General features: G+C 46.4%; 1 protein-coding gene across 1 annotated transcript; it reads left to right on the top strand.

Annotated features, from left to right (window-relative positions):
- Positions 1 to 6,018: 6,018 nt before the first annotated feature.
- Positions 6,019 to 53,786, top strand: LOC147191435 (ephrin-A5b-like). Its single transcript, XM_086135251.1, has 5 exons — positions 6,019 to 6,141; positions 44,930 to 45,222; positions 49,793 to 49,858; positions 49,946 to 50,026; positions 50,263 to 53,786. The coding sequence occupies exons 1-5, from the start codon at positions 6,020 to 6,022 to the stop codon at positions 50,385 to 50,387; spliced, it is 687 nt and encodes a 228-aa protein (XP_085991377.1). The 5' UTR covers position 6,019; the 3' UTR covers positions 50,388 to 53,786.
- The last annotated feature ends 8,772 nt before the right edge of the window (positions 53,787 to 62,558 follow it).

The raw sequence follows: 62,558 nt of genomic DNA on the forward strand, positions 1-62,558 counted from the left end.
AAATGCGCAACGAGATCCAGAAATAAAAATGCAAAGCCTGCCCACTACATAAATCACCCAAAAAAGTTGAAATGAGCTTGGGTGTACTCGACTGACTCTCACAAATAATTCTGACACAACTGCTTGGTTGCAATCGAAAGAAAAACGGTCTTATACAGTCAATGGGTGGGGGGGAGGGGGGGGGAAGGATGTTACAAATTAGGGAATTTGACAGTTTGGTGTACACTATCTGCTGCATTTGTCTCAAAATGGCTCGTCGGGAATGAGAATAAACAGTTGAGGTGTGCAGGGGAGGCCAGACATGCTGATTTATGGTCTCTGTGATAAATCACCTCCTATTTCTGGGAGGAGGCCACCATTGGATCCTCCAGTCTGAGGAACATCTGTGGATTCAGCTGTGGCCTCCGTGACCTGCAGGCAGGGCTGCCTGTTGAATACTCTTCCTCCCACTTGTCATTCAGCTCCTACCGATCCTTCTTTGCCATCTATCCGTTGCTGTTCAATCTCGTGTTCCTTAGGTTGTCATTCGCTCGCATTCTTTTTCGACCCTCTTTCTCAAATTTCACCAAAACAATTTTTTTTCCCTGCTGGCTCTCCGCTCCCTATCTTCTTACAGCGCTTAATCTTATCTCCCCGCTCATTTTTTTCCCTCCTATTATTCCTGGCCGCTCTGCCCTCTCCCTCATCTTCCTCTTAACCTCTCACATCCCTTCCATCTTTCTCTTTGACATTATGAGACACTGCGAGTCCTTCATGTCGTGCAATTTCTCAATCTCAATAACGTTGCATAAAAATTGTGCATTTGGACAAAGTCAAGATGCCCAGAGGTAGTGGGCTGTTTTATGCTGCCCCCGACCACACTCTGAATTTGATTAATTTAAACATAACATTAAATTTTTTTTTCTTTCCACACCAGAAAAAAAAAACATCTGCAAAAAAACGGTGATAAACATTTTTTCATGATTTTCACAGACAAAAAATAAAATAAAAATCAGGGGATTGAGTAAAAAAAAAAAAATCCAGTAAAAAATGTTTTTTCTAAGATTGATCTGAACCACATTAAATGTGATGACATTTTTATTCATCCAATTTAGGTGTGACTAAAGATTATAATGTTGGATTTGAGATGTTTTCCACGAATCCTTAACCATATTTGTATTCTGTATTATTAGCCTAGGTGCAGTGTAGTTATCATTCATTATTCAATACCCCGCGACTCGTTGTCGACATTTCTTAACGTCTTACTTTGCAGCAAGCAGCAAGAACTCTTCCTCGGAAATATCCATTTGATCGGTGTGCTACGCTTGTTATTTATCAGGTGGATTTGCCGTGTCATTAGGCACGCGTGAGCCCGTCATGCGAAGCCAAGGGTAGAGACCTCTTCCTAACTCTGTGTTTGTATGTTGGTGTGCCACCAGAGCCTGTCATTGGATTACAGGTCACACTAATCTCATCATCCAGCTGTGAGCTCAGTGAGAAGACATTTATGAAATGGACTGCAGCCGAGGTGAACACAGACCTCAGTCTGTCACCGTGTTACCGTTTGCTCAATGACAAGCTGCGCCTGGGACGACTCCGATAGCCCGCGGCCGCATCTCAGACTGATTGCAAGGGAGGACGCCGTCTTCGTTTCAGTTTAGACACCTTGCTGGCACCTGTTGGATTGGTGTCTATAAACATGTTGTTGTGTCTGTCCTTTCCCTCACAAAAAAAAAATATATATATATATATATACCAGTATATTTATATGTACTGGCCTATTTGACACCTGGAGGATGTTCCAAAGTGAGAGAGGACAGACACGTCTCAGGGATAAAGCTTTTATCGGTGTGCCATAAAGGATTGGATCGGGCAAATGACTTTTTGCTTCCCCTGCTTGAAATGAAAAGGACAGCCGGTCAACGATAGGGCAACGGGCTCAACCCCGAGGGCAGCTCCGGTGATTGAATGATTGGTCGCTATCACAACCCAAACAAACTCACGCCAACTTTTGAGTGCTTCGGGTGCGAGTCGGACTTGAAATGAACATTTTGACGGCATCAACTCACCAATCACACACACACACACACACGAGTATTTGCGACACTTTGACAAAGTACATTGGAACTGGGCCACCCTGGTTGACCGAGTTGATGAGGCAACAGGGTCAGAGGAGCCATACTTGCTCATATTCCACATGCCAATGATCAAAATGTACAAATCTGGTGAAACAGACCCCCCCCCCCCCTTCTGAACCATTGCATAGTTAAGATTCCACTGTCAGCAGCCCTGAGCGGCAAAGGCTGTTAGCATGGCAAGCCCCCTGAGTCGTGGACATTACTTTTGCGACGTTGCTCGGAAAACATGGACGAAGCTCAGAAGGGGTCACGTGAGGTGTGTGTGCGTGGCGTGCGCGCGGGTGTTTGTATGTGTGCGTGTGCCCGTCCGCGTGAGTTGACACACTCTACGGCTTTAGTGTGGATGTGTGAATTTGCAGTGTTTGTGTTTGCAGGAGGTCATATATACAAAAAAGAAGTTCAACCAGGTGCCAGACGTGAGCACGAGTGCAGATTGGACGGGAATATCTCAGACCTCCCACGTCTTTCTGGGTCCCACACATCCTGCTGTCCTTCCTCCCGAGGCACCGCTCACTATTCCTCATGAATCTGCATCGATCACGTGAACGTATTCCCCTCCATTATTTATATCGTCGGCGTCCTTTGAGACCAGCCGGGAAGTGTCACGCCGCAGCTTTTCGACGCGAGTTGAAGAAGAGAGATGGAGGGGTAAACCGATCCCACGTCAGCGAGACGCACGTTTACTTTTCCGCGAGGACTCGGCGATAGCATCACAAGCAGTTGGAAAATGGGAAACCCGAGACACCAGAGCAAGTAGAAGGAAGTCAGAAGGACTTTTGAGTCAAGCAGACAGAAAAGGGAAATGCATGACTCATCAGAATGTAACCGACAGGCGGCCCAATAGAAATCTTTGATTTGTTTCTCCTGGAAAAACCTTTTAAAAGATTCCAGTCAACAAAAAGTCAACCGATCTTCAGTTCAGACTGGTTACCGACCCAACACGGATGTCTCCCTGCAGCAATATTTTATGATTAGCGAATAGACCGACCCAATGGAGCCGCTTGCCGGCAGCCACATCGGGCGACTGAAGACTGCCAAGTCCCCACTTCACGTCATTCTTTCTCCATTTGCCGATTTGGCTTACACCGAACACCTTTACATCCCCAACGTCATGATCACGACCAGGTTTTCCCCACAAAATAATGAAAAGGCCTTCGTGACACCGGACCGTGGGAGGCTAACTGCCGCCGCGACCTTGCTGAGGAGCAAAATGTCATCGTGCTTGTAATGCGTAATCATACGCGTGCCGAATTTATGTGGGGATAAAGTGAGAAACATGTCCGGCTCAGCGATTGAAATATGAACGCATCGTGCTTTTCAACAAAGGACGCGATTACCTTTTTTTGCTTACAATGGACGTTAATTGAGGCCATTCGAGGCTACTGTCACAACATAAATGGATTATTACACATTGCATTAAAAAAAAAAAAAACAAACCCAAAAAAACTGCCACATGGTCGCCGTCTCTCCTCAACTTCATGTCATCTGCACTCCAGCCGGAGCCCCCGTTGCTCTCGTGAGTGCGACGCGCCGATCCGGTAAGGCCATGAGAAACTTTGGCATGCGCGGCTGCGGTTGGTGCCGGCAGACCCGCTGACCCTAATTTAGAACGACTCCATTGTCTTGGGGAACGCAGACGTGTAGCAGGCATAAATGAAGTAGGACAGCCACTTTGGCAGGAAAGATGAGGTGATTATTGCTCGTGCGATAGTCTGCCATATCGAGCCGGACGATCGCCCCCCCCCCCCCCCCCCCCCCGTGTTCGCTCACGACGCACGCTCCCGCACAAAAGACTCACGCATGCAAGCTCATCAAATCTCAGGGCCGCACGCTTGTGTTTGCATGTACGTGACAGGCGCGTGTGTTGCGAGCACACGCACACCAACCGACACCCAAACAAACGCAATGTGGAGCGTAATTTACTGTAAACAAAGCGGATCGTGATGGCTTTCGGGGTCAAGCCAAACACGTTTTCGCCTCTGTGGTTGAAACGATTGCGGCCTCTTTGGGGTCGGCTGTTCGTATGTGACGTCAGCTGATACGCTTTTGTGTTTAGGATCTTCAGTAGACTTTAAAATACTTTTTTTGTCTGTCAGTCAGTCTGACTGCTCGTTTTTTTTTTCTTTTCTTCCCCTTAATGGTATTCATTGTATGAACGCAGCACGGACAAAAAGCTTAGGACCGCCAGCCACGACAGGAACTGAAAATCCACATTCATAGCGAGAATCGTTTCTTGTGGGCACATTTTGACTTTGGTGTGCGCGTGGGAATTTGAGAGGTCAGAAAATTCACAATAACAAACCTATTTTTAAATGAGAATCTCCCGAACAAACTAAATGGAGAACTACTTTTAAAGGCTGACTTTTTTTTTTACAAAACACAATTCATCCTGCCATTCAGTGAAGGGAGACTTAAATCTAACACATTTCACACACGATGCTGTTTCCACGGTCGCCACTGCGCGGCGCAGTGAGTCGCTGAGCAAACGCGACGTTCCGCAGTCAAGTTGCACAGATCTGAAACCGATTTTACATGCAGCGAGGAAAAGACAGAAAAAGACAACCCCTTAAAGGAATAAGCAATAAATATATAACCCCGTTTGTTTGTGTGGGTGTGTGGTAGAGAATATTTCTTTTTAACCAGCTTGAGTCTTTCATGGTGGAAAAAGAAAAGCAACTTGCACATATGTATGACAAAAATTGTCACGTGATTGTTGACTTATATTTAACTTTCCAACAAAAGGGAACGTTTTAAAAGGCGCCAGCGTGCCACTTGTTAAAAGAAACGTAAAACGCAAATGGAAGCGGAGCTTTGAAAACAAAACAAAAAAAATGGAACTTTACCTCCTTGTTGTGCTAAGAGGAGGCTGTCAAAAAAGAGGCTCGTTGCGGTTCCATGTTGACGATATGATCCGTTCGGGAATCTGAGACGCGCCCCGCAACGAACGATGTTGTTCTTGTAAATAAGACCGCCGTCATCCCAAATCAAAACGCGCACGCTGCAAAAAACTCACCGGGGATGTTTCAAACCACACGCAACCGAGATGCATTTTCTGCACGCGAGGCTTTCAAAGAATTCACAATCGCATTATTTTCATTGGGAAACCTCCGATTTTAGTTTGGAGACGTCAATTGATGAGCCGGCGGTACAGAAACAACCCGGAGGATGTGGACACTTTTTTTTTTTTTTGCAGCGGGGCTGCGGCTGGTACAACACTGAGTAGGGAGAGGGAGTGCGCGAGAGTGGGGGGATGGTGGGAAGTGATTGGGGGGGGGGGGGGGGGGGGGGGGGTTGGTCCAGGGGAGAATGGCTGCAAAATCCGAGGCGCACACTTGGTCTGGTTGCAAACGCCGCCTCTCGCCCGCGCTCGATCCGTGCGACACCGTCCGTGGACGTTCCAGCTCGGAGCCTGACTGCGTGTTGGTGCACGATCGTGAGGACTAGTTTGTGGGGGGGGGGTTTTTTCAATTTGCATCCACGCGTTGAGCCGTTTGCCGCTTTTAGTGGTCGTCGCTCTCGTCAGCTTCTTGGTGAGGAACATCGGCGAGAGATCCTCAGCTCAGAAGATTCCAGCGACGATGGCAGCATAAGGACTCTATTTCTCCGTCCAAGTGGAGCATTTAACGTGATATTCTGCCCTCACAAGCGCGCCTCCTCTCAGGGAATTTTTGCAGCGCAAATTGGACAAGCAGAGTTGAGTTGATGGAAACTGGCTTTCTCCTTTAAATTTACTTTCTGTTATTTTTGCTGAAGAAAAAAAAAAAAGGACAGAGGACAATTTTATCAGAGAGACGGAGACTTATGAAGTAACTTTAGGGGCTCAACCAACTTGACTTGCAACCACATCGGTCAGAACCTTGAAATCAAAGCCGGAGTGGCGTCGATTTGGTTTGGTCGCAAACATGCCGCAGGTGGAAATGCTGTTGTCTCTCGTCCTGGTCGTCGTCGGGGTGTGCGCTCAGGACCCGGCTTCCAAAGTGGTGTCCGACCGCTACGCCGTCTTCTGGAACCGCACCAACCCCAAGTAAGTCTTTCCCCGCTCGGCTTTCCTTGTACGGTGGAGATGCAAGAGTGACTGACACATTTTTGCTTCATCTCCAACAAAACCAATTTGCAAGCACGCAAAACAATGTTGATATCCTGCCGGTAGAATTATCGCATCATCATCAACTCACAGCGATTGGAAACGCGATCCTGCTGCCCCCCCCACACACTCATCTGATGAATCATATTCCCCCAAACTACCGTTCTTGCTGAAAAGTGTGCATTTTATGAACAGGTGACTCGCAATACTTTTTTTTTTCATACCTGTGCGCACCGGGACACATTTTTTAACATTGTGCTTTGCGCCACTTCACATTTGAAACCCAAACAACGTACGTCAGTAGGTCGGATGAGTAATAATGTCGGCTCTCATCTACTCGAATCTCATTGATGAGACGAGTCCTTTTTTTTGTTGCTTTCTTTTAGTATTTTTTTCGAGGTTTTGTGTCCCTTAAAGTAGTGCGAAAACATTGTTTCACGATCTGTCTATCCATTTTTGAGTCCATATGTAATTCGTTGGGATTATTTTGTTTTGCTCGGTCTCAAACATATCCCCCGGTTCCCTGAAAGGTGCCGTACAAAGCCGATGCGTTGACAAATCACGTCCACCTTTTCTCGAGAACCAGAAATGAGATTTCCTGTCAAAAGGCACAGCGAGGCAGCCGCCGTGCGTTCTCGAGCCGAGCCAAGGCAAACCCATGCCGAGAGCTTGCTTTTTAGCCCTTGCGTTGACGATCCCGACGCAAACGTCGTCGTAAGATAAAAGGCGGGATATCTGTTGCCGATAAGCGCTTTTGGTTCCGCTCCCTGGCTCTCGTCCCTTCTTTTGGCCTTCAAATCGTTCCCGAGTCAGGATTCTTGGCTTCCATGCGCCCCCAACCCCCATCCCGTCTTTAACCTCCCTCCACCCGGCTCAAGCTGGGCCAGACAATCGGGGCGCATACGGAGGTGGCCAAGACGCAGCGTGACGTTGGGTCTTGCGAGAGATCCGCACATGCCGAGGTCACACACTTGCTCGTAAGCTTCAGGTTAAGCGACGCGAAGGGGAACCCGTTGTCAGGGTCAAAACCGGGGCAGTACCGTCACTTACGGGGCACCCAGTGGCGTTTTTTTCGGCACGGCACCCCGCCTGGACTTTGTCTCGAGAGAAAGGCAGCTCAATAAATGAGTAACTCTCAATGACTGCGCCCCTTTCTCATTCACAACTTTCATCCGACCCGAGCCGCATAATGTAGGCAAGAGCCATTCTGAAAGCCCCCCCCCCCCGTTCCCCTTTCTGACCTTCCGTGTTCCCGACATGCCTGCGTCTCACGCCCGTAACGCTTCGGCTTCATGTAACCGCAGCCGCTGTTGGAGCTCGGGGGGACCTGCTGCGTTTGAGTCCCAGCTTCCGCGTTGGCGTTCTTACACCTTTCTTCTACGAATCTCTGTCGCACATTTGTCCAAAGTGAGGACGAACGGCATCTACGGGAGCTCTAAATTTGAAACGGGAAGTGAGTTGTGAAATAAGAAACCACTTTTTTTTTTTTTTAGTTGACATGATTGCAGAGAGGGCAACAAAGGAGCCTTGTTGTGATTTTGATCTTGGTTTGTGATGTTTGGGTACGCGGGCAAACGTCTTTCCCCGCGCTGATGCGCCTTGCCGATTAAGACTCAGACAGCAAGACTGGGCGTGCAGGATGAGGGATTTACAGTCCAACCCGAGGATGATTCGGCTTTGCCCGGCGTTTGAAAAAGATTCGGCAATTGACGGCGGCGCTCATAAAACTCGATGGCGTTATATTGTGCAGAACGCTCAGTCCGTCTGGATTTTGTTGAGTAGAAACTCACGAGAACTGAGTGATGAGACTCCTCAAGTTTATTTGGTGTTTGTTTTGTTGTTAAATGTCCCAAATATGGACTTGATTAGACTTGGCTGAAGAGAACACGATTTGTAACCGTTGACAACTTTAAGTTTGCTCCCCTCTGAGATGATCTGCTTTTCAAGGGACGCCGCATGCGCCGTCGGCTGCGCTTCTCCCGTAGTTGCTATGCAGATTTTTCGCAGATCTGGAGATGGCGCCTGTGCGGAATTTTGAATCATACGGAATACAGAAGAAACGCTCTCCTCAAAGGTGTAGAAGAAGGCGCATTTGTAACGACGAGGGTCGCTACCATGTCATGATGCTAGCTTGTACTAGCATATATATTTTCATCCATATCCCGTTAGTCCTTATAAATGTTAGATCCGAAGAATGTTTTCATGAGGATTGATACTTACGGCATTCATTTGGTCACGTTTTGTAAAAATAACTCATTGGTTGCTCCTATCGCAAACATTTTGTTAAGCACACGATCTTACAGATCAGAACGGGGCAAAGAATCAAAACCCGTCTTGGATCTGCGGCCTACCGAGCAGGTTTTTGCTCGCGTCCATCCCCCGTTTATTCGGTCCGAGTTCCAAACGTTCCGTTCGTGGCCCGCCGCTAGAAAATTGCTTCAAAGACATAAACATCTCAATCAAAGCAATGGAAATAAAAATGGTTGCATTTTGCGGCGGGAACGCTCATGTGAGGAAAAACGAGCCACAGATGTTCCTTGTCAGCTTCGCCGTCTGTTTCGGGCACCCAAACGATTGAAGAAATTGTGCGAGTGGGGTATTTACCGCCGCTCTGACAAGGAGCTATTAGCAAAGTCCCCGCTCACCCGCTCTTTAGCTGCTTCATTAAAAGCCACCCGGGTCCATATGGTGGCGTTGATGTGGCCCAAGGTGTTTATTTGTCTCTGATGGGGTGGGGGCGGGGGGGGGATCACCGAGAGAATTCGGGGCCCGAGGTTTGCCTTCCTAATCTCTCAAGCTGTTTGTGTCTCGGACGCCATGGAAACCGATACCCGTCCTCATCAAAGAAGCTCATTGGGCGGGACTAACGAGCTGACAGCTGGGGAGAGAAGGTATCTCGGCATTCTGCGTGAGCACCGTCACCTCCCGAGGGAGGGGGGGAGCGGAGGGGGGGGGGTTGCCTTAATCCGTGACAATAGTCATGCAAAGCTCTCCGCAGCAGATGCAAGCCATCCGTCCCCCCCAATCAAAGAATCTTTTCAGTGGCCCGTTCTCACGTATGATCTGTGCGCATATTGGCCGAAGAGACCTCGGATCCGTTGATTCCCGCCGTCACTCTCGGTGCCGACTCGAGGTTCGTGTTTGTTGATGTTGGAGCTAACCCCCCCCCCCGCCCCAACCGTGCGAATACCTCAATATGACACTCGTCCACTTTTCCTCCCCATCGCGCAATGACCTCCGCTATTTGTTTTCTCGCTTTAATCTTCACTTAAAGGAACAATACTCCACTTTTCACCGGGTGACAGAGTGATATTGTGAGAGTTTCCCAGTGGTGTTGTGAGTTGGCCCGTTTGCATTGTGTCAAGTGTTTACCCTCGCGTTCCCCCTCTCAGCCTTTCCCCGGCTCCCTGCCGGCTCGGTTCCGCTTGGATTAAAAAGGGACACAAAAAGGCAACCGCGTCCAAATATTGACTGGGTCTCAGGACCGATTTTCTCTCCCAGCGCCGGCGCAGTCTTCTGCCTGAAAGAGCGCTATTGTTGTCTCGGCATTTCACTGTGCGGGGTGACGGGACGGGGAGAAGGAGGAGATGGAGCGGGGGGTGGGGGGGGTTACGTTATCCGAGTTAGCGGAGGGAATTTACAACGGCGGGACAATACAACACGGTCGCGGAGGTGAGAGGCGCTTCCTCGGAAGAGGCCGGGGGCTACGCGACAGGCCTTCGAGTCGCTAGGGTGTGGTCAGAACCGGCGTGTCCGCTCAGAGGAAGTGTCAGAGGATCAAAGAGAGCTGAATGAAAGTGATTTCCTGCCCGGGAGCTTTCGAATGTATCAATAAGTGCCGGTCAAAAGGAGAAACCTTTTGGGCTTTATCTTCCATTTTGGAACCCAGCGAGGGCGATTCATGGCGTATAGGCCCCAAATGAAAGCGTATTAACGGCCTATGAGTCAAAACGAAAGGCAAAGATGTTTCTTGTAGAATGATCGTCTCCACAAATCATCGGCCAAGTACAGAGTCCAGAATACTCCCCTCCCTCAAACAAGCCCCTTTCCCCTCTTTACAAGGTCGAGCATTGCTTCATTTGATATATGTATCCGCCTCCTACAACTCGGTGTAGCTCACCCCCAGCGCCTCCATAGTTCCTTTGTGAGAATTAACCACCGGATGAGTTAAACGCTGAGTTTGCCTTGCATTAGTCGTGCCTGAATCCTAAGTCCTTGCGGAGTGGGTGTCAACGGTCCCGTGGAGACGCCCGTCATTCCTCATGCTCTCGATGACCCTGCCTGCAGAGAGGAGCGACCCCCCCCCGGCCCTCTTTTTTTTTTTTTTTTTTTGTAACGCTCCGACTAATAAGGCGAGGCCCTCAGGCAGCTCGGCTGTGATTGACAGCTACTAGTGACGAGAGGTTACTATCATGTCTGGCAAGAGTGCTGGTTTGCAACAAGAGGACTTTGTGGTCTCTTTTTAATATATACAGTATATATATATATAGATATATATATTCTCACAGTCACATACACCAACAGGACCTTTAAAGTGGAATTTGCAAGAATTCTTTTCCAGCAAACTCCAGTAATGCTTTCTTCCGCTCAGACATGAAGCTACAAATAATTATCTCCTCTAGTCAAGCATTTATTTATTTACTGTATCTTTGTCTGCATGACCCATCAGTTGCAATATAACAGCGAGACAAGCCATCGCAAACGCTACGGTCTTTCCAAAGCAAAAAATAACAATAAACACAGCTCGTGTGGACACAACAAGTATATTTACCTGGAAAGGAAGAGTGTCATCGCAGCAGGCGGAGGCAAAGGTGTGAAATTGTTTGACCTTTTCTGATGTGCGAATGCTCCAGCGAAGGTGTGCTGAGCTTTCAGCGCGCTCGCAGAAGGCAAATTCTTACTTAATGAGAGAAGTCAAGCGTCGGTCTACTGAAAAATCGCATTTTTTCATCGGATGTGAAATATGTAAGATGCGAAACATATTTTGGGTTTGGTAACAACTGGGCTGATCTTAAAATGTTTTCTCTGTCTGAATCTGGACAGGAAATTATTTAAGATAGTCGGGATTCATTGAAATGAAGGGGAATTGAAAAAAAATGACTTCTCCATTAGTTTTTTGTTTTTAACAGAGTTTCACGTGTGATTCAGAAATGAAAAAAAAAAAAACCCATCCTGAAAAGATATTTTCACGTTAACTTAAATGGACGCCTTCGCTCCACACATTAAATCCACTCTTTCATTTTCCCTTGCGCTTTCCCTCATCGGTGTCACAACGCCAATGATTTTAGCGATTCTCCTTTCGACTATGATACATTCATGCACAAAGTTGTCTTAAAACCGAAAAAAGCTCTTTGATCTGGGGAAAAAAAAAAGATTATAAATGTTTTGGGTTTTTTTTTCCCCCCTGCTGCCACAAAGGTCTCCTCCGTCCCCCTCTGTGTTGTGATAAGATATTGTGTGACTTTAGCTTTCTTCCGTTTGATATGCGCCCCAGTCAATGGATTAGCGGGAGACTCTTCAGGCCTAATCTCAGTTTCACTCGACTGCACAGAGATTCACTTTTTCTGCCGTTCCAACCTCGGCGAGGCTTTTTGTGAACGCTGTTTTAAATGTGAGTGGTGAAATGGCATCCCCTGTGTCTTTGTAGGCACCGGTGAGGGTATTAGCAAAGAGGCTCTAAGGGGCTTAAGAGGTCAGCCCTCCTTTTGTGCGGAGACACAAAACACTTCCTGTGAGACCCTTCACCCCTCTGTGTTCCTCCTTCAGAAAGCCAGGTCCTGCCTGACCATTCACATTAATCAGCCTTACCTCCTAATGACCGCAGTAAAGCTCCTCAAAACTGCTTCCGAGGCGCTCCTAAAGAGCCACTAAGCCGCTAACGGTTTGCACAAGTCCGCCGCACTTTGCGGGGCGGCGCTCGATATGGCGGAGAGCGAGGCGGCTGCTGCCGCCGGCCCCCCCCCACCCCCAAAACATAAGTTCAGAGCGTGGCGGGAATTTTGAAAGGAACGCAGTCGGTCGATGTGGTCTTGCCAAAAGACGTGATCTGTGTTTCTCGACTTCTTATTGTAGAATCCAAGTGTCAAGATTGCGACTGTGCATCATGTCAAAAAATGAATTCAACCCTGCGCCACATTGAGAGTTATGACCCAAATATTGTCGAGTCACTCATTCACATTCACTCAAAAAAATGACAGTACTTTTATTTAAGGTACTATATGAGTGCTGATTGACATTATCGAACACGCTCGAGTTGCGGGAAATTGACCCACGCAGACGTGATTAGTCAGCGTCAGCCGATGATGAACTCGGTCCGACTTCGGCGGACCTTTCGTGTGACTGGAGGACCCGTTGAATATTTGCTCCTGTAGGATTTCTGCTGGCTTGGCGCTTTGGGACTTGTGAAATATTGAATAGGCGCTTTGTGATCTTACGATCGAGCTCGGACAAACCTTCACACGCAACCGGGAGAAATCCAGGTCAGGACGGGAATCACTTGAATCAAGGCCTTGCCATTACGTCGCCTTTTCTCTCCCTCCCTCTCCGCAAATACTTTTCCGGGACTGTTACTTTGATTCCGGGGATTAAATAGTTATTTAATCAATTTAAGCACAGGTTCATTTGCTAAACCGTCAAACTGTCTAAATCTCTTTCCGTGACGACGTGTCTGATTTCTCCTCTTTGTCTTTCTTCCCCACACTGTGTGGCGGCGCGCCCGGCCGAGGCCGCCATTTTCCCAATTCGACTCCATTTTGTCTCCAAGAAGAAAAAAGTAGGTTACGAACCTCTGTCAGTTACCGATGAACTAAATCAGTACACTTACATTTTTATGTAAAAAAAAAAAAGGATACAATTTCGAAATCTGACAGTGTACATTTTTTTTTTTCATAGATACTTTGTATTATTGATGTTCCCATAGCGGTGTGGTGTCTTCTCACGGATTTTCTTTGGAATTCCTCACGTAAACTTTCATCTTAACCCCCCCCCAAAAAACAAAAAAACAACAACAAATTATTTTCTTGAAATATCCACATCTATATTGTTGTTATTATTGAGGTTTTAATGTCCAACATACAGTATAAACATAGCATCTTCATATATAAGCTAACAATGGCATTTGCATATATTATACAAGCTTCTCCTCATTATCGCTCACGTTTGTTTTATATACACTCTTAATTTTCAGTGTGAAACAAAAACTTACTTCAAGAACGCCATTAAAAGTCAGAGCAGTTTCACACGTGAGGTGCGGAGCAGTCTGAAAAGTTTGAGCCACAAATTGTTGTCACAATAATACAATCTGTAAAGACTTGGTGACAAAGTCTCCCTCAAATTGTTTGGCATTTTCACCCAAGTTGCTGATATTTTGACAAACGGTTTACAATCCTGGAAAGGAGTCGCTTAAGCCATAACACACAGGTCATCAAAACTAGCTAGCTGAAAATAATCGTATGCAATAACTATTCTCTTTTTTTGGGGGGGGTGAATGTCGATTTAGTTTGCGTCCCATCGGTACAATGACATTTGTCCGAGCTATGTTAATGCACTCCGTTGTGGGTGCCTGGTGCAGCTCTAGGATCTGACTTTGTAGCTCGGTGCTCATATCAGTGGTCAGGGCAGCAGCGCGACGGCAGCACGCGGGCCGACGCTGCGAGCGCTGACATCCGTGATCCCCCTTTTATGTCTTGGCTCCATCAGGGCCCGGAGTTATTCTTGTGCATAATTGATGGAGGAGTTAGAATAGCAGAAGTAATGCGATGAGAGGGTGCAGCCGAGCGGAGCGAGGGATCGCGTGCGTGGGGCTGCAAACATTGCAGGGGACGAGAGGAGGGCATCTGGCGGAGCAGGTCCCGGCGCTGAGTCCACGCAGAATATGCCATGGCGCCAGCCAACCGCAGCCGCCCCCTTCTCCGCCAATGAGAGGCCTCCGCTCCGGCCGAGTACTACGGCCTCGGACCGGAGACCCGTTCGTTCCCGGATACGTTGTCGGCTTCCGTTGCCGCTTGTGTGCGACCTCGTTCACAATTGCTCGTGGGGAAAGTTTGGGTCAGTTGGAGAATTCTTCGGCAAGCCTTTTCAGTGCGAGCGGTGACACGGGCGGACGTCACAGCTTCCACAAAGAGGAAGCTAATAGTTCAACGTGCCTGTATTGTCTGTTGGAACAAAAGAGACAATGTCACGGAGAAGCAACCTGATCCCCGCGGAGGAGGTCGCTTTCAGTCTCTGCTCGATTGACATCAAACTCTTGTTCTCTGTTGTCTTGCAGAAAATGCAACAAGGGATGATACTGAATTTCTTCTCAGTTGGTTATCTTAATGTGAGCAATTTATGAACACCTTTCAAATTACGCTCATGAACAACGGAGAACTTGTTTTTCACCAACCGGTTACCAATCAAAGTGTTTTTCTGCTTGCAAAAACACCGACTCCCACGTTCAGAAGCAGGTAGTGAAATATTGACTATTTTCAGAAAAAAAACCTGATGTGTTTTGTTTGTTTGTTTGCAGGGAAGAATCGTGATTCATATTTGTTATGAAATGCTGAATGAATAAACAAGTTCAAAATCGATCGAGCAAAATGTACAGCATCTATTTTTAGATTTCATGAATTCTCGAGATCGATGCAAGTGCGGAATATTACAAATTATGCAAGCGCATATCAAATTGAAACGTTGACATTCAGAAGTAGTTTTAAAACGTAAATAGGCGATCAATGAGAGGGTAAAAGTAATTATGAAAATCCAACACGCATTAATGAGTTATAACGAGTACTAAATATCAACAATGAAGTAGCAAATAGTAAACAACAATTGTCGCACATCAAGATTTGAATTGTAAAGTTTTTGAGGGTCTCTATATATGCTATATAAAATTTGCAACTTTTGAGACATGTTCATAGATTGTTTGCTGTTTGTTTTTAATGCCCTTACGTGTAAAATATACAATGAATACAGCTAATGGTCATTTTTTTGGTCATTTTGTTGGCAGACGTGTTCTTGCCTTTATCTGCTTGTTAGTGTAATTAAAAAAAACAAAATCAGTAACGCTGTGCAGACTTGCAAAATAATTTGCAGAGGCAGTAGCTGTTGTCTGAAGTCTGCTGGGAAAAAAAAACGACTTGACCAGTCGAGCACTTAAGAGGTCATTGGACCTTGACTCAGCCTATTAAGGTCATAAAAGCAAAGTCATAAAGATGTTTGATTTGCTTCCTGAGTATTCTGGCTGCTTCGGTTTCCGTCCGTATTCTTTATGGCTAACGACTCATATTTCTGTCTCCGAATCTGCCGTGGGAGAAAGGACAAAAAGGTTGAAGCGGACTTTTGGGAGTTGCAAAAGCAAAAGGTAATTTTTAAAGGAATTTAGTTGGGTTTTATTTTGAGGAGGGGTTGCAAACATATTTGCCATTTAAAATTAGCCAAATATTAAACTTGCGTGATATTATTTCATTGTTATTCTCATTAATATAATCATATATATATGCTCATATAATTTGGGTTTTTGTTTGACAAAAAAAAAAAAGTCATCAATACTTTTCTTCAAATTTCGCATTCAGTTTCTTATATTTCATTTCGGCATGTATACTTTGATTGTAGACAAACCGCATTTGATGGAATCAGTCAATTCAGATTTGCCATCAAATGTTAGCAGCCGCTCTTTATGCTATCATTTAAAAACGTCGCCCACTGCAGAATGTGTACGGCATATCTGAAGTGAAATGTGCACGTATCACTGTGTACATTTATTCATTATTCCCCCACCAATTGGGAAATAATTCCATACGTAACAATCTATCTAATGTGACTCTGCTGCAACCAGTGTAACTGCTTTCCTGTGCCACCGTGATTTGGTTACACGTATTATTTGTTGGTGGTGTTTTTTGAATGCTTGGAAATGTATAAAGAGTGCTTCTGAGTTTATCAGCAAAAAATAAATAAATAAAATAAAATAAAATAAAAATCCTGTCCTAGGCAAAAAATGTCATTTGCGCGCTTGGACCTTGCTTTGATATCAGCATGTGTCAGCGGCTTCAGGTTCCAAGTCTCTCACTTGCCCTCCGTTTCTTGATTTCAAGATATTTGGTTATGGGCTTGACGAAAGGGGCCAAAATTGAGCGAGTGTAAAAATACTACCGTGGCCGCTCCTCGGGTTCGCACGGTCCTTCCCGAAGCAGTCAGGTCTTGACACACGATACACCGAGCCTGCGGGGGTGCTTCGAGAAACACGGCAGCTAAAAGACGTCACGCACGTTTACCACTCGCCGAGCCACTCCTGTACGGAGGGAGGCCCACACCAAAGTTTGCCCAGCAACCCGACAGTGCATCGCGGGATACATTCTGCTTAGGTGCCGCAGGGCCGTTTGACACGTTACGCGTTCGTATCACTAGAATATGTATTTATAATGACCAAAAAAAAAAAAAAAAAAATCAAATCAAATTGAATTGTCATTTTATTTGGTCAAGTAAAAAAGAAATTTCAATCCAATTTTTTATTAAATTACTTGACAGTTTGACACTTTAAAGTTACACGATGATGATGTAAACAGAAGTAAAGTCTTTGCCATCTGGCACCCGCAATGTCAAAAAAAAAAAAAAAAAAAAGAAGAAAGGTTGCTGCCCCTCAACTCAGCTTAAAAATGGATCGATATGCAAATGATTAGCCCTGACTTAAGGGGGGGGGGGGCCAAGGAAGGGTGCGTCGTCTCAGAAAGTCACCAATCAGGGTGGAGCTTGCAACCCGAAAAGAACCAATGAGCCATGAAGCAGCTGCACTGCCATTGGCCCGCTGAGAACGGATCACCAAAACCATGCCAGATACGCCAGGGTAGAAATAACCCGCAGTTCTTATTGCCCTGAAGGGAGCAGGGAGCTGGATTCATCCTTGTCGCTTTCTTCAAGATGGAAAGTGAAAAGGCAACCGCTTTTTTCAATCGGTTGTTATTTGTATGATCTTCTGCGTGTGCATCCTGCCAAGGACTTGAGAAGGTTACAAGGAGCTCCTTACTTTCATTTTGAACGTCTCGTGCTATTCCTTTTGCGTTTCCCGCCGAGCTCTTCCAGCACAGAAAGCCCCCCACCAGCCCCCTTCAACACACACACGTACACACATTTGCAGAAGGTGAAAAAAAGAACAATTTTGCAGAACCGTTTTACTTATATTCATTGTAATATTCCAACACAACACAATTAGGCCTAAATTATGTTTTCATATTATTGTATGTATTGCAGTCCGAAAAGTTGTTCCCTTTGCACACCGATATTTTGACCAAAAGATTATTTTTCTCCATTTGTGAGGCGAACACTATTTGGCGCGGTTCATTCAAATGATTGCGGTCTCGGGTCGATGACCAATATGAGCCATGATCCGGAGCTAAGTGAAAACATTAAGTGTAAAAAAAAAAAAAAATAAAATTATTTGGGTTCAACTTGCTCCGCTTGATCATTGTCACACCACATCGTATCACCATGGCAACCTCGACTGAACGACGCAGCTCATGAAAGTCACACTTTCAAAGCCTCATCATATTGAAAGCAAATGCTTTAATCATCGATCATTTTGTCAACCTTTCACATCTATCTACATGGCTTCAATATGTCAGTCACACACGTCATGCGTACGTCGTCAGATACCGTCTTAACCTTTGTCGTCAATTCACGGAATTGTCGATCCAAAGAAAATGCATTTCATTTCAAATATATTCTATTCTATTACTTTATATGGTTTTATATGACATTATGTTGTTCAAGATCAAGCTGCACCAGGTTACCGCAAAATCCGCACAGCTCATCAGGGCTAATTCTGTATCGTTACACGTTTATTGCACACAATTCCACCTAATGAACAAAAAGATGAATACGTAGGTGTTTTATTTGGGCCCGCCGCGGTAGCAAACAAGCAACACAGGAAAAGATACATGGGCGGGGTGGGGGGGGGAATAAATGAAAAAAAAATGAATGAAGAAAATGAACATCATCATCGTGGGAAATAAATACAAAGAAATGACATTTGGAGTAGTCGTCGAATGTGGCGCGCACGCACGCCTCCGTCCTTGCCTGCCATCCAGATGCTGACTGCTGTTGCTCTGCTATCAAATAGGACAGCGTCATTATTTCCGCTCAGTCCGAGAATTTGGCGCTTTGAAGAAAAAAAACCCAAACCAAAACAAGCCAAATTCCTTCACCCCCTGACCGTTCAGCTGATTCTCTGCCAATTCTCACTTGTCCATGCGCGCGACATACACATCTGCAGCGCTCGTTCTCTGATGACACAACGGGATCAGTTCCACCGTCAGACGTCGGACCTTGGCGGGGACGGGATGTTTTTCATCTTTCAAATTAACCGGTCGGCTGAGTGGAGTGTTTGAGCTGATTGGAGGTTCTTTTAAATGGCTTCTCCCTCCATTTCTCAATCAAGAACAAAGACGCTTTTAGAGCGGGGGCCTCTAATGTGCATATTTGGGCGCGGACGCACTGAACTCGCCGGCGCGGCAGACTTTGGGGAGACGGCGTGACACAAATATGCCATTGGTGCCCGCGTGCGCGCATGGGAGAGCCCACGCGATCTTGTGAGCACCGTGTCACAAGTTGATCCCTAAGTCAGCCGTTTGATCAGAAATTGTGATTAATCAGCCGCGAGACAGTCTGACTGAGGTGCGGCTTTGCATGTCGGAGTAAGTGCGGCTCCAGCCGTCTGGCCAGTCCCGAATGCTTTCGAGCTCAGCCGAGCAGACGACGAGAGAGGAGGCCGGTGGCGGCCTGTACCTGGAATGCGGCGGCTTTCGTCTGGCATTTCTTCAGAACAATACATTTTTTTACTCCTTTGATTAATGTGTGCACCAGACTCAGGAGTGATAGGAGGTGGAGGGAGGGGGGGGGGACGACAAAAAAAACGAGTCTCTATTGCTATTTTAGCAGCTAGAGTGATACACACACACATATATATATATATATATATATATTAGATATATATATATATATATATATATATATTAGATAGATAGATAGAAAAGTGACTTTGAATTTTGTGAACAAGTGCCATGTGTTCAAAAAGAAAGAATAGTGGTACTGTAACCCCTGAGCAAGAAGAGAAATTGTTTTTTCCTTTATCCAGCTCCAACCTTTTTGAATTTTTTTTTCCAAGAACAGCCTGAAAAAAAAGTGTGTGTTATCCTAAAATTGTGAAAAAAACAAAACACTAGGCAGGTATAACACACACACACACACACACACATTATATACAGTACATATATATACGTATATATAAATACATATATATATATATAAATTTTAAATTCCTCGTCTCACCCCCCCTCGGGTGGTGTCCGTCCCTCATTCAGCTCGGGTCCTCTACCAGAGGCCAGGAAGCTTGAGGGTTCTGCGCAGTATCCTTGCTGTTCCCAGCACTGCACATTTCTGGACTGAGATGTCCGATATATATATATATACATATATATACACACATATATATGTACATATATACATACATACTGTATATATATATATATATATATATATATATATATATATATATATGTATATACATACACACTGTAGGGAATTATCTTGTGTGCGTGTGTGCGCGTGTGCGTGCGTGCTCAGTATTCAGTTTGAAAATCATTTTCCAAACATTTTCCATCCAGTGAAAACGCTCAGCGGCACGGCTCTCGTCATAGTCGTCTTGGATGCGGCATCTGCTTGGGAAATCCAAAAGTGCAGCTGTCGGTTCGAGCGTAGCCATTTTCCAGGCCTCTTCACATGAATTACTCTCAGAGGAGCGATGGGAATAAAGGTGGCGGCGCTTTTCAAGAATTCAAAGTCACATTCCTAAAGTGGCGGAGCAAACATGAAACTGGCGCGTCTGGACGGCGGAAGCTGTGTGGCCAACCGGTGACGGCACGCCGGCACAACACAATGCGCACTTCACAACGCGTTATACTGTATCTTCTACGGTGACATGGAAATCTATCTTTACTCACGAGCATGAGTTGTCTTCTGAGCAACTCAATGGATCACGAGTCATTGTCACCTTCGCTCTAAAGATTTTGGGTCAAAGAGTTGCGCATGGATGAACCTCTGGTTTTACTTGTGAAGCGGCGAAGTCTGCGAAAGCGTCGCGCCGCGTGGACTCGCCTCACTCGATTTGCCCGATTTTGCGTTATTTGCGCATCCGAAATAGGAAATGCCACTCGACGCTCGCGCAAACGCTTTCAAATTCGGCAGACTCACCCGGCGCGGCGCGTCGTGTCTTGCGCACGCCGCGCCCTCCCCACCAAATGTTCGGTCTGCCGCCCTTTTGTTCCGCTCCAGAATGGAGTTGACGCGTGTGGATCCCAACGCGATAGCAGCGGACTGGAGAGTTCATTATTTGTCGCTCTTCTCACGAGGGGGTGAGTGAAAAAATCATTCCTTTGTGCCCTTGGAAGAAACAACCTTCCTCTGACCTCATGGTGAGCGCAGCGCAATGTCAAAGGCCCTGCGCTTTGCAGGGCGTAGCCACACCCACTCTGTTGTCTCCAACCCCCCCCCCCCCCCCCCCCCCCCAACCCAACCGCCATCTCACAGAGAGCGAGATAAAAAACGGCCTTGTTGTCAACAAATGTTTGTATCTCGCACTAATTGGACATTGGTTCCGAAGAGGATCTTTTCTTTTTTCCATGTCCAGATTCTGCGCGTGCAGCTCCACAACACGCCGATTCTCGCATGAGGCCGCCTGTTCACGCCGATTTCAAGATCCCTTCAAGAAAAGTACAAATGAGAGGTTTCCCTCACATCATCTCCTCGAGTTGTCACGTCTGTCCTTCATCTCCAGATGGCCGTTTTCTTATGACCCGGATGAACTTTTGGGTCGTCGTATATTTTTACGTAGCGCGGGATGTAAGTTCTGCTGCGGTGCGGCTGCCATGTCATCGCCACCGCCACGGTAGTTTCTCTTTCTCTCCTCAAAGGGGACGTCGCTGTTATTAAGTCAGGAACAATTTGATTTCTTTGAAGAAAACGGTGCCGCGCTTCTATGAAAGTGGCCGTTTGGGTTGAGACGGGCGAGTCTAGGCGTGAGCCCGCCGTTACGAAACAATCAAACAGAAACTTTTATGAGGCACTTGAAATGAAGTGCAAGCGGCAAAGACGTCCCGTTTTAGGAATTTGTCTTCTAGAAAGTTTTGGTTTTGATGTATCAATTACTTTGTTGCATTTTTTTTGAAAAAGGAACATTTCTAGCAGCTTGTTCTAATTTAACCGAACGAGGCTCAAGAACTTGCGGGCGCAAATGTCCCCCTTCCGGGCAGGGATCCTTACGGAGCCAGACTCTGTCACATGCATTATTGGACTTTGGATTGCAAAGTGTGCGGCGTCACGAGAGGCCACTTCACCCCCTTGAGCTTGGAAGTCCTTGCCTTCATCTTTCCATCATGTCCCACTTAGTCTGTCGCATTCAAATGGCTCATTTCAGCTCGACGAAACCTTCACGGGAAGTGCTTGCTTCTTCTGTGGGCGAAGAACCGCTCACGGATGAAGCGGCCGCTGTCCCCCGCCCGAAGGGCCGAGCCTCGAACGTACCCCGTTTCATTCCCGTTCAAGCAGCGCCTCCCCCAAACTAATCTGAAGGCCGTCTTCTCTCGGCGTAACTCCAATTTGGAGCCTGGTCCTCTGCCATGAACTTGGCTTTCCTGCCCCTCTTCACCCCCATTCATGTCAGCGGGCCCTGGCATTCATCTTGAGCTTTTTTTAAGTGTGTTCACTTTGGATGGCGATGAAAGGACGAAGGGGAACATGGGATCCTAAATCACTTAATGAGGGGAGACAGGCAACGCTTTTGTCCAGCTTGTTCTTTAGTTGCGTCCGGCCAAAGGCCTCTAACGGGCTGTGACACCTCGCTCCGTTGCAGACTCAAGAGCGTGCGTGTGTGTGCGTGCGCGCGTGTGAAATTGCGCTGGTGAATCGCCAGCATCCCTTCAGCTGTCGGCTTCTCCGTCCGTCCAATTTTTTGCTCCGCATCTCAACATTAATTCGCATTTCCTAACTACATCGGCTTATTTGTTTGGTCTCCCGGCAACAGGAAGCGTATTTGTGATTACGGCGGGGGTTGGGGGGGGGGGGGGGGCAGTGGGGGTAAGAAGCTGCACATTGTGTAAAGAAAGACGGCGTCGCTCCCTGCGGGTGTTTGGCCTCGGCCCGCAGATAGCATGCGAGCACGTGCTGACTGAGCTGGCGGATGAGGGCAAAGCCATAAGGGGGAAAAAAAAAAGTTTTGTCTTACTATTTCTTAAAAGACGGGATAGAACAAACAGCTTTAAACTTGAATTTAATGTTAGTCAAAAACTCTGCGTGGAATAGGGGTGAATGATTTCAGGAAAAGATCATATTGCGAGGGCGGCCCGGTAGTCCAGTGGTTAGCACGTCGACTTCACAGTGCAGAGGTTCCCGGGTTCAATTCCAGCTCCGGCCTCCCTGTGTGGAGTTTGCATGTTCTCCCCGGGCCTGCGTGGGTTTTCTCCGGGTACTCCGGTTTCCTCCCACATTCCAAAAACGTGCATGGCAGGCTGATTGATCACTCTAAATTGTCCCGAGGTGTGAGTGAGGGTGTGCATGGTTGTTCGTCTCTGTGTGCCCTGCGATTGGCTGGCTACCAATTCAGGGTGTCCCCCGCCTACTGCCCGAAGACGGCTGGGATTGGCTCCAGCACCCCGCGACCCTAGTGAGGATGAAGCGGTTCGGAAGATGAATGAATGAATGAATCATATTGCGATTTCTCCGACAGATATTGCGATTTTCTCTTCAATTCACGTTTTTTTTCCCTTCAACTCATGTTTCAATACAATCGTCACTATTTAACGGGAATGTTTGAATGAAATGATCCCGGGGATGTTTATTTACAGAAATATGCAACATTATCGGGCTGGCCCGAAAGTGGTGGACCCCAAAAAGCAGACAAGAGGGAGGAGCAGGGTGAACTTGACGCATTGTATTAAAACACAGAAAATAAATCCAGAACAAAGTCCTAAGAACAAAACGAGTCCAAAGTAACAAACAAAACCGTGGCAGAAACTAAAAACTCAATAACAAAAACATGACAGAAGCCAAGAGCAAACAATGACCCGACACTGAGTGTTCGGGATGGGAGTCCTTTTAAAGCACTAATTACATAATGACCAACAGGTGTGCAACTGCAGGAGGAGCCCTACAGCGCCACCTGTTGGTCCCAAACCGAATCATGACAGAAAGCCTGCAAATAAAATCGCATTTCGGAATTGATGATTGCCGCTTTGCGTATCGTAAAAGCAAATGACAATCACATCATTCAAAAGTTGTGGTTTTGTTGAATTCTCTATATTTGGATATTTCTCTTGATATGAAACACGCTTTCCGCAGAAATGATATGAACAGATTTTTTTTTTCTGCACACTCCCTTTTGACAAACCACGTAAGTAAACTAAATCCTTTTTAAATTAATATGTATCAATACTTGTGGCACACAACAAAAAACTGGTCACTCAACATAAAACAACAACAACAACAAAAATCAGTGCGTTTTCAACGTATGAACGGATACCAGTGCAACTGACACCGTTTCCTTCAAATGATTTCTTGTCATACAGAAAACGAGAGTGAAAATGGGCCCGCTGTGTCTCTGTTTGTTTTTTTTCGCAGGAGTTAAACTCGCTCGTTGCTTTTTTGTCAAACAGTCACCAAAGGGGTTAAAAAAGCAAACGCACGTGGCAACCAAATCATCGAGTTGGCCGACAAAATTGCCCAGCTGACATGCCAACCGCATCAACAATGGAATATTTTGCGCTGCGGCTTCGAGCTGGCCTTGCACAAGCTAAATCTGTGCAGCAATAAATCCCGAAAAAAGTCTCGTCATAAATCCACTCGGCTGTTGAATCATGGCACACCACCACCGTCTTGAAAGGCAGTCCGAGCTTTGCTTTGTTGTGAGCGGCCTCCCCCCCCCACGACACATTTCTCCCCCTCGGCGTCCTCCATCGTCACATTGGCAACATGCTCTTCGTCACCTGCTTCTTGACGCTTCTCCGGCCGCGCGGTGACCCGCTCCCGTTCCGCCCCCCCCCCCCCCCCCCCTTCCATCGCAAGGTAAGTCGCGTTCACCCGAGCGTGCTCAATGGCGCGCTGACCGCTCTTGCCACTCTTCCACCCCCCCCCCCCCCGCTTCGCCGATGACATCCCTACCCGAAGTTCACATTAGCACTCGGATGGCGGTTCGGATTTAACACCGCTCCCTCTCTCCTGTTCTTGGTCTGCTGCCATCTAACCTTTTCTCTCCCTCTCTGTCACACACGCCCAACACACACGTACGCATTTCACACGCGTCGCCCATGCGGACGGGCTGGAAGGCTTGTTGAGTTCCGCAAACTCCTCTCGTGATTTTCCTCCGTCCTCCGAACATGGTTTCAACAGAACTTGGCCCGCTGTGGGAACCCTGGCACCAAAGTGGCCTCGCGTGAACCATTAACATATCAGCTGCGAACAGTTGCTGCCGCGACGGGCGCATCCGTCCGCATGCGCGGACGAAATTGCGCGTTGCTGCCGCGCCCTTTCCAGCCAAGATTTATATGGCGCTCTCGATTTAGCTTCGCCGCTGCCGCTTCTTGGCTGTGAGACCTCAGTGTTCTTTTCATCTGGGCAATGTCGGAGGGTTGGGGGGGCTCCTTTCAGCGTTGTCTAAAACAAGAGGAACGCAATCAAGTTCCCATGGTAAATCACACTCCCGTTAACATTTCAAGCATCTCCTTGAATGCAAACCGAGAGCGGCACTGCATTAAAAAAACGTTGAGGAGGGCCGCCAATGTCGTCATGTAAACAAATGCGAGCGGCAAAGGAAAGTCAAGTTGCATATCAATCAGTCCTGATTTTTGGCACAAACGCGTGGAAGAAATCAAACACTTGAAGCGAACATTTGATGGCAAATTAACTTTTTAATTTCTTGTAAACAAATAGTTCTGGATTTGTCAGGGGGAGTGGAGGGGTTTGATGTGTCCATCATATTTGCCACAAGTGAGTAACCACACATAAATTCGGCCCGATGATGAAGTGGAGGATGAGTCCAAAGACATTCGGAGGCTTTCGCTGTCTTGATGAACTTTGGTCACAACTCTGGGCTAGCAGTGGCCGCTTGCTCCACATCTGAGGTTACCGTGTACAGCGTGCTTGACTTTGGAAATGTTTTGGAGCACTTCAACATCCCGCCCTGTACGTCTTGGCAGAGATATATGTATTCCGTGGACATGTTTATTTCCTGAAAACCCCTTCAGAGAGCATCAGTGAGTGCAGACTTGATGGATACTAATCCTAACCATGTGGGGGCTGGGGGGGGGGGGGGGGTGGGTGTCTCAACAGTGGTTCATACAGCTGAGTAGAAAAATATACTTGAAGTTGAGGTCATACCACCGTCGGAGCAAAGCGTCGAGATGACATAAGAATCCCCAGCTCAGCACCAGACAATTAATCCGCCGACTTCAGCTTTCCAATCCCGCGTCATCGTCTTTGTGCTCCTCCTGTGTGAAACAAACCCTCTTCCATGCACACGCCGACATACGTACGGAATTATATCGCTGACCGGACGACACGACGACGAGTGTATTTTGTTCACACTTAAAACGAGCAAGTGGATGGAGCGCGGGACCATGAGAAACCTCTGACATGAAAGGCGTCGTCTGCCCACCAAAGAAAATTCTGATGACACCTAATCACATTAAAAAAAAAAAGAGAGAGGAGTGGAAAAAAAAATCTGTCCGGGCTCACAGCAACGCTGCGGGTTATCTTGAGGGAGCGTAACCTTTGTGACATTGATAGGATTTCACTCAAAAGAGGTCATCGGGCATTATACAACTTTCTTGCACTCATTTTCTTGGAGCTGGGCGGATGCAGAAGGGATGGATGCCTGCCTCCGTTTGACCAAACTTTTTTTTTGAGAGAGACTTGAGAAACATTAATGGGAAATATGAAAGAAAAAAAAACGTCAACAATCTCTTGGCTTTTCTTAGAGTGCCTGATCAACATTTCATATTTTATGCGCTGTAAACCTTCCTGAGAAATTGTGCTTCTTTTTAATTCGTGTTGCGGAACCGGAGGCCAGAGTCGGGCCATAAAGGCAACGAGCGAAAGCAGTCACTTCTTTTCTTTGCCACTCTTTCTCCTTCATGTTTTGCTTTCTGCCATTCTGACAGAGTTTCCCCTTGTCAAGCCAAACATGTGATCCCTTTTAACCGCTGCCTTGTCGCATCTCATCGCGGCAGTCTCCTCTGTGGCCTCAAGCAGCAGGGGAGGGAGACAGAGACACTTGGGTTTATTTTATCGACGACCCGTGGAAAGTGTCTGTTTTGGGCTTTGCTTTTTGTGGCCCGCTTGACGAGGCGTTCTTATCATAGAGAGTCGACAGCAAAAAAAAAAAAAAGAAAAGATGCTAAAAACATAACCTCGGGTTACACGGTTTGCCGATCGAAGAATCAGAATCAGAATCGCCTTTATTGTCATTGTATAGAATACAACGAAATTTGGGTGCCACTGCTTAGTGCATTTCGTAAAAAAAATAAAAGAATAAAATTTGGAGTCCCGTCTCAAAAAGCTAATGCAGGACGCGCTTTTGCTAGCCGTTGCTTTAGCATAAAGCGCCCGAGACTGTTTAATCAGCTGATTTTCTGCCAACCTCCATCGCGTCGTGCCAAGAGCAGTGTTATGTAACGCCGTTCCACTCCTCCCTTGCGAGATAAACAATCGTTTTGAATGAAACCAGATTTACTAAATGGAAAAGCAGAAGTGCAGTGCAAGTTCAGAAACGCGTGATTATTAATTTCATTTTAACAACATCAAACACGCTTTAAACGGCGACGGAAAAAAAAATACCAATCGGCAGCTCTCTTGGAGCGCGTGTTGCTGCTGTTGAATAAATTCAACATCAGTAAAAAAAAAAAAAAAAAAACATGGCACCATATCCGATCAATCGGATCCCCCGGTGCTTACAACGTATCTTGTTTTTGGACTAAAGCAATAATTTCATGTCATTACCTCTTTACTGCTGTTCTGTTTATCTCTTTCTTTTCAATTGATTTTCCACAGCGGTTAATAAGAATGTGGATAGGAAACAACAATGACTCATCGACGGAACAGGTTGCACGTGATTGTTTTTGGTTGGCAGTTTAAATCGGTTGATAACAAATGCCGATCGGATCGCTAACTCTCACCACTTGGCATTTGATGTGGCGCATACGCATGAACACGGACGGGCGCCGCGTCCCGACAATCATGGGAAACTCAACATGGAGTAAATGCCGTTTCCTGCTTATTCTTTTTTTTCTGCCTTGATGTTAACCGGACTTCACCTCCTGACCCTCCATTCTTCAGCCTTCCACAAAAGCTTCAGACGTTGCTCATAGGATCGTCACCCAAAGGCCCCCGTACCAGCTCCCCCCTCGCCCACCCTCTCCTCGCAACCGCCTTGTTGCCATTGTCTAAATGTCACCCGACAAACAAACCACTCGTTCATACCGAGCCGGAACAAAACACAGCATCGTCCATTCACACTGCGATTGTCACACACTTGAACGAAGGGCGCAACCCCCCCCCCCACCCCCCCAGAAAAAAAATGGGAAAAATACACAGCTTGTCTCCTTTCTCTTTCATCATCGGGATGGGGGGGGGGGCGCCTGGACCTTGTCAACCCGGCTCAAAAAGGGCATCATAGCAAACGTGACATGGTAACCAACCTCCGAGTACGCCTTCTGCCCAGTGATTTGCGAGCGCAGGCCAAGAAAAGGCCCATTGTGGCCTGGCCCGTGTGGCTAATTAGTGCGTATACAGACATGTCAGTTGTCCCGTCATCTCGCCTTGTCCGATTGTTTGGCGAGTCTGAGCGCTGCGTCAAACCAGACCTTCATGAACGTGCGTGTTGTTGAGAAACGCGCATCTTGGTTCAGTGCCGTTGTGGTCTCGTTGCGCAACGAGCTCGCTCGGATGCTCTTGACTCACGGCCGTGGATGGCGCGATATCCACGCCGGGTCGTGCCGCGGGAGTCGAGATCCGTTCATGCCCTTTGGGAACTTGAATGGATGCCCCGATCAACAGTTTGTCGAAACGGCGTTTATCGTGCCGAAGTGAGGACGTGATTTCAGTCAATGATCCACAAATATCATACAAATACACATGACAACAACAACTCTAAGACAATATTTGTCCGTTGAACAATAGCAAGGAAGATGTATTTATTTGATGGGGGTCTCCCCGGTGTCCCATCCTTTTCTTTTGAGACACGTTGCTGTCGATATCTCAATCCGTGTCTTCCCCGCTTTATCAGCACAAAGATGTAACGGGGGACGGACTTTATCGGGGTGTCTCTGCTTCCCATCTCCCCAACACACACACACATAGACATTCTTCGACACACGCGGCAGATGAGAAGGGATGCACCAAAACAGTTCGATACAGCCGCTGCCCGTGGCGGTCTCGCAGAGAGCACAGCGGTCCCGTGTGCGGCGATCCATCCAGAAAACCATCCAGACAAGCGGAATTGATTGACCAGGACACTGCTTAATGTCAGATATTTGTTTGGGTTGGCGCAGTGTAGTCACCCAGACTGAGCAGCCAGAGGTTAGGGTAGCGGGGTCTAAACTGCGGCTTGGGGATCATTTGCAGCCCGACATTCCATTTTTCTAACCGCCTGCGACGTGACAAAAAAGAAAAGAAAAAATGATATTTGACACGGGCCGCAAGGTGAGCTTTCTTGACTGATTTTAGTGTGCTTGAAAAAGTTGAAGAATTTCAAAGTGGCCCTTTCATCCTTCCCTTTTTCTCTATGCGGTCTTCAAATGACAATTTTGTACCCCCCCCCCCCCCCACTCCCCTTGTTTCAAGCTTTACTCTCACTGTAAATGCGGTTGACGAGTTTATATGACTCTATTATCGAATACAATGAGGTAAACATGCATGACTGATTGTATTTGTGGATTTTAGAGGAGTCTTGCATGTTTTGACAGTTGCACTTGTTACGAAATGTGGCTTTCCGAGCATGGATGTTGTTGCGTGTTTCATTTCAAGACTTGAACGCACCGCAAACATGCCCATTTCAGCTCCGCACTCTAATTTGCCATTGATACGTGCTGCCAGACTCCACGCGGCTCTTAAGAATGGTGATTTCAGCCTCGCTTTCCTTTTTGACACGGAAGCTCATAAAATGCCGTTTAGCCGCGGTCGCCGAGCGACCAAGTTGCTGGATGGATAACCCGGAAAAGTCATGTGATTGATGGAGGGTGCAAATAAAAACACTGGTGTATCCTCACGCGCGGAGATTTATTTCTCCACTTGACATGTTTCTGGGTCCGACTGCTTCTCTGATATATACTGTCGTGGGACAAAGTGGATTGTATATGCTGTCGATGTGCAAGTTCATGTCATTTGCTTGACTTGGCGGGATGCTTATATAGGAAATGGATCCGAGGTTTTTCCCTCATCTGTCAGGATTTACTCCTCGCCGAGGTCCGTCCCTCTGGTTGCGGGTTTTGAGGTCCCGGCGTTTGTTCAAGATCTTTATTGCTTCGAAATCCTTTGCTTTTGTTTGCTTTCGAGCATGGCTGCCCAATACCTTGATCGTGACGGATTAGTTGACCACGGACTGGTCCCAAGTAGATCGCGAGGGGTGTAGGAGGAAATGGGGGGGGGGGGGAGATTTGTGCGTCTGTGTGCGTGTTTCATATGATATATATTTTTGTGCTGGTGGACACGGCACCTAAAGCATCCTATCACATTCACAAAAAAAAAAAATAAACCGATTTCAAAAGTCCTAGGTCACTTTGAACCTACAGCGGCGCATGATCGGCATCGCGTGGTTAGCGGTCAGCACTCTGCAATTGCAGCTTGCGATCAGAGCTGTTGTGAAATCTCTTTTTTGCTTTCATTCTTATTCTCATTCAAAATGCGCTTCTTGAACAATTCACCGACGGCGCTGGCAAAGAATGGCAATCGGGAGCACCAGGAGAAGCATTTTAAAACAGTCTACGTATGTACCATTGTTTCTGCACCGCAATAGCAAGAAAACCAAAAGTGACGCGATAAACACATGAAAAAAACTAAACAAAACAAAACAAAACAAAGCTATGACAAGAAACGCGGCAACAGCAAGGAGTGTGGAAAGCAGCCCTTGGTCAATAAGAGCGACCAAGAGCGAGGGGGCTCGATGGCGGCAGTCCTTAAATACACAGCCGCTTGATTGCACGACGAGAGACAGGTGCGGCGCTGAAGGGTCACGCCCAAATCACCAGCCGGTGCTGAAGCAAAACAAAACCCAAGACAAGCCACTGCACCGACTGAGAGGAAACAAATACGCTGTGTAAAACAAACGCCCCCCCCCCCAAAAAAAATAAAAAATAATAAAAAGCCAGCGCATGCGATTGTCATGAACTGCCTAGCTGAGCACTTTTTGCCCACAACTTGAATTGTCCCTTTGTCACTTCCTCTTGATCAGAGTGAGATCACCGGGGGCCATCATGAAGTGTCATGAATTGCACCACTTTGACTTCTTTGCTGGAGGTCAGCGTGAGGGACGCAGATTGAAATAGCCAGCGCTACACGCCCTAAAGAGCCTTTCTGCGTTTCGCTCATGGGCGTGCTGTCGTATCGTAGGGAGGAAGAGTTATTGCTCCCATTGTCTTCTTGCTGAAATTGTTTGTGTGTCTTGCTCTTGGAACGTAGTGAGAGTGGTTCAGAAAATAAATGGATGAATTGTGGCGCTCGTCTGTCGCGGTGTCGAATTTCTCCGCCTGCCCTTGGACCCTGTCCCGTAGCTCGCTCAATCATCCGAAATAGAAGGAACACCTCATGTTCTTCAGATATGGTTTCATAAGAAATAAAAGAGAGAAGCCCTTGCCGTCCGAGCCAGGGGCGCACGTGCTCCGACAGCGCTGGGATCTCCTTTCGGTTGGATGTGGAGTCACTCGCGCTCGTTATTGATTCATTGGAATCGCCACACAGCCAAGCGCGAAGGCAAATGGGTGCGTACGGATGGCGACGGGCCACGCGCCAGCAGACTGCACGGTCATTAGTTGGAAGCAGACAGTGAAAAAGGATGGGAGAGGGAAACCTAAACCTCGCGGGAGTCTTTTTTTTTTTTTTTTTTTGTCTCAGTAGCTGTGTTTGACATTAAGACGAACATAAAACTTCGACCACAACGGCGTTTTAATATTTGAACTCCACATGGCGGTTTGTAGACGATACAGAAGATCAGCTGATGCATCTCTTCGGGGGCTTTGCAGACAGCGGCGCGCTAATTCAATTCCTCAGGTAGGGTTCGATCCATCCCGACTCTTAAAATGGACACCGTTTCATCGACAGTTATACCTTTCTCTCGGTCAAGAGGTGCCTTTGCATTTCTTTTTTTTTTAAATAGTGTTATTACTTTTGAAAATCAGTTTGTAGTACAGGAAACGTATCAAGTGGAAAGAACTGGTAACAGGTCAGTGTGCATTGTTTTGATTTGTGTATATGTGCGTGTGCGTACGTAGAATTTATTTAGGAAGTAAATCCCCAGCAGGCAAGGCCGAGTTGTACAATGTGGCGATGTGTCAGGAGTTCCTCATCTGTGTTTGAGGAAGGGATTATGAGGGATGAGAGAACGACATCCGCGCGAAACATGAAGAAGGAGAGAACCCGGAAAGAGAGAGAATCCGTTTTCTATGAACAGATGCGGTCCCCGCCTGTCTTTTTTCCTTCTTTGGTCTCCTGCAGCATTTAGCCAGCTTTTTATCCCAAGTGCTTCTCCATACTGTAGACGCTGCATACATTTGAATGAGGGGGGGGGAACTCCAAGACCCTCCTCAGATTTGATTGTCTTTGGTACCCCCTTCTGATCTTTTTCTCCATCACTCGTCGCTGCGACTCCAAATCTCACTCCGACCTGTCAGGCCCAACAGATGAGGAACAAATGGCTTTTGTCTGGCACACAACATGCGGGAGGGAGATACGTTTATCAGCGGCAGTCTTTGCCCGACACGGCTCCACTGGCCTTAGCCCCCTTCTTCATGCCCCCCCCCCTTCCTCCTCTCATCTCCCGACTGCCATTTTATCTGAGGAATGCGGGAACGACGGGGACGCGGTGGCGGATGTTGGCGCTGACAGGCTGGCACTCCAAGCCGACACCTTCACTCGAGCCCATGCGGCCCTTCCTCCGCGACTCCCATCATTCCTTCCTTATCGTTCACAATAGCTTGAACCAGCCTCCGCGTGTAGGAGTGGAGAGCAACTTAACTCAACTGTCACCAAAAAAAACAAAACAAAAAAACAACCCGCTTGGCATTTTGGTGATTTTTACTTGAATGGAAACAGAAGTTGGCACTTCTTCGCTTAAATTATGGACGGTTCAGCAAGTTTGTCAGAAGCCAAAAGTCACTAAAATAGATTACAAAAGCTCTCTTTTGCTAGAAAAAAAAAATGTTTCTGCAATATTTACTTGGAGTCGATTATTTGCGGGCTGGAAAGTAGGCTAACTAACCACTGGGCCCACCCCCCACCCCGCTATCTTAATCCTTCAACTCAATAAGTCACACTTTCAGCTTCCTTTACTCTTGAGTTCATGTTCGTGCACTTGGGCCCATTTAAAAACTCATCCCAGGGATTATTGTCCAATTGCGCCGTGTTCGCTGTCAGCGCCCCCCCCCCCCCCCCCCCCACTTGGCGTGGCCCCACATGTGCCTATCAGCCGTTGCCGAGTCAGAATCTCGGACTTGTCATTTTAGTGAAGCGGGCCCACTAAGTGCTCGACCACCCCGACGCTTTGCTCCATTTATGGTGTGGTTTTTGAGGGGCGAGAGGCCCGGGGTGGGGGGGCTGGGGGGGTGAGCTGGCAATGCCCGAGAAGGTTCGGTGAGAGCGAGGTCGTGAGTGATCGACGGCAGCCCCGTTTGAAGTGTGACGATGTCAAATATGCGATGATGTGCGCTCTGACGGAGGAAAGCCCTTCGGTCTTGCGACTCGCCAGCTTTCCTCACGTGTCCGTTGTTAACTTTACGCCGACGCGCGTGCCTTTGTACGCGCGTACATCTGGGAACTTCAGTGCCGTGCTAATGAGAAGCAGAAGAGCCCCGAGGTGCGCGTCCCTGCGTTTGCGCTCTCTCACCGGTGTCGCATCATCGCTGCCACGACAAAGAGCAAAGAAGTGAACGCAGAATTGGTCTTGACAAAAAACAAATGTTGGACGAGATGGAAACATGAAGGGCGGCCTGAATGAAATCATTCCTTTGTATTTCTGAAGACGTACTTGTTTTGCTTCTCTCGTTCTCCTGATCTCTGTCACATTTTAGGATAATGAAATGCAGGAATGCAAGACCAACGAGGGCGGGGGGGGGGGCTTTCATCAAAAATCAATTCATCACCAGGAAACTCTGATTGGCAATAATTTGTCGTAAGGATCCTGCCGCGGGGACTTTATACAAAACATATGTGACAAACAAGGCTTTGAAGATAACACGGACTAATTATGTCTGGGTTCCCAAAACGTCAGAAGCCGGATTTTGTGCTCCGGTTGACAGCGTTATTATTTTGAGATGACGCAAACATCGGAGTTTCCTTCGTGTTCTGTTTTCTGTTCTCCGAAGTGACGCGCAACACAGCTGGCGTGTGACCCATCGTGAGGCCTTTGCTCCCATCCGTCGCCGCTTTCGGAGACCGTAGAGAGATTGACGAGATATGCATGCGTTTTGTCAAGGTGAAGTTAAAGAACTCAAAAAAGAAGAAAAAGAAGACATGATGAACAATACAGTCTCGGGTTTGGCAGGAGAATTAAAGGTAGGCAAGCGCTGTCGAAAATACAAGGGCGGATTGTTTTTCAGTGCTGCTGAGTCTCGCTTTTGAACGCTGTGGAAGATTTTCAGTAGCAATTATGGATGACGGGGGTCTTCGGCATTCAATGATCTTTTGAGGCCATTTTCACACCGCTTTCATGGAGCGGGCGGCGCGTTGTGTCTGAACGAGGCCGTCGCGCGGCCGTTGCCCCTTTGCGCGTTCAGATCATTCGATGCGCGGCAAAGTCAGCCAGAGCAAAAATTGCTTTCAGCGCCAAGAGCGGCGGGCGGTGAATTGCTGGTGTTCAACTCGACACAGTGCTGGCGTTCTGCCAACGCCTCTGATACAATCGTCGGTACTTTACACACGAGCCAGAGAGACGGTAAAAAAAAGCAATGAAAAAGCCGGACACGGTTGGCTGAATTAACACGTCGCTAAAGCAAGTCGTGAATGGAAGTTGCATTGCTGCGTAGCATTCTTCTTTTTCTTTTTTTTTAAATGACGAAACATCAAAAGATGTCATGGCCGCAAACCGCACCCAGTTCACTGAAGGTTTTTCCAGACACGCTAATGCGGGATGTGGAATTCAAGACAAATCTGGAGTCTGGCTGCAGCAGCCACTTGCCTCCCATCTGCACGCTGCTGCTCGGGCTCTTGTCACCTGACACCGGCTGCATGCTAACGGGGCCTGTGAGAGGTTCTTCAGGCCGGCAGGCGTATTCACACACACGCACGCACACACACACACACACACACACACACATGGCCCTGCGCTTCCTGGTGGCAAGTGTTAGAGGGACGTGAGCCAGAAGGCACACAAGAATGCAGTTTCACTCTGCCGGTGTGCGGGTCTTTCGAATTAGTCTTCTTGGTTTATTGGGTCGTCTTTTTTTTTTTTTTTTAATCGTTTGCCTCTAGCAACCGAATCTCAACTAGTCTGCTGAAAAAAAATGTGTAAAGAATTACCTTTGTAACGCTACAGAACTGTCGATTTATAGCGCTTTCATCCTCTTAGGCCAACTAAATCAAACATACACTACACCTCATATTAAAAATATACACACCACCTGCGCTGTGTGTGTGTGTGTGTGTGTGTGTGTGTGGACTGGAAGCCGGCCTGAAACACAGACGGCAGCTCTCTGACGGACTGACGGTGCCCATCTCTGTGTGTGTTTCTGGATGCGGCTGTGTGTCTTGACCTGAACGTAATCATATAAGGGATCATGCGGATTTGAGGTTTTTTTTTTTTATACCTGCCGTGAGAAAAAGGCCAGAGGCGCCCTCAGGTCCGGGCATGTCACACATATCGAACCACAAAAGCAAACAAACACAAACGTGTTTCTTCTACTCTCGAGCCACTTGAATAGACACACAGACAGACGCATACAAGTCCACACCCATAGCCTACAGAGTGGTCAGTAAAGCCACCTGCGTGTACGGTCGGATTTGAGCAGTTTGCTTTACCTGACTGATGATGGCTTTGACTGTCAGGGCGGCCAAAAGGGCTTTGTTGAGGTGGGTTAGCTGCCCGCAGCTCCGTACTCGGGTTACGCTCAGCGTTGGCCTCGGCGATGGCCAGACGAGGCACAAACGCGGCACTCCCGTGATCTGTAGGCCTTAAACTGAGACTTCTCTTCAAACTGGGATGACCGTCCTTGTGCGATGGGACAGGCTGAATGTGTCGCATGATGTTTTCCACATGGCCGTATGAATCATCGATCAATCCACTCCGTATTTCCGCAATGAAATGTTTTGCTTGCAGTGATGTGCAATTCATTTAACCCAGGAAGCAAAAGGAAAAAAAATAAAAATAAAAATAAAGTGGAAATGGAATAGATCCAAACGTTTGTGTCCGTATGTGATTGTCATGGCTCGGAGTCAGCTGCTGAAAGCCTCTGCGTCCGTGCAACGGGCTGCCTGTTCACAGGCTAAACGCGATCGGAGACGTGTTGATCCTCTGAAGTGTTTTATGTGTCTTTTAGCACGGGGGAATGTTGAGTGCGCCGTGCTCGCGCTGCGTATTTGACCGTGTGTTTGTGAGCAAGTGCGTGTGCATCTGCCAAAATTGGAAAGATGAAATAGAAAAGTCACGCCCTGTTGTCATGAAAATTCAAATCCCAAATGTCTAATCATGTATTTGCCGCACTCGCTTGGTCAAACGGCTTGACTAATTAGTTGGAATCGGCGCACACGTGAAACGGTGGCTCTTCTGATAACCGGATGCCCCGCCCACTACTTCCACCTCTTTGGGTTCGGAAGCAGCCAAAGGAAGGATGTACATTAAGGGCCACGGTACTTAAAGTCGTAAAAAATAATGATAGCGCCTGATTGTGAGCTGCCACAGTCCAACCGGTGCTTAAGTCCATTATGTCAGAACTGCCCGAGAGTGCTCGCTTGGTTTTAGAGCCTTTCTAATCATTATGGATGAAAAAAATATTGCGCGCATGATGACGCTGCTCTTTCCGGAAGGTAATAAGAGCGGTGACACGCCATTGAGAACAGGAGAGTGCATGTGCGTAGAAGTGGGAGGAACACAGAAAGACAAAAGGCTGCTGCCCTCCATTGAAAAAAAAATAAAAGCAATTGGAGAGTTGGGGGAAGTAATGGTGGTCTAAAATGAGCAGAGATGAAGGGTAAAGATGACAGGTCCACCCCCCCGCTCCTCTCTTTTTGCCTCCCTTGGGGCAATCGATGAGAGATGAGGGAGGCATTGGCAGTCGAGCTGGAGATTTGTCTTCACCTGACCTCCAGCCACTCCCACCGAACGGCAGATTTGAAAAGCGTTCCTCTTCTGATTTCCGCACATGGGAAAATACGGTCCCCATTGCGCACGCACATATTGTTTCTTTACACTTGTCATCTTCTGGCCTGGAATTCCTTTTGTCCCTTTTTGCAGGTCTGTGTGAACAGCTTTTGTTTTCAGATTTACGTTAAACGTTGAAGATAAGGCACCCTGGATCTCTTTTTTAAAATTTTATACCCGCTTTTGTTTTTACTCCGAAACCGATCGTGCCGCCACTCACTGTCAGAGACGGGTCGGAGGGTGAGCGCAGGTGCGCGGCGGCGTGGACAGCGGCAGAAGTCCTGTCTCACCTCTCCAGTAACAATGACGCGCACGGTTCAGCGGCTGTGGCTAATCACTTTCAGTCTGATTCCCTAAAGGGGGCCGAGAACGATGGCGGAATCGACCGCTCGCAAAGGCTTGATTTCACCCCGGCGCGCAGTCGACAAGGAAAGAGTGAAAAGGAAAGGCAATGGAAGGCACTTGCTGACTGAGACACGAAAGGAAAAAGAGACATGTCTCCTCCGGTGTTTTCTGAAAGATGAGGTGACCTCTCAACAGTGATTGCTTCTCCTTCATCTTCTCCATTAGCAAATATCCTTTTTTTGATCCAAGACTGTAGGCTGCAGGTACATTATCCCGTATTATGGCGTGCCTCGCAGGCCCACTTATGTTGTGTAACAGTGTGAATTCATTTCGTATGCATTGAAATTTGCCCAAAAACAGCTTCGGAGTTGCACGATGACTGCTAACCGACTGCTCTGCGCATTGGGGAAGATGCCAATGAGGAATTTCCACCGGCCTTGATCTGGTATGCCTCAGCGGGCGTGAATATGAAATTCCCTCCAGTTACTTTGAAACTCTCTCATGAACAAATGGGAGCCGGGTCTCGACGTTTCGCGGCATGTGCAGATCAGAGATGGCCTCCGATTTGCTGACTGACGGACGAGACGCCGACAGACGCCCCGCGTCAAAGGGGACGGGCTGCCGGGTGTTATAAGGCCCCGGATTGAGCAGACCAGGTGGTGTTTGGGCTCGATAGTGGCATGCGAGACACGTCTAAGTTTAGCCCTTACGTGACGTTACATGCGCTGTTTTTCTGCGCCTGCTGTGGGAGTTGAAAGGGAGGAGACACTCGAGCGACTAAGTGGTCGATGGATATTTGAGAGCAGGCTGCCTACTGTTAACATATTATTAGAGTTGCACTCATGTTTGTTTTTTTTTGTCTTTTTTTTTCTTTGCCATCCACCCAATGTTTTCTAAAGCCGGAGAGCAAACACCCTTGAGTGGGGACTAGAGCGGAAGCAGGTACACTACGTGGTTTTTGTTTTTCTCCAGAACCTTATGAGTGAGTTTTCGTTGAAACTCAAGGACAGTCTCACTGGCACCCTTTGTGCACATCTTAGCTATTTTCTAACAGTTGCATTGCCCTTACCTGCCTCAATGAAGCAAATGACCCTCGGCATGCATGAATTATTGTACATGGGACTCCCTGTAGAAAACCTCAGCTGTGCTGCCGTGTTGCAAGTGACAAGATGTGTAGTTATCCCTGTCATCAGATGTATTCCAATCCTCAGCTTGTTTATTTCTTGAGCATGACGCGAGGCCGGGCTTTTAATTGGAAACTGAACGGCCGGGAATGGATGCACACAGACAGACGCACTCCCAGGCACAGACATACACCCAAACAGGATCTACGGGGAACCTCCATTTTTCGTGGACTTTCCCACTCCCTCCTTCCAACGCTCTCAAATTTTCTCACATCACTCTGGCTTCTTGTCTTTCACATTCCTCTCACCCCTCAATAGTTGATTTGCTACTTTGCTGCTCCCTCCACAACCCAGCAACTCACATGCCGTCCTCTCATTCCTCCTATCGCTATTCCAAACTTCCCCGGTTCTCCCCATAGAGCGCATATTACTCAACCAAGACAGCTCTACCGCACTTTGAAGTGCGTGAGACCTCACTCGTGGATAAGTGCTAGTATTATAATATGTGTGTGTGTGTGTGTCTGTGTGTGTGAGAGAGGGTGTTTGGAACCTGTGTGTGTGTGTGTGTGTGTGTTGGGGGAGTGTCGTTTTGCTGGCTTGTCATGGGTGGGTGATTGACTCCAGACGTTGCGGGTTCCTCTCTTTTGCCTCCGTCCCCTCCTCCACGGTTGCGGGTTAGAGAATGTGTGGGGGAGCAGCGGCACGAGGGGAGGCCGGAGCTCCCTGGGGTGCAGTAAAGTGATAGGGGGAGGTCGGGGAGCTTTGGATCGCCCCTGGGGAGGAAGGTCAGGGGTCTGAGTCTGCACTTTGGTGATCAGGGCCGTGCTCGTCAAACGCACTTCAGGTGTGAACCGCCGTGCGTGCGTCAACGCGTGTGTGTGTGTGTGTGTGCGGCGTGTGTGTATGACGAAATGTCGTCCCTGTTTTTCACCTCAGTTCACAAGTTTGTGCCATCTCCTGAGCAGTTCGGCCCAATTCACAAAGTGCACAACTAGGGATGTGTACGTAAAGGCATATCACATGTGCGCTGGAAATAAAGTTGTGCCGAATTTGCTCCGTTTTATTTCATCAAGTGGTTGCTTGAAATCAAACCATCTGGATCCAGATACATTTTTTTAAGTCGACGATACATCTTTACAAATGTATCTAAATCCGAATGATTCTATTATCTGCGGTCACTTGACAAAAGACAGCGTCTAACCGTATCGACATTCTCATGTCCTATAACTCAATCCATCCTTTGCCCTCCGTTCTCTGCACTTGGCTAGAAGCTACGAGAAAAAAAAATGTTCAAAAGTCTTTTCAAGCTTATTTCGCAGTGTCACCTGACTAGCTTGTATATGCGACTAAAAATAGCACATCATCGTACTTAACCACAAGTCGAAAAATGAATTTGGAAGGGAATGGAGGCCAATGCATTTGGCACTTCACCTTCCACGCTTCGGCAACTCTGATGGACGGTGGCGAGGTCAGTCCATCACCTGGGCTCAGACACTGACCGTGGACTGGCTCTCCAGCTGAATAATGGACCGTCACTAACCCTTGACCTGAGCTCACAGTCGACGGTGTCAGATCAATATCGGCTTGCTGAGCGTTGACGCGGGACGCTTGCTCTTAGAGGTCATTTTCTGCGTGCTCCAAAGGAACGCCCCCCCCCCCCCCCCCCTCCTGCGATCATACCAACGCATGCACAACGGTGCCCTGACTTTTAGCATTCGGCAGCACACTTTCAACCAGTAGGTGATGATGGGACATTATTCATGGGGTTATTTTAACGGGACCTTCTCTGGGCCTCCTGGAGTGATCTTGGCATTCGAGCGCATGTTCTGATATGTCCGCGCTCGTGCGCGCTTGCATTTTGCGATGACGTTCAGGTATGAATACGATGTGTCGGCCAGAAGCGGAAGCTTCCTCTGATCAGAACCTGCTGTCCTGTAAACTGATGGAAAGTATCGTTTTTATGCAGAAAAGGGTTTACGATTTGTGGACACTTGCGGTTTTACACGAGCTGACGGTGCCCCCCGTGCTGTGCGGGTGTGTTGACTGACTTCCACCCACGACTGCCATTGTGGCTTTGACCTCTTTGCCACCGCATCATAATATGAAGTAATAATATCAGTCATTAACACTGGATAGATATGCCTGCATGTGAACCTTTTTTAAAAAAAATCAGAAATGATTATTTATATATATGTTGTTAGATGTGCGTGGATACGTCGGCCATGATTGCAGATTGAAAACACACCGTGCGCAGAAAAGCGCATAAGACACACTGCGGCTCCAGCTGTAGTCAAGGAGGAGTGATTTGCACAGCGAGGACCACCAGCTTCCATAAACAGACAGCACTTGTACATTCTTCCTGTCTGCGTTTCCTCTGACTCGGTCTCCAGCCTCTCTTGTATTATTATTATTGTTTTTTTTTTTTGGAGGTATCTTAGTTGCCTTCCCACAAGCAGCAATGTGTTTTCAATCTGAGACCAATTATTCATCTCCCTTGGCTTTGTTCCCAGCAGAGAGAGAGAGAGAGAAACAGAGGACCGTCTATACTTTACAAGCTCCATTTTCCCATCTTACTGCTGTCAACTCCGCGTCGGACCGAGTCCCTTGACGGGGACGTTACGTGTTTAATAACTGCGTGCGTGCGTTCGTTCCTATGCGCCCATGAGCGAAAGACCGCAAACAGATGTGTGTATGCAATTAGCTAACTCCGTAATAACGACTTTAATTTGCTTGCGGCAATTCTACGGATGACGGGACGCGCGCGGAGAGGGAGAGCGGTTGATGGAGACTCCCAACCCCGGGGGCGGATGGCCTGACCTGCTTCAGTTGACATCGTGTCACAACCTTTGCCTTCCTCCCCCTTACTGACGCAGAGTACCCCCCCCTGGTGGGAAAACCGGGGAGCGTGATAAAAGTCGTCGCGTGATAAAAAGCGCAGCAGAAGGAGGGCGAAGATTGCGGAGGAGTCACTGATTTCACGACGCCGTATCACTGTGAGTGTGTGTGTGTCATCGGATACTAGTGAGTGTGTCTCGACATGAGTTCTGTGTGTCTCCGCTGGCCAAAAGTATCTCTTTATGTGTTAGAATCATGTTGAGAAGAGTAATCGTTTCTTCTCTTTCATCCCAAGGTTCCCGTTGTTGCCGGATGAAATCGGTGCGTCTAAAAGTCCCTCTCATTTTTTTTTCCATCACTCCCTCTGCAATCTTTTTCTTTCTCGCTCTTTTTTTTTTAAGCGCTTCTATCTACGGTACTTCTCCAAATGCGTACAAACCAAACGCGGTGTTTGTTGCTCTCCATCCTGGCTCTGCCATACCTTAAAGGTGTCAGGCCAACACAACAGACGGGGGATCAAGAAAGCAAACAAGGTAGGGAGTTGACTGAAAAGAGGGATTATCTGCAGTTATGTGCCTTGCTAAGAGCTCCGGTTCCAGATTCATTGATAAGCCCCTTTTTTTTTTTTTACTGGCCGACGGAGGCATTCAAGCCATCAAAGAATCAGGAATCCCCCCCCCCCGACAAATGGATTGAGGATTATCGGTTCTTTCATTGACAGAGAGCTCATCATGATACAAGAGTGCTGAACTGTGGTGTTGCTTTGAAAGTAAGTGATGGTTTGTTTTCCGCCCCTCGAAAACAAAACAACGCCACCCGCTGCGCCCCAAAACAAAACAAAGGAACTCTGTTGAAATTGCCTGTGAAGGCTCAACGCGTCACCAAATTGCCCCCCCCCCAAAACCCAAAGCGTTTAGAAACACAGAGAAAGGACAGTTCCTTTTTGAAGGTTCTGTGTGAAGAGTAATCCCCAACACATTGTCAACCTTTTTGTCCAAGACGGAAAGGATCTGACGGTGAAGACGATCTATTTACGTCAACAGTTTGGCTGTGACCATGTTGCACACGTACTGATTTCCCGTTTGCGCATTGTCTTGGATGTGTTAACGTTTGAGTGAATTGAAATCTTGCCGCGTGTCATATTACTGCCAGCGGTTCACTTTTACATCTGTATTTGATGACCCCGGGAGGAAAACCGTCTCGAGAAGCCACAGTGGGGGGGGGGGGGGGGGGGGGGGGATGCCGGATGCTCTTAGGGCAAAGATAGTCAACATCAAAGCAGACATCAGCGGAAGAAAACTCCGATCAGCTTCTTCCTTAATCGAAACCGAAGGACAGTATAAGCTCAAAACGTTGTCCGCTTGAATCCATCTTGAGTCGGGGTTGTGCGTTTGTAGCTTGCCGGTATTTTATGTCTGCTGCTCAAAAGCGTCTCGATACGTTCATCTGGCTGACATCTGGAGCGCCCTTTTGTGCTCACTCTTCCCATACTGTCGATGGTTATATTACGCTCCTATCGCGTCTATAGTTGTTCCAAATCTTTTTTTATGCCCCGCAGCCCTCTGAAAAAAAACCAAAACTTTTTATTACGTGCGGTACGGTAACATTTCATTTGAAGAAGAAGAAGGATCAATGGATAGCTAGAATCTATACAAAATGGAAATTCGGGAAGCCTGAATTCTCACACTTGTGTGTGGGAAACCAGCATTGTAAGTTGTACACATGTGAAGACACAACCTAGATGCATAATGTACAGATTATATGCACCAAAAGTACATGTATATATATATATATATATATATATATATATATATACAGTATATACACACACATCTGATTCCAGGATAAATACATATATGCCCCCCCCCCCCCCGCTTTTAAATTTCTTGCCCAATCTTGCTTGACACTGCCAAACACAACAATGGCCCCTGATTGTTTGACTTCTCATTTGGCGGCGATAGCAGACACAATCCGGGGGCAAGTACTAAGAGGTTGATCGTCATTTTCAGAAAAGCTCTTCCAAAGTGGATCAGGAATGAGTCGGCAATTCTTCGGTTTGGCTGACATTTGATCGACAGCTGCTCACACGAGCAAAGTCGAAGCCGACATGTGGGCTTGAGTAAAGCCAGAAGGACAAAGCGAGACCATCCATCGCTTCTGGCCAAGGTCGTGATACCGCGGAGCCACTTGACCTCTGCTAGTCATAATATCAGCAAGCCGCACTGAAACGAAGGCTATGGGAGGACATGTTGAGTTTGCCTGGAGCCAAACTCTCAGAGGTGGTTTGTGGGGTGGGGTGCGGGGGGGGGGGGTCTCAGGACAAAACAAGGTATTTGGTGTCATATTTGACCAGACTAGAATCAGGACAGAGAGAAAAAAAAATGTGAACGTAATTGATCATGTCACGATGCAGACATCCCGCTCGTCCGTGGCCACTAATCCCGCAGCACATGTAAAATCTGCGTAGCGACAACCTGATACCCCCGGCACCCCCGACATCACGCTACTCGCCTCTCATGTAGCCTCGAACGTGTCAGCCAAGACATGACAGTTGCAACAGCTGTGCATAAACCTTTTCTTTTCCACTCTCACCTGGCTACAGAACGGCTACTGCTTCGTGGACTCATTGTTTCGTTCTCTGATGTGGAGCCAGCGGATTCCGTTCTGGCCAAACAAAAACAAATTTGCTGCGCTGTTGTTGTCCCATCCCGGTGCATCCTTGGACTCAGTCGTCGGCCTGTTCTTCCTCTTCATGACTTCTGTGAACAGAGGAGTATGCAAGACATCTGTAGCATGTCAGCGAGACTGATCCACGGCCCATTAGCAGCCGGAGTGACACAAGCGGCCACGATGGCCTTAATTGCCGGCCGCTAAAAGCCTCACATATGCAACCTTATATGGCGCCTTTGGGAATATATGTTTCCAATCATTCTGGTCTCGAATGAAAACCTGTCTTATCCCTGCTGAGCTGTTACTCCCCATCTCACTTCCATACAATTTACAGGAGACAAAATTGGAGGGCAGTGTTAAGCTTTAACACGTGCGTCATTTTCCAAACCTTCTGCACAAAGCTGTCGAGGAGTTTTCATCTTTGCGAATGAAAATCACGTTCCAGAGTGGGATCCTCTGAAGGCGAAAGGCTAACCAGACGTTTAACCCTGTATGGGGCCTGAATTTCAAGTCGACGCTGCTTAGCCCTGACCCGGCGACATGGCTTTTGACTGATGAAGGGCTTTCACGGGAGGATTTCTGCCAGGCGTCTTGCAGAGGATTTCAATGGAGTCTTCTGAGAGGGTTCAGTTGATTGAGTCCGACGTATTCAGATTTTGCAATGGCTACATCGACGTAGCCTGGACAGCAACGTGAACTCTAATGACAAAATAACTTTTGTTATCAATAACATTGAAAGTTCATGATACCATGCCTATGACCTGGCCACAGAATGCTCATGTACAAAATAACAGCAGGCCGCCGTGGCCAACACCGTGGCCGAATGATCCTAAAAAGCATCATGGCGCTATGAGTACTAGCATTAGCGTGAACAACTTTACAAATTAAGTCAATTGGGGCTGCGGCGATTGAATGTTTTGGTATTTGGATGTCGAATTGAAAATTCCAGCCATTTATTGGGTATTTGGATTTTTTTTCCCTAGTTATCAGTGCTAAAGACAAAAACGTCTAATTTTCCATCGAATAATGAACGTGAATGATGTGAAATCAGGAATGTGAACCTTATAAGGGTGAAAACGTTGCAAATGGAATACGGTGAAAAGAGGTTCCACCGTACCGTCACTTTTCAGCGACTAACGTTTTCCGTTTTTTAAAATTTTCTTTCTGTTCTCTTCAGGTTTTACCGGGGGGATTACCACATTGACGTCTGCATCAACGACTACCTCGACGTCTACTGTCCACATTACATCAGCCCGCTGTCGGATGAGCGGGCCGAGCGCTATGTGCTTTACATGGTGAACTATGATGGCTACAGCTCATGTGACCACACCGCCAAAGGCTTCAAGCGCTGGGAATGCAACAGGCCTTTGTCTTCAAACGGACCACTCAAGTTTTCCGAAAAGTTCCAGCTCTTTACACCCTTCTCATTGGGCTTTGAGTTCCGCCCGGGGAGAGAGTACTACTACATCTGTGAGTATGGCGATGACGGTGCTCACAGAAATCACACAAAACAATGACTTTATTTCATTCGCTCTGCTTTTACAATGTTATAAAATCGGAGTTAACTCCACGAGGGTGTGCAGGTTTCAACATTTTACAGCGGAACATCGAAAGTCAAATACAATTCATTTTAAGACCCTGGTTGGCATCCGATACGGGATAGAAATAGAAATAATTCGTTCCAAGGTCACATTCTTAACAGCTACACGTAGAAAATAATAAGAAAAAAATACTTTCTTCAACTTTTTGGCCGAAACTTTATATTCCTATCTATTCAACATCACACACAACCGTGGTTTGAATTGCAAATGGAGTCATTTAATTAATACTTAATATGAATTTAGAATGTTTTTTTTACCCAAATAATTTGGTTCAATTCCGAATCACACAACATCAGTGTTTGACTTTCCCCGTTATGGCAGAAGGGAAAATGTTAACCTTTTAGAAACATGAAAAATGTTTCAGAGCGATACAGTATTGGAAAAAGAAAAATACCTCTCAGTGTTTTGTTCTAGTTCCCTGGAGTGAGGTTCAACCCGTAACACAAGTCACACGGAGGAAAATACTTCAGCTGTTTCGATTTGAGACTCAAGTGTCTTTTGTTGCTTACTGGCTGAGCTCAGCTTTCTTTTTTTCCTCCTTGTGAGAAGAGACTCAAGAAAACAAGCAGCTGGAAACTTCTGTTTTCATAAGTGATGTCAGTGCCCTGCAGGGGCAGAAAAGAGGGACTGAACAGATACAGTGGCTCCTGATGGTAGATTTGAGGTATTTTGAGAACACTTCAAGTCCAAGAAACCAAAAAGACGTGCTTTGGCAATCCCCAACAGACATTCAACATGAGATTGGAGCAAGAATTCATTGACAAGAGACGTAGGTTGCAAATGGAATCTTAATCCCATAACACGGTTCATCCTTCACGGGTTCGCCGTTTCACGGATTTTTTGTCGTGCAGTTTTTTTTGTTTTGTTTTTTTAACGGTGTGTTCTGCATCCTCATTGATGTAGACGGTAAGCATTGCACCGACGCAGTAGCCTTATCGTGCGGCCGTTTTTTGTTGTTTTTGTTTGTCATTCTCTATTTGTCTTTGAAAGCATGTACGGCAGCTTTGGAAAGTGAAACGAGCCAGGAGTCTTGTGTCAGACCGTTGCTGTTGACACGAGGCCCATCAGTTGTGCTGCGCTGTACATAACGGTTCAGAAAATAATGCGGTACAGCTGTTGAATAGCTCGCTGATGCGGAATCAGATAGCGAATTCAGACTGCGGGTTTGCGTTATGCCGTTCTCATGCTAATCGGAAACGCCGTCAAGTATGTTTTAGCAGCTGCCGCTATTGCTCCCACCGCAGACTCTGTCTTATTGGAACAAAGCATTAACAACAACTCGTTGAAGCATCTCGCGTCAACTTTGGGTCGGGATTCTGTAAGTGACAAAGTGAGGTGGGGGTGGGGGTCGTGTCCGCCCGCCTCAGTGAGACAGATACTCCTTTATCCTCCTCCGCGGTGATTGTCACTGGCCCCAGGCAGGAGGGAAGCGGAGGCGGGGTCACGTCAAATAGATGACACCTGCTGTCGGCTACCGGCCGTCTGGCAGACAGGCATAAAGGCCAAGCGGTGTTGCCGGCTGGTCGAACAAGGCCAAAGGTTACTCAGATGACTATGAAGTCATCGCCGCTAGCTTCTCAAGGCCTCGGAGAGCGGCATGTTTTTCTTATAGAGCTGTAGTAGAGCGGAGGAAGCCTGATACTAATCTCGGGGGATAGAAATCCAATTTTCAGAGGAGACAGTTGAGAGTCTGGCTCTCCGCCGTGTGAGGGAGATGACTGACTCGCCGTAAAGCCCCCGACGCTTCAAACGCCCGGGCTCAGCGCTTGTGTACACTCAGCGCAGATCTACATCGATAATGACGGGGGCTTGGATAGCACAGGCGGCTTTCCCTTTAACTTCTCGCAGAGAAGGCCCCGGCATAAACCAATTCTTACACATCTGATCCCACCGTATTAAAATCGAGGTCTGGCTAATTCCCCTTACAAAGAGACCTTACATGCCTCATTGCAATGCTCCGTTGGCACCAAACCTGAAATCATGGCTGCGGCCGCGTCCATACAAACTATTATTTTGCACAGAGTATGGAAAAAAGTTTAGGGTAAATTGTTTGCATACACTGAAATCATGCGGCAGATCATGTCTGAGTGGGAAGTGGAGGTAGAATGGTAGGTAGAGCTGGAGTTTCAGCGAACGGTGGTGCAGCTCAACCATGTCGCTCGAGGATAGAAAAGCCAGACTTTGACCTCAGTGGCAGACACGAGTCGAGCAAAGAAGACACGAGCGTAATTGCTGGTGCGCTGGAGTCTGAAGGGATGTTTGCATTTGCTGAGAAAGAGGCTGAGAAAGTTCCTGGGTGGAGGACACCGGAATGAAATGTAAGTGACAAACTTTTTAAAAAACTCGTAATGTAAACGTGGCCACGAACAATAAATTCTTCACGTTCGGGTCTTCGTCATATGACACCTCGCGGTGCCTAATTTCACTCGCAGTCTTTTTCCATTCTTCCTGCCGAGGTTTATTGTCTCGGATTTCTAAAGTGGTTTGGCCTTTTTAGCATTCAAAAATATGACGGCAGCCACCGTTATTGTTGATGCAAGTTGTCACAGTTTGCAGAACAAACACAGCAACAATGCCGTTTCCATTTTTTTTTTCCCGTGGGTGTCCTCTGCGACATTTGGAAATGTTGGACATGCATAGACTGACTGCCTAATTAGTATTTATGGTGCGGCCAAACCGTGTCACAACATACCTCGAGGGACAAAACAAATACGTACGTTATAATGGTAGTTCGTCCTCAGCATTTCCAATAAAATGGCTGCCGACTACGATGTGTAATAATACATTATGAACATTTATTGATGTAAAAACATGAACGTGTAATACAGTCTAAACATGTCAATTACAAATACGTACATATGGCGACAAAATGATTTTATAAGACCTGAAACAAACAACTGTAGCATTGCTACCGGTGTAGTTTCTATTCTATGCGCCCTATAATGCAGTGCATATATGAAAAAGGTTTTAAAACCGGACATTCATTGAAAGTGCGGCTTATAATCCGAACCGCCTTATAGAGCAGAAAATACGGTAAGTGAAGCGAGACACATTTTATATTCGTCCAACAAATTGTAGGATTAGTTTGAGGGAACTGAATAAGACCACGCGGGAAGATCGTGGCACCACACTTCAAAGTGAGACGTGTAGATTTTGTCTGGCTGTGAGGGAGGTTATTCGAGACCCGTTGACACGGACGGACGGACGGACGGACGCAGCGTGATTGACATCGTTTCTCTTTCACGTTCATATCCTGTCTCTGCTACTCGACAACCAATATTCCACTCCTGGCGAGGTTTACGGCAGTTTTTTATTTCCTCTCACGGGCACGCAGCATCTGATATTGCACCTTTTGAAATAAGAGCCTCAGTCACGGATAAGTGTGGAAATTTATCACTGGGTCAGATTCTGTCGCACAGAGCTTCTATATGAGAGAGGAGGAATTGAGTTCCCGTGTCGACGGACGCTTTACGTTCTGTAGGCAGTCTGTGACAGAAAGGGGAAGACATTTGTACGTCATAAAGGTCGTCATCACATCACGTCACAGAGTTTTCAGCCAGTTTTGCAGCTTCAGGGGTAACTTTGACACAGTCATCATCATTTTAATATTTTTTGTGATGTCGCGGGCCCCTGAAAAATGGATGGCGGGCCGCAAAGGGCCGTCATTTGGACACCCCTGCACTAGACGCCACGTCAAAATATTCCAGACAATAGCGCTAGCGCAAGCGAAGGGCAGCCCAGTGCTCCTGTCGTGTGTCAATGACCTGAATCAACACAGAAACCCAAAAAGTTTCTGGAAACACACTTGAACGACTGCTGCAACTTTTTGAAGGTGAGCTGAACAGGAAGCGGGAATGGAAATGCGCAGATGACATTGAGTTGCTTGATGGGAATGCACATGAAGTCGACACGCTTTTTTACACCAGGATGAGGGAAGGAAGTTCAGAAAGAGAGATAAAGCTCCTGCGGGGGAGACTATTTTAAAGGAGATAAAGTTAAATTCCTTTACGGAATAAAAAAAAAGAAAAACATCGACCTTGTCAGCTTGTTCGTTTCTTGTCGCCAAACTTGAAGAAGCTTTTATAGTTGTCGCATTTATGATGAGTGTGCCAATTAGAGAACTGTCTTTACTGTATTAACACCAAGGCAGCACATAATAAACAATGGAAACCTTTTATTTTTAACTTGATTCATCTGATAGTTGTTTGTAGTACTTCATAGTTAAAACGTACAACTAAATTGAGTGTTTCTAATATTTCACTTTACATGGATAGTGACAGACAATGCAGATTTATCTGTGATGATGTGCTGCAAAAGTGTTGAAAAATGTAAATTGGCGTCTAGTTGGAAATGGATCAGATTGAAGAAAAACTGGAATCATTTGTGTTCTTTGTCCCCCCCCCCCCCTTGCCCCCCCCCCCCCCCCCCCTTCCCTTCAGCTTCCCTCACGGACGCCAAAGGACGAAGGAGCTGCCTTCGCCTCAAAGTCTTTGTTCGGCCACAAAGTAAGTTGCGCATTGTTGGGACCGTAGTTTGAGTGACGTCGGATTTCGGTCATCACGCGTCGTCTTCTCTCCTCTTTGTGTTTCAAGACAATTGCGTGCGAAACTCTGGCGGTGTACAGGAAGGGGTCGACTTTGACGAAAGCAGTCACAACAGTCTCGAACCCAGAGGTTGGTGGGATTTTTCAGCTATGTGCAGGGGCGGGGGGGGGGGGGGGGTATGGGGGGGCGCTTCTCTTGAGAATTCAGGCGGTAGATACTGTAGATGATAGATGTCTTTGTACAGAATTCAGTTTTGGAACGTATATTATTCATTGAACAATTCATCCAAAATGTTCACCATTGAAGGAGTATCCGATATTTGACAGGAAATATATTCAAGCAAAATCTCACGGTTTTGCCTTCAGATGACATCAGTCACGAGTCACCGGAGCCTTCTCGGAGGGACGTGAGCTCGGCCGCCCCGTGCTGCAATTCGCTGCTCCTGCTGTGCTCTGCCCTCGTCCTCCTGGCAGCGATCATGTCGTCATAGCGCCCGTTCTGAGGAAAGGGCCGGGAATTGACTATCCTGATTGGACTTACAGGCTACGCTACCCTTCAACCCCTCCCCGTTATTGAGCACTTTTATATTACATTAACAAATAAAATAAAAAAAGAAACAAGATAAACTCTGACAATCTTTCACAATGAAAGAGGAGGGGACCATGAAAAACTTCCATTTGCCAACTCGTGTGATTGACCTCGCCCATGCTGGAAGAGGCAGTCTCTTCATGTTCACCTCCCAGATATTGAGCATTTATTTGTGTCCAAGCAAACACACACGCGCACACACACACACACACGCACACACGCGCACGCATACAACAACAACAGTGTTTAAATTCTTTCCGGAATTGTTTCCGGATCAAGTTTCCGGGCCTTTTCTGTGTATGGATTGTCACGTAAGACCCCGACAAGTAACATGACGACACCTCACATGAGAAGATCGCAGAGCGACACGTGGGTCAGAAGAAATTATTATTATTTTTATTTTTTTTTTGCATTGGGGGTGGGGCAGGGGGAGGGGGTCTAAGGGCAAGCCTGTCACAATGTAACCTTCCTCAGGTGATAAAAAAAGGTGTTGGATGATTTGTTGACTGTGGATTAGCCTTTGTTGAAAATATATTGAGAACAGTTAAAGCAGCACTCATTTTTCATGTCTCAACTGAAGCAATGTCGCCCCCCACCCACCGTACATTTTAATAGACCACATACTTCAAGTGTAGCAGCCAACACAGGTGTACAGTTAAATGTTGGAATGACATGTGCAAGGTATGTTTTGTTTCTGGGGTTTTTTTTGTTTGTTTGTATGTGTTTTTGCCCTGGCAAGATGCGTTTTATTTGTCATTTCTCTCCCAGTCAAAAGGCAATAAAAACACATCTCGTCAGGTCAAATACCATCAGAGATATTTCATTTGGGAAAATCACACAATAATACTAAATGGAGTTGGTGTGTCTGTTTTAATCGGAATGTTTCTTGTGGTTTTACAAAGTCCAGTAAGGAAGGAAGGGAAAAAAAAAGAGTCTGATGTGCTATCAGGGTGTACAAATTGTGGAATATGTGTTTCAAATATGGTATTAATGAATGTCACAGTTGTAGGTTTTCTCTTGCATTATTTGTGAATCACTGTCACGACACAATTGTTGTATATAGTCACACCACGTCCTCCTAAAACGTTCAGTGATGTTTCCGTACCTCAAGCCAAGTACATAAATAGCAACGGTGAGTCTTTTTTCAGATAAAAGCAGCACAGATGTGGTGCGCTACGGAATGGCGCAACCACACCGTTCATCATTCGATCCCGTATTTCCTCCGAATGAGAATATATATATATTTTTTTTTTGTCAGAGCATTTTGACATTGGCGGGAACAGTTTGGTGACACCGTGTCCTTGGTTTCCAGCATGACCGTTTGCTAGCGCACACAGCGGCGGATAGAAACACGCTTCGATTATCGGTACCGTTGCACATAGTTTCAGCACAGCCCCCCGTTCTTTTCCGATGGGATAGAAAGCAAACGACTACGGCAGCGATGTCCGTTTTGATTTAGTCAAGCGTCAGGAGGGATAGTGACAGGAATCCTGGAGGTAAACACGCATAATAATATGAAAATAAGAATGTCAGAAACTTCATACACTGGAAAAGAAATTGTAGATGGATAGAATCAAATCGTTGAGATCCAGGTGCATTTTTCAAGTTGACAAATAGTCTGCGGCAGGCATGTGCGCCCTGCCTGGTTTTGCATCCCTCCCGGCTGCAACGCGCCTGATTCACATGATCAGCTCATCAGCCAGCTGTGAAGCAGCACTGGAACGGTCCTGATGATTCGAATCAGGTGTGTTGCTCCTATGAGAGCCGGAAAACATCAAACAAACAAACAACAAAATTCTCTATGGGAGTGTGTTTGTATCTGCGCATTTACAAAAGTCACAACAATTTCGCGAAGTCAATGTCGCCTGATCGTCCACACTCACACGAATAATCTTTTACATATTCAGAGGTTACATGCATGTTGAATTTTGATGTTTTGTCACACCACCTTCACTCACGAAGTTGCATACGCATTGCATGATCTCAAATCCACCTAGCTAGCTTCCAGTCTCCGGATGTTTTTTTTTGTTTTTTTTGGGGTGTGCGCGTGTGTGTGTTCACATACCTGCAGGTCTGTGCAGATAACAAAAGATGGATTTATTGGTTTCATATTACTTCCTGACATCTACCATCAAGCCCCGGTACACCCAAAAATCTTCACCTCCGGCCATGTCACCATGAGAAAAGCAATCGGTTTTTCCTGGATACTGTGTATCCAACAAGAAGTCTATTGTAACATACGGTGTTAGATACTTTGTTCGCACCCCCCTTGCCGGGTGATCAGTAAGAAAATAATGTTTGCTAATAGAAAACTCTTTCCTTTTGTATGTGTTTTATATGAAACGTGGATACGTTACACCCTTGCGATGTGAATTGGTGAAAATGTGGATCATATTGAACATTCAGTGGTTATCTTACACTCACGAATCATGGAAAAGAGCCTTAATGAAGACCAGATGGATCGTGAAGAGCCACAAAAAAAAAACAGACAAAAAAATAATCGAGTAAAATAGAGACTCCAGTTTATGCGGGTGTTTTATTACAGTGTATCATCACGTCGAGGTGCACGCGAGCTCGCCGTGACAATGCTTCAGATGCATTTGGCGATCTTTTCTGTGTTCCGAGCGAATGGTGACGCAAAGGAGTGTCGGTCCAAAGGCTTCGCTTTCTATTTGCTCCCTAGTAACGTGTCGCCCAATGCGACGGCGTTTCTGGTTTGCAAATCACTTTCTCATCTTTTGCAGCTACAAAGGCCACGGCGTGCTTTTGTCCGGGAAATTATTTTTGCTATCGTTGCAAGAACCACTTCCCCAAACGTCATGTTTGTTTTCACGTTGTAGCGAGTGTACCCTTTATCCGTCCCAATCTCCTATGTTTCTGTTTCCCCGCTCAGTCTCTGGCTAGATTTGTTTTTTTTTTCTACAAAAAACAAAACAAGTGGTGTTTATTTGTAAATACACATGTTGGAGCAGCTATAACAAATGAAAACAATCATGAACAAAAACAAAAGATGTAATAAATATTTCTTTGTCATTGTAAGAATGGTGTGTGATTTTTATCATGAATGACATTGGCTGGGTCGGAGCCTGTTTGTCTTGCCTGAGCGCACAGAAGAAATTGAGGAACAGCTGTTCCTTTTGAATACGCGGACTAAAAAAAAACAAAAACAAAAATAAGCTTCGATTGATGTCACGAAAATGCGGAGGGCTTCTGGGAGGTTCACCACCAAAGGGTTTCACGTACTTTTTCGTGCCACGTTCTGCATGGCTTCTGCATTTTGAATTAAAATCAAGAGTGACAATTTTTTTTTTGGAATCATGAATACACTTCAATACACTCGTACGTCTTGATGGAGTAAATCCTGAGCTGGAATAATCTGTGTATCGTTCACATTTCATTGTATCATTGTTCAAACACATTTTAGAGTTTGATATTTAAGCTTGTTGGGTTTTTTTTTAAATCATTAAGTTTGACTTTTTATAAAACAAAAAAAAACATCTGTTCACACATCCTGTCTGAAGGTTACTCTCAATGAAAACGTCAACCATCACCAAAGGAGAAACGTCTCAATGTCTTTTTTCCCCCGCTCCCCCCTGCTGATATGTGCTAAAAAAATGTGAAGCAGCGTCTCCAGTCTTTGAATATAATTGCAAATCCTTCCAAGGTCAAATCTGACTTTGAGCATGTGTCTTTCTTGAAAGGCACACACGCTATTGCTGCAACTGCCGCCAGATCGCCAACAAAGCCGCACAAGTCCGGTCCCTGTGTTATGCCGTGTTTTCATTCTCAACCATTCTAATTGTAGGCTGCGCTGGCACTACGTTCCCGGCAGACGCGACAGCTCCTTCCAGACCACTTTGGACAAAACGTGTTGGCCGTGAGACAACGTAGGGAGGGCACGATGGGCAAAGTTAACAGACCATAATTGTGACGGATGCCCGGTGAGATTTTTAAACCGTCAAAAAAATTTGCCATGACAGTCAAGAGAAACCTCATCAGTCTGAGCAAAATGGGGTGACTGCAACTAAACCTTACGGTAAATAATAAGGGCTTATCGAAACTCGGAAGCGCTCGATAGTCCTTTCAAATTGGGTCATGTTCTGCTGAACCTGTTGTGCGTTTGGTATGACTCGCATTTTGTGTCTCATCTCCTCTGTATGTTTAGGTACAAGAGATGGATTTATGAGTGAGTTGTTGATAGAAAACTCATACCGGATACCCGTATACCACTTTACGATACGGGAACAGTACTCTCTTATTTGGTCAGCACAAGTTTTGTCCGCAATTTATGATCTGACAAAGCACAGTAGGGATAAATAGATTTTGCACCAGGTCGCTACTCTCAGATTAGCTTGACTATTAAGTGCAATAAATAATATTAGCTAGCTAGCTAGCTCTTTAGCTAGCTGTCACTAGGGTAAAAAATGCGATGCGAGGCTTTACTGAAAAAATATATTTTACAGCGTGGTATGTTACCTGTTTGACACCCTCAAATTTATAATCCTTCATTTAACTTCATTAATTTCCCTGTCCTGTCGATCCTAAGAATGTTTCCTGTGGCTTGTGTTAATTTGATCTCACAAGGGGAGCCTCCTGTAAAATATCCACTTCAATTCGCAGTGCTTCCACGACATTTTTTTTTCTCCTGTCTGCTTCAATTTAGTCTAACGCTTAAACAGATGGAATTTGGCTGGGGCCTTTGCTAAACAAACCATTTGGGGAAGACGAAAAGATAATATCAGTAACCAAACAATTGCACTGCCTTCTTTGGTAGCAGTGACCTTTGATCTTGCGGCAACACAGACATAACCCCAAGAGGAGAAAGCCATATTTGAAATCCTCATTAATAAATGACATTAGCTGTCATCGACGGACAGCCCGTATTTCTAACCTCCCCCCGTGTTCCATAATGGAGACCACGACCACTTCTGTGGACCGCTCTTACAATGAAGCCTCGTTTTATGTCGGCCATTGTGCAATTCCACTCAACGCACATTTGCATTCGTGAGCATTGGCCACGAGGAATAAGAGAACAACATCTCTCACTGGATTCTGCGTATTTACTGGTTAGGCGTTGCATTGTTTTAGTTTGTCAGGTGAATGCTTTAACATCTTGCAAGAGTTACTGTATGATAACAACGTTACAACACAACACGGGGGATTCAGGGGCACTGCGCACAGCCCAGAGGCAGGTGTTCGTCTCACCCAGGGGGCCTCCTGGCACAAAAAAAATAAAAAACACACACACACATACACATGTTGTTACTGTATGCATACACACACGCTCGTAACCTCAGGAGAGCCTGTGAGCCAACTCATTGACATGGCAGCGCAACACACTTTAACACGCACAAGCAAATACACAAGCTGTCACTGGAGGAACAACCTCTGCCCCATTAGGATTGGTACAAAATAAAACAAAGTGAGTGACAGGAGACAGCAGTGCAGCAGGTAATTGCAACTGCTGTGCATTTGCGCGGGTTGCGTAACAAGTCGAGGTCATTCCCGCTCCGTTTACGATCCGGCTTGCATACGGCCATCTTGACATGTCACCTTCGAGTAGCGAAAAAGACTTCCACCAAGGGCACAGGAGCGGGTCCTCTATTTTAATCTGGGGAACCTCCCTCGATGTCTGCTCGTCAGGCGAGTGTTGGTCCCCTCAAGACCATCTCGAGACTCCATTTTGAAAGACTCGGTCTTTCTGTCAAGAATGGTCGAGACCAGCGCTGCTGTTTTTCAGCTTCATAATTGTAATAACAAAGAGAAGCACTTGGCAAAATAACAAATGCCTTCGGTTCATGTGTTACTCACCTTCCACCCCCACAACACCCTTAATGACTTCAACCTTTGCGGTGTTGAGTTGTGACTGAAGGTTCTTAGTAGTTTTTAAGACTCCCACCGTGCAGGTCACAAAACCTTGCAGTCTCTCATGTTTCTTAAAAGGTTCTTTCAAACGTCATGATTTTAATACAAATAAAATGTTATTTTTGCAAGAATTGAGCTGAAAAAAAATTCCAGAATCCCAAAAGTCTTGAACTTGTCGTTCTGGTCTCATGCAAGTCTTGGGGCTGTATTCTTGTAGACGGCGCACGGTACACTCGGATGTAAAAATGGATACGTTTTGATTTCCATACCGGCGGAACCCTCATTTAGCCTGTTTGGGAATTTGCTCGACTGCCCTGCGCCATGCTGAGATTCCGGCGGACCGAGGGCATTTTCTTTTACATGCTCCCGGGCAATTTAGTGACTAAAAGTAGACTAAACACGGGACCAGCTCAAAGGAGGTCTAAGTTGTGGCGCAGGTAATGTCATTGAGATGCAGGCAGACCGTTTCTGAGCTCTGCGCATGTCTGCGGTGGATGTCATCATATTTCATTCCTAAATAAAACAACAAACGTGCATCGAACCCTCCCACTTATTCTAGAAGCTTGGTCTCTTGCACATGGGACCGTTAGCATAATACAACATTTCCTTCAGCCAGCGAGTTGCCAGTTGTGTGATCCGGGAGTGCGTATTTCAACTCTAGTTGCTTCATGAGTTGTCCCACATTCAGAAGTGTCGTCTGTCACGTATGTCGATCCGTCGACACAGCCCAGCTAAGCGCATTGTTCCATGCTTGAAATGCGAACGCGGCATTCGTGTCTCTGTGTCTTCTGGAGAAGGGATGGAATGGACTGAGATACTCGTCAAAGTTGATGGAGCATAGAGCAGAATATATAGAGCTAAGTCACTCGTGCGAAATTGCTACTCTCGGGACGCAGGGCGGAGAAAAAAATGTTCCACAGTTTGAGAATCGGAGTTCATTGTTGTTGGGAGATTGGAGAACACAATACATGTGAAAGGAGGAATACATTTCGCTCGCAAGGCTAATAGTGAGTATATGCACCGATATGTATCGTAGATACATCTTTGTTTCTTTTGCCAAGAGAAAATAAACTTTTCGTCCGGTGCAATGATTGTTTTTCTTTTGAGTCCAAACAGCGCTCCCGAGAAGCAAAATGTTCCAGTCTGCTCTTTCTGCACTCTTCAGTCAAATCACTGATTGCAAAGCCAAAGTTACACAGGAGAGAGAAAGAGAATATTTGTCCTGGTTTACGATGCGTCAAGAAGAAAATTATCCGTGTGCTGAAATAACAGTGTGTGTCAACCTCCTGCAGTAATGTGTGGGGGTTTTTGCTCCTCTGGAGGAGACAGGCGAGGTGTGTTAAGAAACGCCTTGTGCGACGTCAACGCTCAAGCGGCGAATTAGTGTGTAGGCGGGGTCAAAGGCCAACCACTTTCATAAAGAAACACATTCGCCGCTGAACAGTCTCACATCATCCCCCACCCTCCAATTCTCAACTCAAGTTTACCTCTGGAAAAAGCGCACCAATAAACGGGACTGCTTTCTGTCATTGGAAAAGACACGCCCAAAGGCTTGTGCACACGCCTCAAGTCAAAACATCTTCACGTTCAATGACCTTTATTTAGCCAACTACAGAGTATCGAGAGAAAGCGGTACAAATGTATTTGATGACATAACAGTGGAATTTGAAATTTCACGACAACATCCCTAACTCGTGATGGTATGTACTGAAATATGAGGATTGGGCTACAATGACGTGCGTAAATGAGATGGATGGATGGTCAAGTCAAGTGATTAAAAATAAAGTGTGAATGGCGTCATCAAACTGTGGAATATGATGGAAGAATTCCATCATCTATGACACACCGACTGTTTCTGCTGACGCTTGATATACATTCGGAACCTCCTCGTTGATATTCTTCGAGCGAAGAACAGCCGCTTTGTGTCGGGTTGCCGTTATCCGACCGCGCACACACACACAAAAAAGGCAACTCGTATGGCAGCAGGACTTTCCAACTTTCTGATAGATGCGGCTATCTTTGTCAGGATAAAGAGATAATGAGATCTTTTGAGTCAGCCTGGGAGAGCAGAACCTGCCAGCCCCCCCCCCCCAAAAAAAATCCAGGGGCAGCCGCGGGTCAAACCTCTCGGAGTGATTTATGTTCTTCCTTATCAGCCATAATGAGTGTTCTTACAATTAGATGGAGACACGCTATCAGAACCAAGCACCGTGTCAGCGTCGACCCTCGCGGAAACGAGTCTCCGTAATGACGACCTGGGTGAGCTCGAGGTTTGTGTTTTTAATAGGCGGAAATCACAGTTTGGCGCGCCACAGCCGAGGCTTGTTACGCGGCCTCGGAGTACGGCTCTCACCTCGTTATTGTCGGGAATCAACTTGTTTTCGGGTTTGGGGGGGTTCGCACAAACATACTGCTGTACACTTTGAAGTGTTTTAGTATCCTTGTAAATCGCACTTCTTAGTACTTCTCATGACCCCTCCCCCACCCCGTGTTAAAAAATATTTTTTGTGGGTAAGTTTGATGACCATTCCCGTCATCAATATCCCAACGACTGTGCTGCTTTCAGTGAATGATTAATAACACATGCGCACATCCAAATGCCTTTGCACTTTGTCAATATATTCCTTTTATCATTTGGTGTTTCTCAATGCTTGATGCGATTCAAATATGTGTCATGTCATATGGCATGAAATACAGCGTCTGACTTATGAGCGATTCAAGAGAGCTGAGCACCCAGGGAACCAATAATTCACAATATATTCACAGGGCTTGTTAAAACATAGCCAGAAATCACTTCAATTTTGAAATATTTTTATGGTGTTGCATGTTATTTAGGTTATAAGGAAAACCGCTCAGTGATAAAGTGTGTCAAGACGATTCCATGATCAATGGCTTTGGTGATGTTGTCTTAAAGCGAACTTGATGACCTCACTTTGACTACTGACTATTTTGAAGCCAGAAAATTGATTTCCCACCTACGTATATTAATGATATTGCTAACTTTGGCCGGGAGCGTTCATCATTCTGTTCCAGGCTTGAACTCGATTTCCCGAACTTCACCGCTGCTGCCCTTTGATAGTCAGCAAGCAATTGTTCCTCGTCTAATAAGCACAGGAACTGTTTGCTCCACATTCATCATTGTTCCGTGTAGTCCATGACATCTCTTGTAATTTTCCAGCTCGAGAGATGCTACTGCCACATGTCTGACCCCCCCCCCCCTCCCCAAAATTTGGAAAACCACTTTTTTTTCTGATCAGTGTATCTTGGCAATTTGTGGCAGCTACGCGTTCGTAACGACAACGCGTTTGGATCCGTTGATTTTGGCTCTTACCGTTGTCAAGCAAAATTCACCCAAGTGTTTGGTCGTTCGCCCACTAATAGGCAACATGCATGAGCCTTGCTGGCCCTGAGTGGTTTAAAATGAAAAGCGAACCAGTCAATGTCACGTAAACAACCTCTTAGCTTGATAAATGTACGCAAATACAGTAAACACAGCATCACCGATCTGCAAATGGCTTTGACTGTCTTGGTCGTGGATTAAGACTAAATGCTGCATAACAAGAAAAAAAACAAAAAAAGAAATGAGACCATTATAAAGGCCCCGTAGAGAGCCACTTCTTTGAGAGTTTGTCTTATTCATCTCTGGAGAAGTAATCTGGGAGGGCGAGAGCAAAATGGCATTACATTGATGTATGTCATGTCTTTTCGGGCTTTCATATGGGGCTTTCTGCATCCTCCCGTGACTCACCGCCGCCCCTTATCTCATATTTTCCTCCGTTTGCAGGCCTGTAGGAAGCACGGCGCTCTTCAACCTGGACCCAAGCTCAAGCCCGAGCCATCTATTACGGGTCAGTCAGCCATAGCCGATATTTGCTCATAACTCACTCCGAGGCAATTCGCTCCTCCAACAGCATTTAGCCAGCTAATAATGATTTAACAGACAGCTTTCCGCAAAAGATAAACAGTAGCCTCCATCCTGACAAGGGAAGCTACTAATTATATCTTAGAACGCAGCAAAGAGGCGAAGTGTCTCTACACGAGGAAATAACCGCGTGCACATGTCTTCCATATGGCTTGCTGAGCCCCCGGGCGACAAGACAAAAGCAAAGTCGGAACTTCCCGGGGAGTTGCGTACGAGTCAACTTTGATCATTTGAGGCGAGCAAACTCTTCCTAACGAGCTTTGATTCCATTTCTGATCTTAAAAAAAAAATAAAATCCCTTACCATTAAACTCCACAGCCCATACATTTTATATCTATTTGCAGCTTTACTTCTGTTTAAAATGCCTTTTTTTTCCACGATGCGTGTTGACTTTGTGTCGTGCCCACAGAATGACATTTTGGCGCTCTTTGTATAAGCAAAGGTTCCCAAGCAGGATGTCCCCCAAGCATTTACAAGGTTCAGTATTGACCTTCGGATGTTTGTCGTAAAGTGCCGGCTAGCGGAGCGGCACAGCGGTGCGGAATTTCGGTTTCCTCACACAGTCAGAATCTTTCGGTGAAGACTATGTGTGTTTTTCCTCCCAGGTTTTGTCACTTTCTCCCACGGTCCCCTCTGTGTTTCTAAGGCGGCAAGGGTGCCATCTCGTATAAGAGCCACAATGTGTAATCAGCAACAGGTTACTCGCATATGTTCTACGCTCACCTGTCAAAACATGAGGTGCAGCTGTTCCAATGAGACTCATACGGAAAGTAGGCGTAAATCACAAGGTGTTTTGCAAAGTTAAACAAATATATATAATGTGCGTATTACCATGGGTGTCATTTGTAGATGTGCACAGCATCATATTATATTCACAATTTGGCGAAGTTCAAGCCACTGCAATACTTTATTTACTGTCGTCGAGTGCTCGCTCGCGGTTCTAATTCAATGGCCAGTTTGTGCTTTTCGCCATTTCTAACATTTTTATTTTCTTCTGTAAACTGTAAGAAATACCGCGGCTGTATTTTGAAATGAGTTTGGCCAAGTAAGAGATGCGAGAGATGAAAAATGACAAGCAAAACGTCGCCTTTGATGATAGAATGTTGTGATAAAAAGAAAGAATTGCGCTGTCGGATTTCAAGGGAGCAGCTCACTGCGCTGTCAATTAAAAGTGATCGTCATCTTTGCAAAATAAGTAATGGAAGTGATGTGACGGGATCACAGTACGTTGCGTAGCTTTATCTAATGTTGCGGGCGGTGAGGGCAACTACATTTTACTGTAACCCGACTCTATTCATTCTGACATTAATTCCACTGAGTTTCTTTTCCTCCTCCATTTTCTTACTTAGTGCGTATTAACTTAGGGTTCATTTTTTCGCGTCTTTTTTTCTGTTTACACTTCACATGAAACGGTTTTCTTTGAACTATAAGCGCACCATTCCAAAACACGGACACCCGCAAAATGGCGACAAAGCCACAGAGAAATTTAAAGCGCGTCGATTTTGATTTTTATTTCCGCGACGCCGAGACTTACTAATTCTAATCGTCCCATGACGGTGATTGATCACAGCTCATATGTTTTTGTTTTTTTGTTGTTGTTTTTTTTTTTAATGGATGTGGTTGAAGTGAAGACAATATTGAAGAGGTTGTGCAGCATATGTTTCCCGCTGGCTGCTCTTTCTTCACACACATTCCTGGTTAAGGCTGTCTTGTTTGCCTCGATAAAAATCTTTTTGCGCATGTGGACCGCAGCTTCCATGCTGTGCTGCGGGAATCTGAGAAGAACAGTCAAGTGAACAGACGAATACTTGGAAGTGAAACGTACGCTTTCCGAGGAGACGGCCCAAACGGTTCCATCCTTCAGAACCTGTCCATGCATATCGTAGCCTTGGAAGCGGTTGGAGCTGGACTTTGCAGCGTGCCGAGTGCAAATAGCCGTTCAAAATTATGTGTTTATTGTTAACGGTTTTTGGTTTATTCCAGATGGTCTGCGACATCGCGTATGCGTGTACCCCGCATGATCTGCAGAGCAGCGAATGTGTGTCATGAGCCAATTGTTTCCTTGTTATGACACATTTCAAAATTAAGTTTTTGCTAAAATAGCTTTAACTACTTTTGGAGAGATATTTTATTGTTTTGTCTTTTGATTTTTTTTTTCTCTTTTTCAATGTGGATCAGTCATTTAAAGCTTGACGGGTTGCTTCCATGCAGGTTCGATGAGTGATGCTTTCCAGGTGTCCCTCAGCGGGATACAACTCATCAATTAAAATTGATTCTAAATTTTTA

This window comes from Hippocampus guttulatus, chromosome 17 (assembly GCF_054856545.1).
Source record: "Hippocampus guttulatus isolate MCC_2025c chromosome 17, RoL_Hgut_1.0, whole genome shotgun sequence".
NCBI classification, from domain to species: domain Eukaryota; kingdom Metazoa; phylum Chordata; class Actinopteri; order Syngnathiformes; family Syngnathidae; genus Hippocampus; species Hippocampus guttulatus.

Excerpts from the sequence above, each read along its gene's own strand:
- LOC147191435 (XM_086135251.1), top strand. The coding sequence starts at position 6,020 with ATGCCGCAGGTGGAAATGCTGTTGTCTCTCGTCCTGGTCGTCGTCGGG. Across the intron at positions 45,223-49,792 it reads GAGAGAGTACTACTACATCT|CTTCCCTCACGGACGCCAAA; the intron begins GTGAGTATGGCG and ends CCTTCCCTTCAG. Across the intron at positions 50,027-50,262 it reads CAACAGTCTCGAACCCAGAG|ATGACATCAGTCACGAGTCA; the intron begins GTTGGTGGGATT and ends TTTTGCCTTCAG.